At 44.9% G+C, this 70,770-nt stretch overlaps 3 protein-coding genes and 3 pseudogenes across 4 annotated transcripts; all 6 read right to left on the reverse strand.

Moving 5' to 3' along the window:
• Nucleotides 1-26,804: 26,804 nt before the first annotated feature.
• Nucleotides 26,805-28,708, reverse strand: LOC146761564 (uncharacterized; annotated as a pseudogene).
• Nucleotides 28,709-30,747: 2,039 nt separating this feature from the next.
• Nucleotides 30,748-33,122, reverse strand: LOC146761565 (uncharacterized). The gene is made up of 2 exons (XM_085542618.1): nt 32,830-33,122; nt 30,748-32,736 (listed from the first exon to the last, which is right to left on the reverse strand). The coding sequence occupies exons 1-2, from the start codon at nt 33,117-33,119 to the stop codon at nt 31,182-31,184; spliced, it is 1,845 nt and encodes a 614-aa protein (XP_085398744.1). The 5' UTR covers nt 33,120-33,122; the 3' UTR covers nt 30,748-31,181.
• Nucleotides 33,123-39,580: 6,458 nt separating this feature from the next.
• Nucleotides 39,581-42,338, reverse strand: LOC146761566 (uncharacterized). Its single transcript, XM_085542619.1, has 3 exons — nt 42,215-42,338; nt 41,726-41,888; nt 39,581-41,569 (listed from the first exon to the last, which is right to left on the reverse strand). Exons 1-3 carry the CDS (start codon nt 42,336-42,338, stop codon nt 40,015-40,017), a joined length of 1,842 nt encoding a protein of 613 aa, XP_085398745.1. The 3' UTR covers nt 39,581-40,014.
• Nucleotides 42,339-43,988: 1,650 nt separating this feature from the next.
• On the reverse strand, nt 43,989-46,763 carry LOC146761567 (uncharacterized). The gene is made up of 3 exons (XM_085542620.1): nt 46,640-46,763; nt 46,151-46,313; nt 43,989-45,977 (listed from the first exon to the last, which is right to left on the reverse strand). The coding sequence occupies exons 1-3, from the start codon at nt 46,761-46,763 to the stop codon at nt 44,423-44,425; spliced, it is 1,842 nt and encodes a 613-aa protein (XP_085398746.1). The 3' UTR covers nt 43,989-44,422.
• A 2,084-nt stretch (nt 46,764-48,847) lies between these two features.
• Nucleotides 48,848-54,866, reverse strand: LOC146761568 (uncharacterized; annotated as a pseudogene).
• A 12,337-nt stretch (nt 54,867-67,203) lies between these two features.
• Nucleotides 67,204-70,697, reverse strand: LOC146761569 (uncharacterized; annotated as a pseudogene). The gene has a single exon (XR_014944258.1). The product of XR_014944258.1 is annotated as an uncharacterized LOC146761569 (transcript).
• Nucleotides 70,698-70,770: the final 73 nt, after the last annotated feature.

Here is a 70,770-nt window from a genome sequence, read left to right on the forward strand (position 1 = left end):
ATTTGGAATATGATTGCTTTTTCAGATTGAAAGAAAAAGCAAAGCAGGCATAGTTGAGGATGGAAAGCTGAGCAATGAAGGAACTACAAGTATGGAACAAAACCTTTTTTCTTTTGTTTTGTTTTTTCTTTTGAAGCAAAATGAAGGAAAATGAATGAAAATATTGTTTAGTATTTTTCTTTATTCCAAGATCTATGACTGCTCTGTCTCACAGTGGCCCTGTTTCTGTGAGATTCAAAGAGGGGAAAAAAAAAAAACAACCTAAAATATTCCTTGGGTTTTGGATCAGTTTTTTGGCTCCTTTCCACTGCTGAGGAAGCCTAAGCTTGTCAGAGTGAGATCTGATCTCAGTGAGGACTCCTGCTGTGGCTGTGCAGGGGAGTGAACATGCTGCTTACAGCTCCAAATCTCTGTTCTGATCCTTGTTGTAGCTTGCCAGGCACAGACCCCTAAAGCAGAAGAAACAAGGGTAGGCTGAGTGAGAGCAATTTAGTAAATGTTTGAAGGGAATTGTTCTTTAACTTTTTCTCACTGTTACAAGTACACCATTACCTCTTGAACACGGTAAGAAACTTACAGAAAAACACTATCACATAAAATGTGACATATTTTCTGAGTCATGTTTCCCAGGAGTATTCTTGAGCGTGTGCGATTGATGCTCATGGCTGTATTTAAAGTGTTCAGCAGAGCTACCTGCCGTGCAAAGCTCTTGTTATTCACTTGCCAGCTTATGCAGCTCTGTAAGTAATAACACCACGGTCCCTTAGGACACTGAGAATCTCCAGTCTATTACTTTGCAGAAGCTCCACCTCTGTTGTCTGAAAGAAGGAAATTGGTGACAGTTTCAGAACTGTTATGGGGAAAGAGGAAAGCTACTGGCCTTGTTAGACATCTGGTCTGCACTACTTAAATTGATCAAAACATCTTTGATTCTTTCATCAAATATGAAAGAAAATAATGTATTCCCTGCCCCTTTCCTTGTAGTTGTTGTGGATGCCTCTCAAGACTAGCAGAATGAGGCTGGGTTATTCCACATTATCTGCAGGAGCACTGGGGAAACTGCAAATCTGTGCTGTGATGGCAATTTTCTTCAAGTCTATTTGTTTGAGAATTTCCTTCCATGAGCACAGCTAGAGTAAACCTATTTACTCCCAAACCCTGGGAGACTACTCAGTGTAAAGGAATCAGATCCCTGGCGGGTACAAGACTGTCATCTGTAAATAGGCATTTTCCACCTTCTCCCTCTACCTTTCATGAATCATCACTGCCTCCATGTTCACTGCATGTCCCTCCACCTGAGGGGCACAACTGCCTGTGGTAGTGCTGTAGCATGGAGTGCGGGATGGAGGAGGCAGAGTAGCAGAAAGCTGTATGTTTTAGCTCATGTCTTTTTCATGAACTATAGACTGAACTTTTCAAATAGCAGCGATCAGTCATAGAGAAAGAAGGATGAAGGGAACAGAAAACTTCTATGCCCTTCATCTGCAGAGTGGTTTGTCTGCTCCCATGGAATATGCCCCAGTAGCATTATGTAGATAAATTAAACTTGAAGCAATAAATATTGTCTGTTTGTTTATTAATTTTGACAGTTTTCCCTACAGATTGGTTATTACTGATCTTCAGCTACACGGCAAAATTAATTGGAAGAGTTGGCACACACTTTCCAGTATGACCTCTGAGACTTTTCCTGTAAGGACTTAAGCCATTCCTCAGAATAGCTTTGCAGTTTGTGACTCTAAGTGTGCTGGTAATTACTGGAAACTTGTTCTAATGGGTTCCTGAAGGAAGAACAAAACCACAGACATGCAGCTGTGCTGCACATTGCCTGCCCCAAGGCTCTCCTTAGGTCGCTGCACAAATTTACACTGTATGGCCACTCAGCTGAAATGCTGCTAGCTTGCAATGTACTTTAATGCTAAGGCTCTCAGAATTAGAAATTAGAACTGAAATTAGAACACACCAAAATATATATCTTTGCAGTGGGAAAACTTGTTTGAGAAACAAAACTCTCCCACAACAACTGTCCTCTTTGATTTTGAGGAACACATTAACAAAGCACGCTCTTCGCCTCTGTACTGAGCTCTCTCCATTTGCTCAATCACTTCCTGATCATTCATTCTGTGTTTTTGTCACTGCATTTGCTGAGCTAAAATAATGTTTACAGATATTTATATTAACCAAACCACATGTGTTAAGGGTACTTTTTCAATGCACTGGGTGAGAAAAGGTCATGATATTAGCTGACTCCAATAATAGAGGTGTGCAGTGCGATTTGTTGGCAGGTGACATTTCTGAAACCTTTCTTGCTCTGGCATATTGTTACATGCCCTGCACCATAGTGTTCCCTGTGCTACAATTCATCACTCAAACAGGTCAATGCAGCTCCTGACATTTGGAGCTACTTTCCTTTATTCCACAGGTTCATTGATTTGTTTGCATTCTTCTAACCTCAGGAAACCATCCTTCCCTCTTTGCTACGTCTTCATTTCTCTCCCTCATATTGTGATCCTCTTCCAATATTTTAATTTCATAATTTGCTTACTAATACATTTTATACACAAAAAGCAATAGAAGAAGGAATAAGTGCTTTGCTGTTGTACTGTTTTCTTCTTTTTTTTTTTTTTTTTGCTTGAACCATCAGTTCTGTCTAGCTGGCAGATTCCATTGCTATTATACTATTATATTATCCTGCATACAACCAGCTAATCTTTATATATATATATATATATATTTATTTCTTAAATATAAAGGGTAGCAAATTAGTCCCCAACTTGTTCATAGACTCAGATAATCGGCATAAATTCAGCAGCTGAATCAGGGCAGAGCTGGAGAAAGATCTGACTGAGTGGAGAGTGCTCTCATAGAATACGGATGGGGAAATTCTAGGGAAAACTAGCAGAAATAGGAGATTTATAGGAGATGGAGTTCTGTTGTATTATCCTTTCATAATTCACAGAGATGGTGAATCAAAAATAACCTGCAATCACACATCTAAAAATATATCAATTTATTAAATTTGGTTACTCAAAAGGCAGTGCAAAGATAACTTTAGTGATAATTATGAACTTGATGCCATCTTGTTTTAAATGGAAATTGATGAATATTTTCCATTGAGTTAAAAGTCTTTTCCAACCTACTTATCCAAGACAAGAAAAATAAAATTTATTTGTTTTAAAAAAGAAATGAGGTGAAAACTGAATAAACTTTACGGTTGTGATGGTATCTCTGTCCATTCCCCCACATGCCCTGGCCAGCTGACACAACACACAGCTTCTGCACATCTCCAAGGGAAGTCGTGCACCAGGGCAATCTAATGCATCTTGAAATAACTCCTGAAGCGGTCAGTACTGATGGCTGCAACCTCTTCAGAACATCACAACATTTCAACAAGGAAATATTTAAAAGGAAAGGAGATTCATCACCAAACTCTAACAGGAAACTGAGGCGTAGGTAAAAAAATGGTAAGCATTTCCCTAAACTGCTCTCACACTGACCATTCTCAGTTTGCTCTGAAGACTGCAGACGCTCAGTATTTAGCTCTACTTGCAGGAACTGCTCACATACTGGTAGATGTTAGCTCTTCGGTACTGTCACGTCTATCCTCTGTACATACAGAGTTGTGCATCAATCTCAGCTTTACCTACGTGTACAGACTAAAAACTGCAACAAATTACAACTTTTCTTCTTGACATTTTGGCTGTATATATCCACATGCATTCTGCTAACCATATTCCAGTGTTTCATAACATACACACAGACTCTACTCTTGGTTTGAGGTAAACTCATTTTTCTTATTTTCCTGCTCAGAATGTGAACTATATGGGGAACTTTTGTTATGACTAAAAATGATATAAAAGGTTACATACAAAATGGCTGCCAATTTTTTTTCCAACAAAGCCAGTAATTATTTTTTTTTTTTTTAGCTTTAGATTCAAGAACAATGGAATGAGAATTGTATCTCACAAAAGCACTTTGCATCTTGATGTGTGTGAGCAGAGAATGAGAATTAATGGGCCATAGCAGTATGCTCATTCCAAAGATCCAACCAAATAAATAATCCTCCACGCTTTCATAAGCCACCTGCTTAAATGCTACCCCAAAATAAAGCACCAAGCAGTGAAAGTGAGGCTGATAACATAAGGAAAATAACTTATTTCATTGAAATAAGTGTCTTCTTCAAGTCCTACTTTGGAAATGCAGCAGCAAGCCTCATATACCCACATCTCCTTAGTACAGTCACAGTTAGCAGCCCTAAAGACAGTAGCTGCACCATTCAATCAAAATTGTCATTTCTTCCTTGCTGTAATAAATAAATTTGCTGTCACACTGTTCTGGAAAATATATATATAGATAAATATGCATATATGTATACACATATTTATATATACATTTATATATATATATTATACTATGAGATCAGAGTAAGGGAATGAACTTCTCAAGGACTGTATAGAAAAGTGCTGAACTGAACTGCATGTTTGCTTCTGTTCTTTAATCCCAAAGTCATTTTTGCACAGTCTTAACTTTCTTTTCAGATATATTAGACTGGCAGTCATGCTGACCTGTAACTGTTATCTACCGCTTTCCCTGTATTTTCATATTCTATAATAAATCATAGCAGAAGGGATCAAGAAACCAAATCTCCGCCATCTGAGGTAATAATAAGTAAGTACACCATAATGGTATTTTATTGCTTGCCATTTGTACAGCAGCCACCATCTCCATGGGCATTTTACAAACAAAACATGACAGGAATAACCTTTTCAGTGATAGCCACACTCAAGTTTTGGGCTGCAGCAAGTCTGAAAGTTGGCATAAGTTTTTTTTCCCCATGTCCTCCTCCCTCACAAAGTGGCACTTTGTTGGTACCAAGTTTCCCAGTAAGAAATCCACTTTAAGAAACCCCAGACTAGTGTGGTGCCCATAAACACTGATCAGTGCTCTCCTTTTGCCTCCTGTCCCCAGGCAAAAGGCAAAAAACAATTCAAAAGATCTTGTGGACCACACGGAAACATCCACTGAAACAGATCTTGCAGAGAAGCCAGCAGTTGGAACACACCAAACCAGAGTGAAAAAGGAGGGTCATCAGAAAATATAAATTACCCTTTGCCCTAGGAACAAGCTGCTGTTGCTTAACTTGTAGGTGCTGTGCTGTGCATACTTAATTTCCCTTGCAAATATTTATAGTACCTTTTTGCTTATATTACACTATATATATATCAAGAAAACTTTTCATGCTATGAAAAAAAAAAAAAAAAAAAAAAAAAGCAAAAATATCTCAGGATGAAATTCACTCCGAGAAGCAAGGGGCAAAGGCATGACATCAGCTGAGCAAGATTCAGTAAGAATGTCCTAAAGCTTATGGGCACAATCTTCTCCACTGCAAAGAGAAAAAGAATGTGTTAGTGGGAGAGAGAACCCCACACAACAAATCCTGCTGAGCTGTGGGCTTTGTTAGCTTCAGCTCATTGTAATAATACTGCTGGGTGGCTCTCTGTGGCTCAAAACATTAGCAAAGCAAGTTAACTTCTATCTGGAATGTGCTGCTGGAGCCAAAGAGAATGGGCTGTCCTCCAGGCAGGAATCTAGCTAGTTGTAGGAGAATGAGTCCTGTCACTTGCTTGGAAAGCTTCTGTGAAATGTTCTGTGAAATGTTCTGTATATGCAGAAATGTGGAAAACTGGAGGAAAAAATGTGTTATTAAAAAAAAAAGAAAATCTACAGTAAAAATCCAGGCAAAAGGCACATTCATATGCAGCAAATGAAGGGGAAGAAATATTTGTAGAGAAAATACACTTTTTAAATGTTTTTCCTGATAAAGGAAATTTAGAATTTATCTTCACTACATTTCTGACTAATGACACATCTGTATTATGGGAAGTTGGTTACAGTTGTGTGATTAAATAAATAGTGGCAAATCAGCCTTTCTCAAGCTATTTTTTTTTCTTAGCATATGTAATATTCTTAGTCTGTACACATATACTGTAAATACAAATTAAGAAAAACAAGTTTCCTATCACCACTTACAGTAAAGCCTACACCTTCCAAAGAAGGTTGCAGATAGAGACACTATAATAATTTATAAGATTAATTGAAAAGATGAACGCCTCATTCTGAAACTAGCAAATTCTGCATGTACACGTGTACCTGTTTGCTTGTGATGTAAATTCTCCTTCCAAAGTTAGCCAATGGAAAAAGGAACCAGAAAGATCTTACCACTGCATTCTTCAGAATAAACTAGGAAGCAAATATACCACAGGCTTTAAGAGCCATTCCATGTAGTCTTCAGACAGTGGAGAATATTCATGCACTCTGCAAGCACATACCTTTGGTGCCCAGGTTCCCTCTACAGTCAGCAGAGAGAAGTGTGGATTAGCAATTAAAGCTCTTAGATTGGAAACCTTCCCGCTGCTAAACTGAGACACCCTGATATGCTTTCTGAAGACCATTTCCTCTCTGTTGACTAGCTTCAGCTTCCACTTAAGTATCTTACCAATTTAGGTATTTGATGTTACAGGTTTCAAGAACTTAATGGTCAGATACGAGAAGAAAAAAACCACCACCGAAAAACACAAATAGCAAAATAATAAAAAGACATAGTCTAAATTTGGTTACTCATATCCATAAATCTGATTGAAGAGAACACCTCCTCAATTCTTACATGATTTAGAGAAGATTTCACCAGCTACAAGCCAGTCTGTCTCCAAATGTCTCAGAATCCATTATTTAATTCCTACTCATGTCCATGACTGCTAAACACCAATGATTAAAAAAACATATAAAAGGAAGCACTCTGAAGGAAATGTGATGTGAAATTAAGTCTTTGTGTAGCATATGAGGTTATTCAAAATGTTATTAAAGCTGAACTATTTTTTTCAATTGGTCCGTAAATACCTGTTCTTCTCATATAGTACTTGAATGCACTCAGTAGGTAACTGATAAGTAAAGGGAGATATATGCACAAATCCCTCCTTAAAGAAAGGAAATTCATATGCAGTCCCCAAACAATTGCCCCACCACAGTGTGGCAGCCTTGATAGTCATCATCTCTTTCGTTTCACTATTTTTTCCCTCTTCAGTTCCTGCAGTAAAGTCTGGAAAATGTGTTTATATTATAAATATACAAAGAAATATTTGGAGATACATTCGCTGTTTTGTTTTTCAAAGCATAGCATCCAAATGAATTTTGTATCTTATTGGATTACATACAAATAGTTTCTCATAGACATGATATGAAAAACATCTCTTTGGGAATAACTGGAAACAATCTGTTATATATATTTAATAGCAGGATTTAACATTTCAAGAAAACCATCTTTATTGACTTTTGGAGCTTTGTTGCATTCCTCAAGGAAATGTTATTCTCCAAGAAGCAGTACTGCATTAATGTATTTGCATTTCATACAGTCATAGTATGGTGGGGTTTTCTTTTCATGTGGCAAATGATTTTCTTCAGAAAAACTGGAATTGAAAGAATGAGTTGACAGTGAATTAATACTTTACTTTCTTCTGAAATTAATGCATACATTTTCCAGAACTATTTAGACTTGATACCCTCAAAATGATTGAGGGTCATATAGATACAGAGTCAAGAATCCCATGAATGTTGAGTTCTGCTAGGATAATCTGCCACGTGGCTATAAGCAGATTTCTCTGTTCTCTTATTTTCCACCTGTGGAAATTTATTTTCCATACTCGATATTGTTGAACGGGTTGCTACAAAATATGATAGCAACAAACCATTGGTTACTATTATGCTTACTTATTAGAAATGTGCTCTTGTAATTCGTAATTTAAATATTAACTCAAAAATTTCATGTAAATATCTCAACAACTGAAGAATGAAATATTGAAATTATCTAAGAAATTTTATCTCAGGTGCCACTTAAGATATTTTCCCAAGTATTTAGACTTTTTTGAGATCAAATTTTGACAAAATTCATTGATTGATTTTTTTTTAGTCTCTTTTTAAACAGAATTTCAGTTCCTAATTCTCCCTTTAAGGGCTGAGAAACTATTTGAGAGATAAGAGTGGATGAGAAACAAATGGAAACTGACCTTAAAGATCCTGGTGGAGGATTTCCTATCACAAGGGCAAAAGTAATTACAACTCTGCTCTATATGCATTAGCAAATTAAATATTCAGTCCATGAATACACAGTGGAACATCCCACAGAGGTGCTTATTCAATTACAGCTGACAGCAGCCAGGGCTTCAAACCAAACCAATCTAAGGGATGTGTTCCCACCATTAGTGTGGTCACAGAGAAGCCATATGTAACTCTTAGCACAAACAGCTAGCAAGAGCAGCAGCAGCATCGACCCAGCTCAGCCTGTTCCTATCACCTCTACTAAGAAAATGCAATAGCGTTACAAAACCAGCTAACATTAGCAACACCACAGTAAGAACAAGGCATAAAACTGGATGAAAAGAAGCAGCATTATATCTCAGTACTACTTCTGCATCATTATGTCAACAAAATTTGTTTAACCTTGGTAAATGGATTTTACTGGAGCACCACTAGCAGCCTGGATTTCAGTTTTCTATGCAATAATATTAATGAGCTATCAAAATGCTAGTGACATTTAAAATACCAACAGCTTTCGCTGTTAGCACCAGATTGGATAGTTTCTGTGTTACTGGAAAGAGGACATAGACTAATCATGATAAATAGTAGGAAATAGGAGTGTAGCAGTGTTTAATTTGAATTTAGGGTTGTTAATCTTCATTATTTTGCCTGTCTCAAAGTCTCTTTAGAAAACGTTCCTTTTATTTTAGATGCTAAAAAGGACTTTTCAGTTTCAAATATATTAAGCTCAGTAGTTTTTCCCTTTTATAGGTATTAAGAGTATTAAGAGTATTAAGCATTAAGAGTAGTCTCAAGCCCACCATATAAATAAGTGTCGCTAGTTTGATGTTTCCTTAATCCTTTATCTCTGAATTGCAAGATGTAAAAAAAATTATTTAGTGTTCCTTGTATAAACAAAAACATATAAATTTTAAAATAGTATAAATTAGACAGCACTGAGGGGAGCTGAGATAAATTTATTTCTAATGGTAACTGAGAGTTTTCCCAACAAACTCCCTGAAAGAGTCTCTTTCACAGAAACACTGCAAGAAATCAGGATAGTAGCATAATAGGGCAACTGACAGGTACCCAGAAGAAAACCTCTAAATATTTGAGTTCTTCTCTTGACTTGGGTGTAACTTCTTTTTACATTAAAGGGAAATGAACTTCTGTGTTGCTTTTTCTGCCAGTAAAAAGTTGGATGGAAGAAAACTAACTGAACTATTGTATGCCCCCATCGTGCATTATGTATGTTGTGCTGCAGAAAACACACTCTTGGTGAAGCAGAGAAAAAGTACAAGTAAGCAATCACAAAATCACATAAGTAGACTAAGACATAGCTTGGATTGTTGCCAAGAAACTTCAGTACCCAGCTCTGTGTTTGCAATGCATTCATCCACACTTTACGCTCAGATAAATTTCTGCCTGCTGATTTAACAGCCACAACCATATCTGAGCTTTGCATGAAGAAATCAGCCTTACAGATAGGGAAAGTCTTTCTGAAGTGGAGCTGCAGTATAACATACAAGACCAACAGTTCTGGAGGTTTTCTAGAATTTCCCAAGGATCTTGAAGAGGTAGATTTCGGTGTGAGATTGTGGTGCTGCCAGCACAGAGGCAGCTACACCAGCTCTTGGGCAGAGATGGAAAAGGTTCTCAGCTAGGTATAAAAAGAGATGTGGGGATGAAAAGACAGACTGTAATTACAGGACAGAAGAAATAGCTCTCTTACCCAGTCCCAGAAACAAAAATCTAGTTTTCAAGATTTTTATTTCCCAGGAAAGTAACGAGCAGAGACTGCTTCTATGAGATTTCCATGTTACACATACACATACGTATATACAGATTCCCTTCGAGCTAAACTCTTTATTTCAGAAGAATCAGCTAGACTCCCAAAGAATCCAATCATTCTGTAGCCATAAAAATGATCTGCACAATCTCTATCTTCAAACTTATGTTTCTACTGTGATAAATAAGAGGATTTTTCTAAGAAATCTCAGGCAAACAAAATCAAGCCCTCAAGGCACAACTTTCTTCTGAAAGGGAGAACTGCCTGATGTTCTCAAATGCTCTTCTGAATTACATATATATACATATACACACACACACACACACACACACACACACATATATACACATGTAATTCAGGATGTTTAAATTGACAGAGGTAAAAAATCCCAAATGAGAATAAAGATTTTCCTGGGCAAAATTTCCACCATTTCTAAGCAGTGGGATCACAGAGGCCCAGAATCCAGGAAGACAGGGACTGGATTTTCTCTTTAAATGCTGTGTCCTGCATCCAATCAAATTACCCATGCAGTACAATTTTATTAATTGAATAGGTTCAGATGCGACGCTCTACTCCTAAGGTAACCCTGGCACTGAGTGGATACAGTGCTGGTGAACAAAGTGATGAAACTAAAAGGCATCTGTGTTGGCAAAGATAATCAGAGCTGCCTTCAGGTCTGATGTGACTAATTTATTTCTCATTCAAAATGTAGAACCCATTGCTGACTTTAATATCTTAGTCATTCCAGGCACAGAGTTTGAAGTTAAAAAGGAGAGATGCATAAAACCTGAATTGTTACTGACTGAGGAAATTACTTAGAGTGACATATGGAACTATAATTAAGATGAAAGGGAAAAGGTGGGCTGTCCATCAGAAAATAAGCTTATAAATGATAAACTAGAATACTCCACCAGCACATCAGATCAGAAAATCCTGGAAAACAGACAGCATATGGTGTTACTAGCTGTTGACAAGATCCTTTCCTGTATGGAACTGACTCCTGCATCCACAGCAAGAGACCTCAAAAGAAATCACAGATTCAGAGAATCAAAGAATCATTAAGGTTGGAGAAGATCTGTAGGATCACCTAGTGCAACCATTCACCTACCACCAGTATTGACCACTAAACCATCTCCCAATAGATGACATCTACCCTTTTCTTAAACACATTCGGGGACAGCGACTCCATCATTTCCCTGCAGCCCATTCCAAGTCTTCATTTTCCAAGTGTTCTTTTTCATGATCTAAATGTTCATCTCCAAAATTGTCTTCATGCACTTGAAACCTGGAGATTAATGAAAAAGGCAAAGTGAGTGAATGATTTAAACACAAAAACAAGCAAATATTACTTTTTAAATATATATATATATTAAAGTCACTTATAGTCATTTTGAGTGCTAACTCACCAGGGAGAGAACATAGGGATAGCAATGCAGATTGAGGTTTATGCTAAAGGGGTGGCCTCTAGCAAAATACATCCCCAGCATCAGGAGGATGAATTGCTGCTGCCATCTGTCTCAGTCAACAGGATGAATTACAGCAAAGCAGAGGCTGCAGGACACTCAGCCTACAGCATTATCAATTTCTAGGGAAGTCAGATGCAGAATAGATGATGGTTTAAATAGTTAAATAGCTTTGAATCATTATGTTTAAACACAGATAATTACAAGTTGCACATAGACCTTCCAGTAAGGCAACAGATGGTTAGAGCTGATTGAATTTTTTCCAGATTTGATTTTTAATAAAAATATTCCTGGACATTTTGATGGAGATGAAATTCCACAAAAAAATATTTCCTTTATAGGCTTTTATTTTTATTTTCTTTTTCATTTCATTTCAGTTCTAATAAATCTGTGAAATTGAGTTTGTGTTAATTACCTGCTGAGACAAATGTAGAAAGACTTCATACATTTTCCTTCATGGTGTGTTTCACCAGCAGGTCTTTTGTCCATCAGCTTCCTATGAAAACAAATGCCAACTTATTGCAGCTGTGCTGTATTTTGTTATATAAGCTTTATAGTTCCAGGCAGCTCATCCATCTCAATGGAAGAACAGATTTTTTCTACTTATCCAATACCCTTCTTATCCAATAAGATCTCAGTCTTGAAATACGTATAGATTGTTACCACAATCAAATGTTTTTTTTCCCTTTTCTCATCAAGAAGGTCTAAATTTCATTTATCACGGTGCTGAGCATAATGAAAAGGTGGAAGAGATGAATAAGTCAAGTTATGGAACATTATTGTGAATAATATTTAAGTAGAATTTTGATAAAAATCCTTTGAGAATAGAGTCAGCACTCTTCCATCATGGAGTTTGTATTAGATGATTTCTTAACATTTTTGACAAACAGCAAAATCTAGAGTATAATTAACTGTCTGTTTTCAATTGTTTATATATGTATATATATTTAAAGATTAAAATAGAAATACTGAAAAAAAAAGGAGAATAACAAGACTCGTCCTCTTTGTCTTGTTGTTTGACTTATCCTGATTGTATTTTGCTTTGTACCGCCTCCTACATACTCAAGGTCATTTATATCAGTGAAATGAACTTTAGATTATGTGTCAGATCTTCCACCCCAGAAACAAGAAGAGAGATATTTCCAAAATAGAAAATTAATTTTAAAGGAACAAAAATCTGGCAGTTGTTTTCAAGTACTGGAATAGAATAGTACATAGAAATTATTTGATTTCAAGTACTTGGCTCTGTGTGAGCACTGATCTGCAAACATCTATAATATCATTGTGTTATCACAACTATTTTCATCAAAAATCCAAACCATAGCATCATGCATTCCTCTGTGAAGAAAATTAATTTTAGCTCAGTTGAAACCATGATACAAATCCACTGCTGGAGTTAAGTTGGTTTCTGTGTTTCCAGATATTCAGCAAAAATTTGCTTCGGGTTGGAGCTCTTGTGAAATCTCAAGACATACTAAAATTAAATAAATAAATAGGAATAAAAAAGGGGGAAAATAAAGCAAAACACTTCTTTAATTTTTCCAGATCTTAAATAAATGCTTCTGCATGGTTTTCTGTTTGTTTTTGCTTCAACTTACTAGGTTTCTTTTCATATCCTTTCTTGACTCTCTACTCCTTCCTCTACTTTAACCCCACATTTTCAATCTTCCATTCACAAATGTATCTTTCTTGGCTCCGAATAGAAAGTTCAGTAGGGACATGTGTGCCTGGGGAGTTATGTTGTACATGAGTCAGGTCACAGATTTCTGTGGGCTTGGATGCATTTAACAGCAGTTCCATGTTTTTAGGTTTGTTAGGAACAAGTCTTTTTAGAAATGAATTGTGGATTCAGGGTATAGAAGAGCTCCTGGTCTAACACTCCTAGCATTTCTAGTAGCCATTTGTGTCATATGGTAGAACCAATGCAGAAAGACGGCAACCTGGTTGTTAATTTCTCATAAAGACATCTCTCTCCTTAAATGAATTTTCAACAAATACTGGAAAAGAGAGAATGTGTAGCATATTATGCTATTGATGAACAAGTCATGCCTCACAACCCACCCATCACTCATCATATGTTTGTATAACTGGCTCAAGAGTGCTTCATATTTCCATGCCTTTATTTTAGCACTTGAAAGTGGTTGTGGTATGCCATCAAAGATAATTACTCATGAGGAGTTGCTCTTAATTTCTATCTCAATCCCAGATGCTTTTAATCTTGTTAAATCACTGTCCCTGGAGGTGTTCAATAAATGGGGGGCATGTTTTCTTCATGTAGGTCCTGGTCCTGGGTGTCATGAGCATCTCCCTGCACAAACTGCCTTGACACACTCTGCTCACCCACTCTGGGTTGCCTTTGTAACTGCAGGGTGTGGAGCTGCAGCTCCAGTATTATACTGATTTAGCAATTAAAGATTAGTTTCTTTTCAAAACAAAGAAATGGATTGGGTTTCATTAATCTCAAAATACTGTTTCCTTTTCATTATAAATAATACAATGCAATACTTCTGTTAAACACATATTTTTCTTTTTGGAAAGCTTCCTGGAAGAAACTGTTAGCAACCCAATCAGTAGTATTTTCTATTTTCTATTTGCAAACAGATCGACATAATAAAAACGCTTCCAGTAGATACATCTGTAAACAGTATTCTGTTCCTAGACCCTCATTTTAGTGCCCATGCATACCTACTGTCAAATCCAAGCAGACATATCCTATTACCATATAGACTCCATATGTGCAACCTGATTATTCCACTCTCAAAGCCTAACAACTGAACAAGATAGGCAAGCAAAGAAGACAATGAAATCTTCTTTTTTTGCAATTAAAAAACAAACAAAAAACCAACAACAAACAAGAATTCAGGGGACAACATAAAAAGATGCACAAAACTAGTGATGGGCACAGGAAGAGAAACAAGTTACTTGAATCAAGCACTAATATAGTAGTGTTAGTCATAGTACTATATAGAACCTCAAAGTTACAACTTTTTTTCTGCAACTGAGGGCAAATATACCATTTTTACTTGGTTAAAAAATTGATAATACCTGTTCTATCAATTATATGCATGTATAAATGCATACATATGTCTGGGGAAGTTTATTTATGCATACTAGTATTCATTTATAATATATACCTAAAAATTGGAATCAGAGCAAAAATTAATTTGTAAAAGCAGAAATGGAACTATGCCAAACACAATTTATTGCACAAGTATATATAATTATGATGCCTTACTCTGAGTCATGAATGAGCTTTGGCACATGTGAGCAAATGGTTCTAAAGGTTGTGCCTGTTATGTTCAAATTAATTTTCAATAATAAAGAGTAAGTAATTCAATTAAAAAGGCATCTTGGGAGGTAGAGGAGGGTAGCCAAAACTGTATCAGATGCACAACACAAATCTAGCAACAGCTGAAAGCCTGCCAAGAAATACACCAGTGTGAAGTACAACACCAGTGTGCGAAGAAAAAGGTAGGAAAAAGGACACCTTTATTGGAAGAAGATAAGAGCACAAGACATGTGGGAAGACCCTGGCTGACCTATTTAATTATGTATGGAACATAGCTTTAAGGATATCCATGGGCTATATAAAACAGAAAGGAAGGATTTCCTCTTGTTTCAGGAAAAGAAAAATAAACAAAACAGCAGCAGCAATATTTGGAACTGAGAATTAAGCTGATATCCTTTATTTTCTTCTTTTGGCAGCAAATCCTCTACCTTTCACAGTGAGTCAGCAAGGATCTCTTAATCTTGCCATCACAACTGGGACTGATTTCACATAGCAGAGAAAGCACAAGAGAAATGAACTGTCATTAGAAAACAAGGAGAAACTCCCATGGATTGTTTTGCTTTTCCAGCACACAAATATGCACAGAACCCTCTGGCTCAGGAGAGTCTCAGTAAATATCCCAAAGGTCTTGAAAAGGAGAGGTATGTACTACTCTGAACTCAGGTTGGCTGGGGGATTTGCCCAGGAGGTCATTTTCAGTGCCTGACACACAACACAGTTTTTTCCATTGTACTGTTAATGTGTAACACCACGTGGGAAATAAATTTGAATTGTTGCTTAAGGGAAACATGCTTGGTATGGGTGATTTTGACTTACATAACTGGCACTAAGCCACTGGCCTCAGGAGAACGTCAAGTGGAGGTTGAACTGATACTGATGTGCTACAAACAGTGTCTGGTGGATTTCAGTGCTGTCGGCCAAGGGAACATAACAATGTCCATATTTGCTGCTTAGACCGCAAAATATTTTCACAGTGCTGAAGATGGCTCAATTACTAGCAGTAGTGAAACTCAGCATTTACCTGCCTGCCAGACAACCTCAACTGTATGGTATTGCAGTAAGCTAATTTCAGGCTAGGTCTAGTATAGATTTGGAGCATCACCAAGAGCACAGCCAGCAGATCAAGGGCTGTGGTTCTCACTCTTCACTTGAACATTTCTAACCTCAGTAAGCATCTATTCAAGGAGAGTCAGTAAATTGCTCTGTGCTATCTTTTGTAACTGATAATAACCACTGCATAAACATTTGACCAGCTCAGGGCCAGATGATTATTCATTTACATAATTTGTGGGTAATAAACTAAAAGTGATTTGGTCATTACCATAAAGCAGCTGGCTCCCTTTCCTATAGCTTTGATACTGTTGACACTAGGAAATATCACGGACTTCACAATATGTGTGAAAATAATTCTGGCTCTTTAGCTATTAAAAACTACTTTAACATTATATCTATGAAGCAGTGAATTTTTCTCTACCTACAATTGTTGCAAAGCTCAGTAAAAATACACGATTCTTCTGCAATCTTCACCCATTCCATTTACAGTGTAGATATGTTTTGCAGATGTTTTGCCACTCTACTAAAACATTTTACCCTTACTGAATATCTCTGCATTAAAGATACTGTCTTCCAGTATTTTGGTCTTGTTTGTTAATTAGTTGCTTAAAACAGCCTTAATTTCTTCTGAGTTCTGGGCTCACAGATCTTAATTCTCTTTGATCATTTGTCCCCAAGCACTTCAGCTTCCATCCAGATTACATTAGAAAAACATATTCCCAGTGTTAAAACCTCACTGCTATTTCCTCCAAACTGTCTGCAAAGTGAGATAACTTTACCTTTGTCCTCTGCATGTCTTCTCTGTCCTCTAGAGCAAAGGCCCAGATTCAGCAGGACAGGTGGGGAACATTCATTTTTCACTTTAGCCTAGAGCCACATAGCTTCACTTATGGCCCTATATAGGCCACCTTCTTTTTGTTTCTCTATAGAATGTGTGATTTGAGTCCTCTGAAGTTGAGAATAAAGCCCAGCTTGCAAACTTCTTTCTTTAGCCTCTGTGAATTCAGGAGAAAGGCCTTCTGAAACACTTTCGTATTTTTAAATTTATTTTTTTATTTACTGTTTGCAGGCTTAAATATTCCCATTCTCTACATATAATTATCCCCACCCAAGACACCTAGCCCATTTCACTTTGCATGATGAATTTCAGGTAATTTGATCTGAGTTCGTTGTCTGGTACAAGGAATTGTCTGGTTAGTCAGAGAATTGTCATACTTAATCCTAAATCCACAAAAGGTCCTTAAAAATATCCCATAACGCATTTGAAAATATATGACTTCTCCAATAAAGCCCAGTATAGCAGCTCAACCATGGCTGCTTTTACCTAATCCTGATTTTTCCTATAGACATGTTCAAATTTGAGAGTAAAGGACCATATATCTTGTCCTTACCTGTCATTACATTGGGTTGGTAATACAAATTGTAATAAGAAGAAAATTTGTCACAAATCTTCAAATTTGAGGTGACAGGTTGAGTAAGTAAAGTATAATCATTTTCCCTTCCATTTTCATTTCTGATGTTAAATGGCAGAGTGTAGCACAAAGTGAAACACGTTCATTTATGTCAGATTAATGTGTCTTTAAGAATGATAATATGCCCCTGCTAAACAGTCTGGATTTGCCACAGCATTACAAATACATTTTCATGCCTATGTAATGCCATAAATACCATTCTATTCTAGTTGATCTTTCTGTAACATTCATGCAATCATAAAGATTCACTTAGCTGAACATTTCTCAATAGCTGCTCCTAACTGTGGCTATGTTTTCTATTATATAATACTGATGATATATGATAAATATAATTTCCTTATGAAATTTAAAACCAAGCATTGTAATGCATCCCTTTCTGGTTGTTTTTCAGTACAGCAGATCAAGGGTTGCTATGAGGAATAAAAATCACAGTAATTATATCTGTAGATAATAACCATGAATGCAAAATTCAGTTTTAAGGAGCCTTGATCTTTTAGAAATCTTAATTCTTACCAAACTCCCCTGCAAAAAATATTCTCAAAGGGGAATTTCTTTTTTTTTTTTTTAATTTTATAAGGCCTCATATTACATTATTTTTGAATGTTCTGGTTCACATCACTACTCCTAGTATTGATAAACTGGTTACCCATATAAATTTGCATCATAACTTTAAAGGCAAATAATTGTTATTCAGTGTGAAAAAAAAAACGTGATGAAAGTGTCACTGCCTTACAGCAGTTTTATGCCACAGGGAAAATAATCAAAAGCACCAAACAATGAGTGCTCTAATCCATACATTTGTCTTCCTGACAACATAGTGATGGAGGTATCTATGTTGAAAACTGCTTTAGTTAAAGAGGAAGGAGGTGATGTAGGTGCTGGAAGGAGGTGATGTAGGTGCTGCTTTCACATACCCTAAATTCACACTGTGTAGTTGTCAGAAAAGCAGATCAATGGAACAATCTGAGCAGACAAACAGAAGAATCTGCCTGTGGTACAGAAATGCAGGCATGCAAAAGTTATGGCACAAAAATCAACCCCCTGTTGGAGGCCTTGTAGGATTGGACTTTCTTTCTCCATCCCAGGATGTATTTATTCCTATTATCAATCCAGCTGTTGTTCATTGCACATATTTTGTAGGAAACTGGAAAACAAATGCAGGATTAACAACTATGCTCAGTCTCATACACATAGAAATGTGACGACGGGAACCTTCGAAGTGAACAGGAACCTTTTCCACAGTTTCCCACAGCATTCTGAAGACTGTGTTTCAGTTACGTTACATGGATAGGAAGCCCCCTGCACTCCCTAAATCCTTAGAGTGAAAAGGACTTCAGGTCAGAGTTCCTGTTGGAAATACTCAGGGGCTGTGCAGAACAAAGCAAAACCCATCTCCTCTTCAGTCATTAAAATCTGTGGCAAGACAGGCTGGGAAACCTATTGTGGCATTGTGCCAGGCCAGGTTTGGAATTGCTTGTTAGGATTGCTGTACTACAGTGATAGAGCCTTACAGTGTAGTTAACTGGACTTCTACCCTTCTATCCACTCGTCTTCAGAAGAAACAGAATCAGACAAGCTGTTTTAAACAGCAGGTCAACCCTTTCCTTTTTTCCCCCTTGCTACTTTGCTCCAGTATCTTCATTCCACGCTCTGCTGCCCAAGGCAGGTTATGGAGCCAATTTACTTACACTGCACCTGATGCTCAATGCTAGTCAAAGCACAGTTTCTCCCCAAAGTGTTAACACAGGCCATATATAAATGCTCATATTTTTAGCGTTTAATTTCTCAAGCCTTTATTTTCTTTTTGACAGCTGTCATTGTTCTTGGCTTTCTGGAGGACAATGTAAGATAATATATCAGGTGTCAGCCAAGTCCTTTAAAATGGTATTAAGAAATGTTTAGATACTAAGGGGATGGAACATCCTATTGAAGACAAGCAAAGCGTGGACACATTCATTATTAGCAGCAATATGCACTGCATCCTCCAAAAACAAGGCCAAGGAACTGGCTTACTGTCACACCATCCGTTCAATACTCACTAGATATGGTGTGGCACTGTAATTAAACTGAATATTATGGAGCTGGGTAAGTCTCTAGGGTAAATAGCACATATTAAAAAACATTAGTTGAATAACATACATCTTAAATATACTATCATATAAAAACAGCTTTTTTGTAAACTCCAAGTATATAATATAAACTTTAATCAGGGTATTTTTTTCTTCTGTAAAATAAGTGAAAAGACTTTTAGAAGGACATAGCTTCCTAATAACTTTTTTTCAATCTGATTTTTCAGCTAAATAATGAACAAAATTAGAAAAACACTTTATTACATGCCCAGAGATCTGAATAGCTTAAACCTGTTCTTTCAAAGAATAGCCAAGTCAAGTTAATTAAATTTGAGGCTAAAAGAGCTCGTCTAGGTCAATTCTAGCTAAATTTCTTCTTAGAAGAGTTAGTTCAATAAATCTCATTACTAATTTCCCATAAATATTACTACTTACATAATGATATTATGCTGTTGCTTAAAAGTGCTATGAAGAATATGAGTGCTGAGAGTCCACTGATCATTTAGAAACAGATAATGCATCAAGAAACTTATCAGTCTATGCACAGTCTATCTGACAGGTCCCAAGGCTTGATGTCTTCCAACACAAACCCAAGCTGATTACAGAGAAAAAAACGAAGTCAGTATAATATCTCCTAGGTTGCTTTCACGATGCAAGTGGGCAGAGAGCTGGGAAAAGACTCTGGGAGCCAGGAAATAAGCAGTGACTCAAGCTCTGCTCTCACTCTGAGCATAAGCATTTAGCACAGGCACTCTTTCATTCTTTTGGATTCCCTCCTAGGATATAATGATTACTGGAACTGCTGTCAGCTTCCAAATAACAAGCATTCAGAAATAAGCTAAAAACACAGCATATGACTGTTCAAAGTCTTTATATGCCAGGATTCCAATAGCTCCAAAATGTCAATGTTTAAAATCTTCAGTATTCATGTATGTGTTGAGTAAGTTCTATGTACCAACTCCTGTAACATCCTTTCATTTTCCTGCTTACATTCTGGGAGGAAAATCAGAGGGAGTTAATCCAGGAAAGATCCATCTAGAGAAGAAGATGACCACATCTTCAAGAAATACCACGGCACAAACCCAGAGCACAAAGCAGCCAATTGTGGTTCAACCAATATTTAAAGACTTTATTTTGAACCAGTGTTAAATTTGTTGAGACATAAGAAACACTATGAGGTAAAATCAGTATTAGCCCTTTAACTAAACTACTATAAGACAAATTCATAAAAGTTCAGCAGAGAGAAGATAATGAAGCTTCCCTTCTTACAGACTCTCACATCACACAAAATGAGCGCTCATTTTCAAAATGGAGATGAACAACCTTATAAAGATGGCCATAGAAGGAGTAATACTTAGAAGAGTTAGCTTTAAAGGGAGAATATAAACAGGAGGGGGAATGGCTCTTTATGGGGGTGGGTAGTCACAGAACAAGGGGGAATGGTTTTAAACAGGGGAGGTTTAGGTTAGATATTAGGAGGAAGTTTTTTCACTCAGAGCGTGGTGACGCACTGGAACAGGTTGCCCAAGGAGGCTGTGGATGCCCCATCCCTGGAGGCATTCAAGGCCAGGCTGGATGTGGCTCTGGGCAGCCTGGTCTGGTGGTTGGCAACCCTGCACATAGCAGGGGGTTGAAACTCAATGGTCACTGTGGTCCTTTTAAACTCAGGCCATTCTATGATTCTAAGATTCTACGATTAAAAGTTTTGAGGAATTAGTTCTGTGAAAACAGACTTCCAAAACACTGCCTTTTACCATTTCTTTTACCACACTATTTACCACTTCTCCTTTCTGAGCAAAATGTTTGTATCCTTCTGCATCATTACTGTGATATAAATATCTCTTGAGCTGACCTGTGAGATTATCTGCTGTGAGGACATATGTCACTTAGTATGACAGTTGCAAGTCTGGATACAAAAATAAAACAAACAAAAAAACTGACTCTTTGGATTTTGCTTTTGCTCTTTAAATTCAGGACCTGGCACTAAATTCCATGTGAATGAAAAAGCTTGGTTCATAAAAAATCGAGTTGTTAAACTATAGAAATTGTTTTAAGAATAAGGTGGAAGAATACACAGATTCGGACATGGTCAAAAGAGATGTTGCCAGACAATACATGACTCTAAGCACAATGATCTGGAATTTTATTCTTTCAAAGACTAAAATTTATAATGCAAAGTAAATTCAGTTATTTCTGTAATAAGTAATTTCAGTTATAATAGATTTAATGTTTTTTTTTTTTTACTTCTGTACATTGCTGTTTCAGTTACTTTGTGCTTTGTTTTGTGTTTTTTTTTTTCTCACAGAACAAATAAAACTGGCCAACACTTGCAGCCTGATAAACCTAATTTCTTAAATCATAATCATTTCATTAGGGGAATAGCACTGATTATGATCACATTATCTAGCCTGAGCATCTAAAGATTTCAAGAACAGATCTAGATTCCTATAATGTTCAAAATAAAAGTAGTAAATGTTTCTTGGTCACTAAAATGAATTTGTTTGAGTTACTCCTTGAGTAATATACACCAAGAAAGGAGACGTGTAATTGGTTGAAACTGCAGTTCTACATAAGACATTTTGCTTAAATTATATATATATGTGTATGTATATATTATTATTTTATTTTGTCTAAAAGGAGTTCTGAAATATCTAATCTAACCTGTTCTTTTTCCCCTAGTCCTGTTCTAAACTTGTTCAAATCTTGTTCTAAACTGATGAGAAACTTCAATGTGGGTGCTTCTTTGGTTTTAATAAATAACTAGACTCACTGTTACATAAACTTGCCATTGATGTTCCCTGTTCATTGATGTTGTTTTTATTTAATTCATCCTCATCTTAAGCACTGTTTTACTGTTGGCTTGATGCAAGGTCCTGTGGATTTCTGGCTGAGGTTCTCAAAACTGTCCCACTGAATTCAGCAGGAATGATGGCAGAGCCAAGATATCAGCCACGAGGATTAGCTGCCACGGAAGGAACAGGGAGAATTTACCAGCAAAACCATGGATAAAAGCAATTCTTTAGAAATTTAAAGCTAGGGTCTCAGTCTGTTATCTCTTTACAGACAGTTATGAGGAATTATTTCAACTTGACATATATAATGTTATAAGATGTGTGTTTGTTATGTTGCCTGAAGAGTACTATTTTTAGAGTCTGATGGCTCATGCTGTACAAGGACCCCAGCAGGTGAGGTTCTTCCTTAGAAACGCAATCTGTTCCTACAGCCTGCAACAGCACACACCAAACAGCACCTGTGTAGCTGCGCAGGCACCAGCATGTGAGGTCCAGTCCTGCTCTCCACAGCACATATCTCCATGAAGAAGCTGGTTAAGCCTTACCACCTACTTTCATAATGATGCCAGACTACTCTTCCAAATTCACCAACATTCATCATTGTTTTTGTAGTCTGAGAAGCAAGAACAGACTAAAGGTGTTTTATTATCAGAAGGAAAATCCTTCTGTTGGTAAAATATTGATGCATCTTTTCTGAATTACTAAGGACCCGTTTTAAAGAGAGAGCTGCACAATACAAATAAGGTGATGAAAAAGGATAATGAATATCAGAGTCTTCTCTGATATCAGAATGATGTCAGGTCATGTCATTTAAAATGTGAGTTCCTGACCTGACTACACCTGTCATTCACACAGAATCACAGAATCACAGAATGACCCGGGTTGGAAAGGACCTCAAGGATCATGTAGTTCCAACCCCCCTGCGTGGCAGGGCCACCAAACATACACCTTTACTAGATCAGGTTGCCCAGGGCCCCGTCCAACCTGGTCTTGAACACCTCCAAGGACGGGGCATCCACAACCTCCATTGTGCATCCACAACCTCCCTGGGCAGCCTGTTCCAGGGCCTCACCACTCTCCTAGTGAAGAACTTCCCCCTAACATCCAACCTAAATCTTCCCTCTTTAAACTTAAAACCATTTCCCCGTGTCCTGCTATTGTCAGCCCTTTCGAAGAGTTTACTCCCCTCCTGGGAGTAAGTTCCCTTCAGGTACTGAAAGGCTGCAATAAGGTCACCCCGCAACCTTCTCTTCTCCAGGCTGAACAAGCCCAACTCCCTCAGCGTGTTCACTAGGAACAAATGTGTATCTGACAGTCATTTATATCTTCACTGAAACTGAGTACTTCTCAGAAATGTTTGAAAAATCCATGTTCATCAATTACCATGATCATTCAAAATAAAAAGAGATCTGTGCATAACTAACCCTTTTAAGAAATAATTTTAGTTACATTCGAATCAGGGATTAATTAACAAGCATTTGCATACTTACACAATCTCTGAAAATCCATCAGGTATTGAAAAAATAATTTTTTGAAGGACGTTGCTGCATTCCATATGGTTATGGAGCATAGCTCTGGTTTTCACTTCCCAAGTAACATGGGATGTAAGGAAATCATAATGCTGAGATTTTGGTTTGGCAGGGGGAGGACTGGAGAGTGACATGGTCATGGCTTACACAAACCACGATTAGCAGAATAGTGTATTGCTGCAGAAAGGAACCAGGTCGAGACTTGAACTCATGGGTACTCCAGGGTTGATTTTATTAACAAGCTCAGTGCAACAAGCATACAGAGCTTGGGTCACTCCTAATGAATGACATTCAAGCTTTACGAAGGTCCTATATTTATATGATCAGGAAAACATTACATCACTTATGTTATCCGTTCTCGTGATTAATTAACATACCTTCAGTTCTTCTTTACCAAAACGCTGTGTTTCATCTTAGGTCCAGACTTCATGCTTCATGTGTTATTCCTCTTTTGAACTTGTCAAAAATTCATTACCTTCTTTCATCCGAGCTATCTGAGCTAGACCGGTCCGTTCCATCTGTCTTATGGTTAAACTATACATTTTAACTTATTAACTACTAAATAACAATGTCAGCACTATTATTGTCTAACTCTGTTGTTTATAATCTCACAATAGTCTAACACCCCTACATGGGTCATGGTTCAGGGCTATACAGGGGATACATGAATAGCATGAATAACTTTACCATTTTCCCTATCATGTATACTCAAAGATCAGTTACATACAGGATCACCTCTGGAAGTCATTTAGACCTACCTGCTACTCAAAGCAAGGCAACCTCAAAGTTAGGAGGCCATGGATTGTGGAACTAGCATTCAACAAATCCAGCAGTACTATACGTGGGTAGTATTGAAACTAATTGTCAGTTGCTTTAAAATAGGTAGAACAGAGTCCATTTTACACAGAGAGTAATAAGAATGCCTGTTGTAATGGGCAGTGGAGGATGGTAAAGTCAGTATGTTCAAAAAGCCCTTTGACACCTCAGTGGAGAATAGACACACAGTCAGGATCCAAAAGAAATATTCAAGGAAGGAGACTGTAACATCCCTAATCTAAAGTTGGGAGAATTAAGGGTGATGGCTTGCAAAGTGGAGTTCTTCACACTCTTCTCCCGAATAGCAGTCACTCCTTATGTTCATAGGCTCTTGAAAAGCTGAGCAGTTCAGCTGAAGAATCAATACACAAAACAGCCAGAAACTTTTTTTGCCTACCATGCCCTATATATGTCTGAATCACTATTCATCCTAGATCTTCCAGAAAAGAACAGACTACCATGGGTCTGTGTGCTTCCTCTGCATTGTTCAGAACACGAAAAACCACGAGTCTGAGATGATATAATACAGTTTTTTCAGTTGCAGGATGTGCAGTGCCTCCTTGCCTTATATAAGCAGTGAAAGGACAGTTGATTCATCCCAGCCTTGCTATTTCTGTACCATACTTAACTACCTGGAATATTCTAATCCTAAAAGAAAAGCAAATGACTCTCCTGCAAAATTTCCATTTCCTCTTATTTCCAAAATAATATATCAAAAATGAGTTTTCCAGGGGATTCAGTGAAAGGAGGAAAAAGTTCCTCTGGTAATAAAGGGCATATAGAAGTCTGGTAAAGAGACGTGATCCAATTTAAATTGAATGTCTGATTGCAATGCTATACATTTTGTTTAAAAATCAGAAGGTAATATATTTGGGTTGTATGGAGTTGTAAATTGATGGAAAGCACAGCTGCCTATTTTTTGCTACTCACAGAACTGTGATCAGCCAGTGTATCAAAATGCATAAAATTATTTGCCATCACTTGAGTTATCACTGCACTGCACCATCCCAGTGTCCCAGTTTCAGCCCATACAGCCATCACAGAAGGCCACCAGATTGATCAGGCATGGCCTTCCCTTGGTAAAGCCATGCTGGCTGTCTCAGATCACCCACTTATCCCTCACATGCCTTAATGAATCTTCCATGAGGACCTCTTCCATGATCTTCCCAGGCACAGAAGTGAGGCTCACCAGAATGCAGTACTACAGGTCTTCCTTCCTCTGTGTAAAAGTTAAGAAATAAAGCTAGAGCAATTGGTCAGAGACTACTTTCACACATACAGATGACTCAAACTTGGGAATTGCATTTTTAACACTAAGTGATTGGGAAAGCAAAGACCATAAACGTTTCCACACTTAATGAAAAGCAGTGGGACCTACAATGGCAAACTTAGGGACTCTGCATCTCCTCCTCCTTGTTCTTCTTCTCATCCTAGGACATAGTTGGGTAGACAGAGCTCCTCATGGGCCGCAGAGCTCAGGGCTGGGATCCTGCCATCCTCCCAGGGCCCTCAGGTAACAAATCTGGCACAACCCTTACCACCCTTGAAAGGGAAAGGCAGGAGTTCTGAATGAGATAGATACATCCAGTCCTACAGCAAGGAGAGGTGGTGCCCACAGAGGCATCTGTCTGCTATTACAAGGATCACCACCCACCTTACTGCAGGCCAAAGAAGCGGCGCAGCTGCCTCTGTCTTCTCTGCCCCATGGCTGACTCCCACCCTCATTTCTCTCTGTCTCTTGTCCTGAAGGTCACACTCTGCTCCCACACACAAAACTTAGCTGTATTGTGCAAAGACCTCCAGAAAACTGGGTAGTCCACACTGCCTCTTAAAGCCTCATGTGGAAGGCGGATCCCATGTCCCTGCTCTCAGGCACCTGGAGAACCATCCTAGTCCTCCCCTCTGCCCCAAAAGGCACCAGCAGAGCTGCCCACCTTGCCCCTGCTAGCACATACGAGCAGTGAGCTGGCAATTGTGCTCCTCCACAGGAAAGAAGAGACATCTGTGAGCACATTTTAAGGGATGATTGTTATTTTTATTTAGAGAGCTCCTGTTCCTTGGTGGCCCTGGCAGGGATCTGCTGCTCACTGCGTCCATGTCCCTCACTGGATGGTGCTGCCCCTGGAAATGAACAAAGGGAAGAGCAAATCAGCCAAACTGGGCTGGCACTGGGACTGAGTCAAAGAGGGTGTAGCTGCTCTTTGAACTTACAAGTAGCAGCCACGTGGATTGGCTCACCATGACCAGCAGGAGCTGGTGTTCCCAGGTGCCCAGGACTCTTCACATTCTCATTCAGTCATTTGCTGTCTCCATGCTTGCCTGGCACCTGGTTCCGATGTTGCCTGATGCTCCTGTTGAGAAAGTCTCAGCCCCAAATACCACAGAGTCCTCCCCTATTGCCTCCTGAGATGGTTGCAGCCTTTCCCTGGGAGTTGTGAGCTGTGTCCTTAATCACGAGGCGAGACTCAGCTGTCCATGGCTGGTCCTCTTCCTTGGGGCTCCTCACTTCCCTTCTTCCTGATTTGGGAACATAGGGCTTTGCCTGCATCTAGAAGTATGGCCCATCCACTCTGGAGGCAAAGGAAGATAGGGGTGATGCAGCCATAGCAGCTTGGCAAAGATGGTGTGCCTGTCACTGAGCTCCTGTCCGTGGCTGATTGACATTTGGGCAGCTGCTTTGCTTGTGACAGTGAGGTCCTGGTAGGGGCCTGCTGGAACAAAAGCGTTCTCTGCTGGACTGTAGTGATCGATATCAGGTATCTGTAGATACGGGCCCCCATTGGCAGCTGGGCAGCATCAGCAGTCTGATTTTGGCCTTGATCGCTTTTGGCCACTTCCCCAGATCGATGTTTCTCGCCCACAGCCTCGTCCCCTCCTGTGCCTGCTGCTGCACTTGCAAGTGGAGCTGAAGTCCAGGTGCCTTCTCTGCCAGGCACACCATGTCCTTGGGCTTCGCTGCACTTGAAGCAGAGCCTTCTGGGCCTCACTCCGTCCTGCCTGTGTCCCTTACCATTCTGTGTGTCTTTCTGTGTTCTGCACAGCATGGATACGAGACACTCCGCTGCTGGCTCTGAACTTCTGTGCCCAGCATCGTCCTGGGACTGCTCCAGCCAGGAAGCCAGCAGCTGGTTCAGCTGGATTTCAGCCCTTTTGCCGACCCTGTGGAAGCCTATAAGTGCATTGAGTGTCTCTTCCGGGTTGGGCATGTCTTCCAGGCTGGTCCCTTCATGGTGTTGAGGTGGTGGCACAGCTGTGGCAGTGTTCTTACTCAAAGCCTCTTCTATCTGTGGTCCATTATTTCCTGCAGGAGCAGTCCTGCCTTGTGACTGCTCCTGGACCCCTGTGTTGCCCCCGCTGGGCACGGTGGGGATCTCAGTGTCCTGTCCTGCCTTCTCCAGAGGAGCTCCCTCGATCTGTGGCACTGTCTGCTCTTGCAAGATGGAAAAGGAGGGACCAAGATCATCCTTTTCTGTCACAGTGCCCTTCTCCTTTGTGAAGCTGACAGGACAGATCTTCTTTCTGGCTCTTCTACTGCTCCTAACTGTTCTGCTACATGTCCCGCTCATCTGGGATCTCACCAGATCTTCCTGAGGATACTCATCTGCCACTATCATGAAAGGTGCCAGAGAGTAGGCAGGCATCTGTGTTCCTCTCGTGCACTTTAGCACAGGGGTTCTGGATTATTTCTTTGAGCCAGGGGGCTTCACTGCCCTCTTCCTGGTACGAGCGTGCCTGTTCCAGCGCAGGAAGGGCGAGCGGTAGGGCACCACAGTGTGCCTGTGTGGAGAAGGATGGCAGTCTTGTAGCTCCTGGTTGGTCTCTAAGAACTTCTTGTCGAGGCCAGAACCTTCTCAGGTAGCCCAAAGCACCGCTGTATCTGCAGTTTTACCAGGTGCTGCTCCAGCTGCCTTTTCACAGCCTCATCCAGGAGCAGCGGCTTCCACACTCTGGGCACCACCTCGGCATGGGGCTCTGATGGTCGCTGAGGCATCTGGGGGGCTGAGCTTTCCTGCGCTTTTTGGGGCTCAAGTGCATCGGAAAGCATGAGGTCCGGCTGGGCCGTGGCAGCATGACCCAAAGCTGTTCCAAGCAAAGAAGGAGGAGTGCTCAGGGTTAGCTGTGAAATGCAGCTGCCTTCATGTGCACTGACAGAAGTGCAGTAGCCTTCCCTGGGAAGGGCCAGAAGGGCTCTCGAAGAGCAGCCAGCTTCTGTTGCTGCATCGTCAGCATCATCGTTCCAGGATGGAGAGGCCCTTGAAGAGCACACAGCTCCCATTGCCTCGACAGGTGTGAGGGACTCATCACTCCTAGAGGACAGGAAGACCTCTGAGGGGCTGCAAGCTTACACTGCCATATTGGAGGTGAAGGACTTGCTTTCCCTGGCATCAAGAGACTCCCTCGAAGAGCTGCATTTTTCTGCTGCCTTCATGGAAGTGAGAGAGCTGTCACTGCAAGAGGAGTCATTGGCGTCTTCTGACATCTCCATGATTGCACTGTGGGAGAAGGGGATAATGTCATGCTTTGATCCAGGACTGCTGAGTGCCTCACGACTGTCCTGCTGCTTCAGAGGAGCTGACAGGCTGCGTTACTGAGGTGGAGACCAACCCAGTGTGTGCCTCAGGTCCCCCTCATGCCTGCTGCAGTCAGAAGCTCAGGATGGGTGGGCAGCACTGTCAGGCTCTGCTGAACCTGGGTGGTAAATCCATTGCTGCTGCTGCGGCACTGCCTCTTGTATTTTAGGTCTGCGGATTTTGCCATGGCCTCCCCTCTTCATTTTCCCTTGTCAGTGCCCCATGTCCTATCCCCAACTCCATCCCCAACCCAGGCCCATCTCCACTGCCTTCCTCTCCCCTCTGATCTCACATTTCACAGAATGACAGAATGACCCGGGTTGCAAGGGACCTCAAGGATCACGTAGTTCCAACACCTCCTGCTCAGACACGGCCTCTCCTCCCAGTCAGGGCCCCCAGCCCAGCCCTGGGGATGGCCCTGGCCCCCAACATTCCCCCTCCCTGTGTTGCAAAGCCTGGGTCAGCACCAGCCCAGACTCCTACCTTCCACTTCCACAAAGTCATAATGAATACAAGCAACGATAGGATCAGCGTGATCCAGAGCATACAATAGAGGATAACGTCCTCCAGTCTGAGGAGGAAGCTGATTCCCCAGAAAGCATCCATGCCTGTGACATGCGGAGAGCAAAGCAATCGAGCTCCTCTCTTCAGTCACCTCATGGGCAAAGTGGTGCCCAGCCTCACTCCGCCCAGATTTTGGCACAGCTCAGCCAGCTCAGCCCAGCAGGGTCATGGCCAGCCCACCCCAGCACTAAGACCCGGCCCTGTGCAGGGCCACGCAAAGCCTGTGCCTCTCACCAGGATGGACTGAATCCAGAGCCCTGTGCCCTGCTCCCACTTTGGAGAGCCCATGAAGCAAGGCAGTGATGGCTGTGCTACTGCTGCATGCCCTTCCCCAATGTTTGCTCTTCCAGTGGGGTCCCTCCCCATTCTCAGTAGGTCTGTCTTTGATTGATTTATACATTTATTTATTTTTTTTAACCAAAGGGAACATTTTCCCCCTTTGTTGAAAGGAAAGGTTCCCTCCACGCATCATGCTAATGATGCCTCTTGGAGTAAGTGGATTGTGCTGATTACACAGTGAGCTTGGATGGGGAACCTCAGCCATCCAGGGATCCTAGAGGTGATCATGGACTGGCCTGAAGGCAAAAGGTTTAGAACATCACCAGCAGAAGAAGTATCACGTGCTAAAGATGTCTCACAATATAGTGAACTACCAGAAAATAAAATTTGCCCTTTTCACCGATGAATCATCACAGTATCACAGTATCACAGTCTCTTGCGGGTTGGAAGGGACCTTAGAGATCGTTGAGTCAAACCCCAGGGATTCGAGCCTCCTGTGTAGCAGAGCGGCATTTCTACCACTTGCATCACAGGGGAGATTCGAACCCAGGCCTCCGATGTTGCAAGCGGCACTTCTACCACTGCACCAATGGGGCAAATCATGTCATATTCTGGGGAAGCATCACAGATAGAAAGCTGCTGTGTGGAGCCCTGCAAAAATAGTTGCAGAGGCCCCTGAAGGTAAAGGAGAATCAAGACAGTTTGCAGAGCTAAAGGCTGTCCAGCTGGCCTTGGATGTTGCTGAACGGGAGAGGTGGCCAGTGCTTTATCTTTTTATTTTCTTTATTTTATTTAGAGTCCACACTGCCTCTTAAAGCCTCATGTGGAAGGCGGATCCCATGTCAGGCACCTGGAGAACCATCCTAATCCTCCCCTCTGCCCTCTGCCCCAAAAGGCACCAGCAGAGCTGCCCACCTTGCCCCTGCTAGCACATACGAGCAGTGAGCTGGCAATTGTGCTCCTCCACAGGAAAGAAGAGACATCTGTGAGTACATTTTAAGGGATGATTATTATTTTTATTTAGAGAGCTCCTGTTCCTTGGTGGCCCTGGCAGGGATCTGCTGCTCACTGGGTCCATGTCCCTCACTGGATGGTGCTGCCCCTGGAAATGAACAAAGGGAAGAGCAAATCAGCCAAACTGGGCTGGCACTGGGCCTGACTCAAAGAGGGTGTAGCTGGTCTTTGAACTTACAAGTAGCAGCCACGTGGATTGGCTCACCATGACCAGCAGGAGCTGGTGTTCCCAGGTGCCCAGGACTCCTCACACTCTCATTCAGTCATTTGCTGTCTCCATGCTTGCCTGGCACCTGGTTCCGATGTTGCCCGTTGCTCCTGTTGAGAAAGTCTCAGCCCCAAATACCACAGAGTCCTCCCCTATTGCCTCCTGAGATGGTTGCAGCCTTTCCCTGGGAGTTGTGAGCTGTGTCCTTAATCCCGAGGCGAGACTCGGCTGTCCATGGCTGGTCCTCTTCCTTGGGGCTCCTCACTTCCCTTCTTCCTGATTTGGGAACATAGGGCTTTGCCTGCATCTAGAAGCTTGGCCCATCCCCTCTGGAGGCAAAGGAAGATAGGGGTGATGCAGCCATAGCAGCTTGGCAAAGATGGTGTGCCTGTCACTGAGCTCCTGTCCGTGGCTGACTGACATTTGGGCAGGTGCTGTGCTTGTGACAGTGAGGTCCTGGTAGGGGCCTGCTGGAACAAAAGCGTTCTCTGCTGGACTGTAGTGATCGATATCAGGTATCTGTAGATACGGGCCCCCACTGGCTGCTGGGCAGCATCAGCAGTCTGATTCTGGCCTTGATCGCTTTTAGCCCCTTCCCCAGATCGATGTTTCTCGCCCACTGCCTCGTTCCCTCCTGTGCCTGCTGTTGCAGTTGCAAGTGGAGCTGAAGTCCAGGTGCCTTCTCTGCCAGGCACACCATGTCCTTGGGCTTCGCTGCACTTGGGACAGAGCCTTCTGGGCCTCACTCCGTCCTGCCTGAGTCCCTTACCATTCTGTGTGTCTTTCTGTGTTCTGCACAGCGTGGATACGGGACACTCAGCTGCTGGCTCTGAACTTCTGTGCCCAGCATCGTCCTGGGACTGCTCCAGCCAGGAAGACAGCAGCTGGTTCAGCTGGTTTTCAGCCCTTGTGCCGACCCTGTAGAAGCCTATAAGTGCTTTGACTGTCTCTTCCAGGTTGGGCGTGTCTTCCAGGCTGGTCCCTTCATGGTGTTGAGGTGGTGGCACAGCTGTGGCAGTGTCCTTACTCATCTGTGGTGCATTATTTCCTGCAGGAGCAGTCCTGCCTTGTGACAGCTCCTGGACCCCTGTGTTGCCCCCGCTGGGCACGGTGGGGATCTCAGTGTCCTGTCCTGCCTTCTCCAGAGGAGCTCCCTTGATCTGTGGCACTGTCTGCTCTTTCAGGATGGAAAAGGAGGGACCAAGATCATCCTCTTCTGTCACAGTGCCCTTCTCCTCTGTGAAGCTGACAGGACAGATCTTCATTCTCGATTTTCTGCTGCTTCTAACTGTTCTGCTACGTATCCCGCTCATCTGAGATTTCACCAGATCTTCCTGAGGATACTCTTCTGCCACGATCCTGAAAGCTGACAGAGAGTAGGCAGGCATCTGTGTTCCTCTTGTGCACTTTATCACAGGGGCTCTGGACTTTTTCTTTGAGCCAGGGGGCTTCACTGCCCTCTTCCTGGTACGAGCGTGCCTGTTCCAGCACAGGAAGGGCGAGCAGTAGGGCTCCACAGTGTGCCTGTGTGGAGAAGGATGGCAGTCTTGTGGCTCCTGGCTGGTCTCTGAGAACTTCTTGTAGGAGGCCAGAACCTTCTCTGGTAGCCCAAAGCACCGCTGTATCTGCAGTTTTACCAGGTGCTGCTCCAGCTGCCTTTTCACAGCCTCATCCAGGAGCAGCGGCTTCCACACTCTGGGCACCACCTCGGCATGGGGCTCTGATGGTCGCTGAGGCATCTGGGGGCTGAGCTTTCCTGCGCTTTTTGGGGCTCAAGTGCATCGGAAAGCATGAGGTCCGGCTGGGCCGTGGCAGATTGACCCGAAGCTGTTCCAAGCAAAGGAGGAGGAGTGCTAAGGGTTAGCTGTTCCAAGCAAAGGAGGAGGAGTGCTCAGGGTTAGCTGTTCCATGCAGCTGCCTTCATGTGCACTGACAGAAGCGCAGTAGCCTTCCCTGGGAAGGGCCAGAAGGGCTCTCGAAGAGCAGCCAGCTTCTGTTGCTGCATCGTCAGCAAGGGAGCTGTCGTTCCAGGATGGAGAGGCCCTTGAAGAGCACACAGCTCCCATTGCCTTGACAGGCGTGAGGGACTCATCACTCCTAGAGGACAGGAAGACCTCTGAGGGGCTGCGAGCTCCCACTGCCATATTGGAGGTGAGGGACTTGTTCCCCTTGCATCAAGAGACTCCCTTGAAGAGCTGCATTTTTCTGCTGCCTTCATGGAAGTGAGAGAGCTGTCACTGCAAGAGGAGTCATTGGTGTCTTCTGACATCTCCATGATTGCACTGTGGGAGAAGGGGATAATGTCATGCTTTGATCCAGGACTGCTGAGTGCCTCACGACTGTCCTGCTGCTTCAGAGGAGCTGACAGGCTGCGTTACTGAGGTGGAGACCAACCCAGTGTGTGCCTCAGGTCCCCCTCATGCCTGCTGCAGTCAGAAGCTCAGGATGGGTGGGCAGCACTGTCAGGCTCTGCTGAACCTGGGTGGTAAATCCATTGCTGCTGCTGCGGCACTGCCTCTTGTATTTTAGGTCTGCGGATTTTGCCATGGCCTCCCCTCTTCATTTTCCCTTGTCAGTGCCCCATGTCCTATCCCCAACTCCATCCCCAACCCAGGCCCATCTCCACTGCCTTCCTCTCCCCTCTGATCTCACATTTCACAGAATGACAGAATGACCCGGGTTGCAAGGGACCTCAAGGATCACGTAGTTCCAACACCTCCTGCTCAGACACGGCCTCTCCTCCCAGTCAGGGCCCCCAGCCCAGCCCTGGGGATGGCCCTGGCCCCCAACATTCCCCCTCCCTGTGTTGCAAAGCCTGGGTCAGCACCAGCCCAGACTCCTACCTTCCACTTCCACAAAGTCATAATGAATACAAGCAACGATAGGATCAGCGTGATCCAGAGCATACAATAGAGGATAACGTCCTCCAGTCTGAGGAGGAAGCTGATTCCCCAGAAAGCATCCATGCCTGTGACATGCGGAGAGCAAAGCAATCGAGCTCCTCTCTTCAGTCACCTCATGGGCAAAGTGGTGCCCAGCCTCACTCCGCCCAGATTTTGGCACAGCTCAGCCAGCTCAGCCCAGCAGGGTCATGGCCAGCCCACCCCAGCACTAAGACCCGGCCCTGTGCAGGGCCACGCAAAGCCTGTGCCTCTCACCAGGATGGACTGAATCCAGAGCCCTGTGCCCTGCTCCCACTTTGGAGAGCCCATGAAGCAAGGCAGTGATGGCTGTGCTACTGCTGCATGCCCTTCCCCAATGTTTGCTCTTCCAGTGGGGTCCCTCCCCATTCTCAGTAGGTCTGTCTTTGATTGATTTATACATTTATTTATTTTTTTTAACCAAAGGGAACATTTTCCCCCTTTGTTGAAAGGAAAGGTTCCCTCCACGCATCATGCTAATGATGCCTCTTGGAGTAAGTGGATTGTGCTGATTACACAGTGAGCTTGGATGGGGAACCTCAGCCATCCAGGGATCCTAGAGGTGATCATGGACTGGCCTGAAGGCAAAAGGTTTAGAACATCACCAGCAGAAGAAGTATCACGTGCTAAAGATGTCTCACAATATAGTGAACTACCAGAAAATAAAATTTGCCCTTTTCACCGATGAATCATCACAGTATCACAGTATCACAGTCTCTTGCGGGTTGGAAGGGACCTTAGAGATCGTTGAGTCAAACCCCAGGGATTCGAGCCTCCTGTGTAGCAGAGCGGCATTTCTACCACTTGCATCACAGGGGAGATTCGAACCCAGGCCTCCGATGTTGCAAGCGGCACTTCTACCACTGCACCAATGGGGCAAATCATGTCATATTCTGGGGAAGCATCACAGATAGAAAGCTGCTGTGTGGAGCCCTGCAAAAATAGTTGCAGAGGCCCCTGAAGGTAAAGGAGAATCAAGACAGTTTGCAGAGCTAAAGGCTGTCCAGCTGGCCTTGGATGTTGCTGAACGGGAGAGGTGGCCAGTGCTTTATCTTTTTATTTTCTTTATTTTATTTAGAGTCCACACTGCCTCTTAAAGCCTCATGTGGAAGGCGGATCCCATGTCAGGCACCTGGAGAACCATCCTAATCCTCCCCTCTGCCCTCTGCCCCAAAAGGCACCAGCAGAGCTGCCCACCTTGCCCCTGCTAGCACATACGAGCAGTGAGCTGGCAATTGTGCTCCTCCACAGGAAAGAAGAGACATCTGTGAGTACATTTTAAGGGATGATTATTATTTTTATTTAGAGAGCTCCTGTTCCTTGGTGGCCCTGGCAGGGATCTGCTGCTCACTGGGTCCATGTCCCTCACTGGATGGTGCTGCCCCTGGAAATGAACAAAGGGAAGAGCAAATCAGCCAAACTGGGCTGGCACTGGGCCTGACTCAAAGAGGGTGTAGCTGGTCTTTGAACTTACAAGTAGCAGCCACGTGGATTGGCTCACCATGACCAGCAGGAGCTGGTGTTCCCAGGTGCCCAGGACTCCTCACACTCTCATTCAGTCATTTGCTGTCTCCATGCTTGCCTGGCACCTGGTTCCGATGTTGCCCGTTGCTCCTGTTGAGAAAGTCTCAGCCCCAAATACCACAGAGTCCTCCCCTATTGCCTCCTGAGATGGTTGCAGCCTTTCCCTGGGAGTTGTGAGCTGTGTCCTTAATCCCGAGGCGAGACTCGGCTGTCCATGGCTGGTCCTCTTCCTTGGGGCTCCTCACTTCCCTTCTTCCTGATTTGGGAACATAGGGCTTTGCCTGCATCTAGAAGCTTGGCCCATCCCCTCTGGAGGCAAAGGAAGATAGGGGTGATGCAGCCATAGCAGCTTGGCAAAGATGGTGTGCCTGTCACTGAGCTCCTGTCCGTGGCTGACTGACATTTGGGCAGGTGCTGTGCTTGTGACAGTGAGGTCCTGGTAGGGGCCTGCTGGAACAAAAGCGTTCTCTGCTGGACTGTAGTGATCGATATCAGGTATCTGTAGATACGGGCCCCCACTGGCTGCTGGGCAGCATCAGCAGTCTGATTCTGGCCTTGATCGCTTTTAGCCCCTTCCCCAGATCGATGTTTCTCGCCCACAGCCTCGTCCCCTCCTGTGCCTGCTGTTGCAGTTGCAAGTGGAGCTGAAGTCCAGGTGCCTTCTCTGCCAGGCACACCATGTCCTTGGGCTTCGCTGCACTTGGGACAGAGCCTTCTGGGCCTCACTCCGTCCTGCCTGAGTCCCTTACCATTCTGTGTGTCTTTCTGTGTTCTGCACAGCGTGGATACGGGACACTCAGCTGCTGGCTCTGAACTTCTGTGCCCAGCATCGTCCTGGGACTGCTCCAGCCAGGAAGACAGCAGCTGGTTCAGCTGGTTTTCAGCCCTTGTGCCGACCCTGTAGAAGCCTATAAGTGCTTTGACTGTCTCTTCCAGGTTGGGCGTGTCTTCCAGGCTGGTCCCTTCATGGTGTTGAGGTGGTGGCACAGCTGTGGCAGTGTCCTTACTCATCTGTGGTGCATTATTTCCTGCAGGAGCAGTCCTGCCTTGTGACAGCTCCTGGACCCCTGTGTTGCCCCCGCTGGGCACGGTGGGGATCTCAGTGTCCTGTCCTGCCTTCTCCAGAGGAGCTCCCTTGATCTGTGGCACTGTCTGCTCTTTCAGGATGGAAAAGGAGGGACCAAGATCATCCTCTTCTGTCACAGTGCCCTTCTCCTCTGTGAAGCTGACAGGACAGATCTTCATTCTCGATTTTCTGCTGCTTCTAACTGTTCTGCTACGTATCCCGCTCATCTGAGATTTCACCAGATCTTCCTGAGGATACTCTTCTGCCACGATCCTGAAAGCTGACAGAGAGTAGGCAGGCATCTGTGTTCCTCTTGTGCACTTTATCACAGGGGCTCTGGACTTTTTCTTTGAGCCAGGGGGCTTCACTGCCCTCTTCCTGGTACGAGCGTGCCTGTTCCAGCACAGGAAGGGCGAGCAGTAGGGCTCCACAGTGTGCCTGTGTGGAGAAGGATGGCAGTCTTGTGGCTCCTGGCTGGTCTCTGAGAACTTCTTGTAGGAGGCCAGAACCTTCTCTGGTAGCCCAAAGCACCGCTGTATCTGCAGTTTTACCAGGTGCTGCTCCAGCTGCCTTTTCACAGCCTCATCCAGGAGCAGCGGCTTCCACACTCTGGGCACCACCTCGGCATGGGGCTCTGATGGTCGCTGAGGCATCTGGGGGCTGAGCTTTCCTGCGCTTTTTGGGGCTCAAGTGCATCGCTGGGCCGTGGCAGATTGACCCGAAGCTGTTCCAAGCAAAGGAGGAGGAGTGCTAAGGGTTAGCTGTTCCAAGCAAAGGAGGAGGAGTGCTCAGGGTTAGCTGTTCCATGCAGCTGCCTTCATGTGCACTGACAGAAGCGCAGTAGCCTTCCCTGGGAAGGGCCAGAAGGGCTCTCGAAGAGCAGCCAGCTTCTGTTGCTGCATCGTCAGCAAGGGAGCTGTCGTTCCAGGATGGAGAGGCCCTTGAAGAGCACACAGCTCCCATTGCCTTGACAGGCGTGAGGGACTCATCACTCCTAGAGGACAGGAAGACCTCTGAGGGGCTGCGAGCTCCCACTGCCATATTGGAGGTGAGGGACTTGTTCCCCTTGCATCAAGAGACTCCCTTGAAGAGCTGCATTTTTCTGCTGCCTTCATGGAAGTGAGAGAGCTGTCACTGCAAGAGGAGTCATTGGTGTCTTCTGACATCTCCATGATTGCACTGTGGGAGAAGGGGATAATGTCATGCTTTGATCCAGGACTGCTGAGTGCCTCACGACTGTCCTGCTGCTTCAGAGGAGCTGACAGGCTGCGTTACTGAGGTGGAGACCAACCCAGTGTGTGCCTCAGGTCCCCCTCATGCCTGCTGCAGTCAGAAGCTCAGGATGGGTGGGCAGCACTGTCAGGCTCTGCTGAACCTGGGTGGTAAATCCATTGCTGCTGCTGCGGCACTGCCTCTTGTATTTTAGGTCTGCGGATTTTGCCATGGCCTCCCCTCTTCATTTTCCCTTGTCAGTGCCCCATGTCCTATCCCCAACTCCATCCCCAACCCAGGCCCATCTCCACTGCCTTCCTCTCCCCTCTGATCTCACATTTCACAGAATGACAGAATGACCCGGGTTGCAAGGGACCTCAAGGATCACGTAGTTCCAACACCTCCTGCTCAGACACGGCCTCTCCTCCCAGTCAGGGCCCCCAGCCCAGCCCTGGGGATGGCCCTGGCCCCCAACATTCCCCCTCCCTGTGTTGCAAAGCCTGGGTCAGCACCAGCCCAGACTCCTACCTTCCACTTCCACAAAGTCATAATGAATACAAGCAACGATAGGATCAGCGTGATCCAGAGCATACAATAGAGGATAACGTCCTCCAGTCTGAGGAGGAAGCTGATTCCCCAGAAAGCATCCATGCCTGTGACATGCGGAGAGCAAAGCAATCGAGCTCCTCTCTTCAGTCACCTCATGGGCAAAGTGGTGCCCAGCCTCACTCCGCCCAGATTTTGGCACAGCTCAGCCAGCTCAGCCCAGCAGGGTCATGGCCAGCCCACCCCAGCACTAAGACCCGGCCCTGTGCAGGGCCACGCAAAGCCTGTGCCTCTCACCAGGATGGACTGAATCCAGAGCCCTGTGCCCTGCTCCCACTTTGGAGAGCCCATGAAGCAAGGCAGTGATGGCTGTGCTACTGCTGCATGCCCTTCCCCAATGTTTGCTCTTCCAGTGGGGTCCCTCCCCATTCTCAGTAGGTCTGTCTTTGATTGATTTATACATTTATTTATTTTTTTTAACCAAAGGGAACATTTTCCCCCTTTGTTGAAAGGAAAGGTTCCCTCCACGCATCATGCTAATGATGCCTCTTGGAGTAAGTGGATTGTGCTGATTACACAGTGAGCTTGGATGGGGAACCTCAGCCATCCAGGGATCCTAGAGGTGATCATGGACTGGCCTGAAGGCAAAAGGTTTAGAACATCACCAGCAGAAGAAGTATCACGTGCTAAAGATGTCTCACAATATAGTGAACTACCAGAAAATAAAATTTGCCCTTTTCACCGATGAATCATCACAGTATCACAGTATCACAGTCTCTTGCGGGTTGGAAGGGACCTTAGAGATCGTTGAGTCAAACCCCAGGGATTCGAGCCTCCTGTGTAGCAGAGCGGCATTTCTACCACTTGCATCACAGGGGAGATTCGAACCCAGGCCTCCGATGTTGCAAGCGGCACTTCTACCACTGCACCAATGGGGCAAATCATGTCATATTCTGGGGAAGCATCACAGATAGAAAGCTGCTGTGTGGAGCCCTGCAAAAATAGTTGCAGAGGCCCCTGAAGGTAAAGGAGAATCAAGACAGTTTGCAGAGCTAAAGGCTGTCCAGCTGGCCTTGGATGTTGCTGAACGGGAGAGGTGGCCAGTGCTTTATCTTTTTATTTTCTTTATTTTATTTAGAGTCCACACTGCCTCTTAAAGCCTCATGTGGAAGGCGGATCCCATGTCAGGCACCTGGAGAACCATCCTAATCCTCCCCTCTGCCCTCTGCCCCAAAAGGCACCAGCAGAGCTGCCCACCTTGCCCCTGCTAGCACATACGAGCAGTGAGCTGGCAATTGTGCTCCTCCACAGGAAAGAAGAGACATCTGTGAGTACATTTTAAGGGATGATTATTATTTTTATTTAGAGAGCTCCTGTTCCTTGGTGGCCCTGGCAGGGATCTGCTGCTCACTGGGTCCATGTCCCTCACTGGATGGTGCTGCCCCTGGAAATGAACAAAGGGAAGAGCAAATCAGCCAAACTGGGCTGGCACTGGGCCTGACTCAAAGAGGGTGTAGCTGGTCTTTGAACTTACAAGTAGCAGCCACGTGGATTGGCTCACCATGACCAGCAGGAGCTGGTGTTCCCAGGTGCCCAGGACTCCTCACACTCTCATTCAGTCATTTGCTGTCTCCATGCTTGCCTGGCACCTGGTTCCGATGTTGCCCGTTGCTCCTGTTGAGAAAGTCTCAGCCCCAAATACCACAGAGTCCTCCCCTATTGCCTCCTGAGATGGTTGCAGCCTTTCCCTGGGAGTTGTGAGCTGTGTCCTTAATCCCGAGGCGAGACTCGGCTGTCCATGGCTGGTCCTCTTCCTTGGGGCTCCTCACTTCCCTTCTTCCTGATTTGGGAACATAGGGCTTTGCCTGCATCTAGAAGCTTGGCCCATCCCCTCTGGAGGCAAAGGAAGATAGGGGTGATGCAGCCATAGCAGCTTGGCAAAGATGGTGTGCCTGTCACTGAGCTCCTGTCCGTGGCTGACTGACATTTGGGCAGGTGCTGTGCTTGTGACAGTGAGGTCCTGGTAGGGGCCTGCTGGAACAAAAGCGTTCTCTGCTGGACTGTAGTGATCGATATCAGGTATCTGTAGATACGGGCCCCCACTGGCTGCTGGGCAGCATCAGCAGTCTGATTCTGGCCTTGATCGCTTTTAGCCCCTTCCCCAGATCGATGTTTCTCGCCCACAGCCTCGTCCCCTCCTGTGCCTGCTGTTGCAGTTGCAAGTGGAGCTGAAGTCCAGGTGCCTTCTCTGCCAGGCACACCATGTCCTTGGGCTTCGCTGCACTTGGGACAGAGCCTTCTGGGCCTCACTCCGTCCTGCCTGAGTCCCTTACCATTCTGTGTGTCTTTCTGTGTTCTGCACAGCGTGGATACGGGACACTCAGCTGCTGGCTCTGAACTTCTGTGCCCAGCATCGTCCTGGGACTGCTCCAGCCAGGAAGACAGCAGCTGGTTCAGCTGGTTTTCAGCCCTTGTGCCGACCCTGTAGAAGCCTATAAGTGCTTTGACTGTCTCTTCCAGGTTGGGCGTGTCTTCCAGGCTGGTCCCTTCATGGTGTTGAGGTGGTGGCACAGCTGTGGCAGTGTCCTTACTCATCTGTGGTGCATTATTTCCTGCAGGAGCAGTCCTGCCTTGTGACAGCTCCTGGACCCCTGTGTTGCCCCCGCTGGGCACGGTGGGGATCTCAGTGTCCTGTCCTGCCTTCTCCAGAGGAGCTCCCTTGATCTGTGGCACTGTCTGCTCTTTCAGGATGGAAAAGGAGGGACCAAGATCATCCTCTTCTGTCACAGTGCCCTTCTCCTCTGTGAAGCTGACAGGACAGATCTTCATTCTCGATTTTCTGCTGCTTCTAACTGTTCTGCTACGTATCCCGCTCATCTGAGATTTCACCAGATCTTCCTGAGGATACTCTTCTGCCACGATCCTGAAAGCTGACAGAGAGTAGGCAGGCATCTGTGTTCCTCTTGTGCACTTTATCACAGGGGCTCTGGACTTTTTCTTTGAGCCAGGGGGCTTCACTGCCCTCTTCCTGGTACGAGCGTGCCTGTTCCAGCACAGGAAGGGCGAGCAGTAGGGCTCCACAGTGTGCCTGTGTGGAGAAGGATGGCAGTCTTGTGGCTCCTGGCTGGTCTCTGAGAACTTCTTGTAGGAGGCCAGAACCTTCTCTGGTAGCCCAAAGCACCTCTGTATCTGCAGTTTTACCAGGTGCTGCTCCAGCTGCCTTTTCACAGCCTCATCCAGGAGCAGCGGCTTCCACACTCTGGGCACCACCTCGGCATGGGGCTCTGATGGTCGCTGAGGCATCTGGGGGCTGAGCTTTCCTGCGCTTTTTGGGGCTCAAGTGCATCGCTGGGCCGTGGCAGATTGACCCGAAGCTGTTCCAAGCAAAGGAGGAGGAGTGCTAAGGGTTAGCTGTTCCAAGCAAAGGAGGAGGAGTGCTCAGGGTTAGCTGTTCCATGCAGCTGCCTTCATGTGCACTGACAGAAGCGCAGTAGCCTTCCCTGGGAAGGGCCAGAAGGGCTCTCGAAGAGCAGCCAGCTTCTGTTGCTGCATCGTCAGCAAGGGAGCTGTCGTTCCAGGATGGAGAGGCCCTTGAAGAGCACACAGCTCCCATTGCCTTGACAGGCGTGAGGGACTCATCACTCCTAGAGGACAGGAAGACCTCTGAGGGGCTGCGAGCTCCCACTGCCATATTGGAGGTGAGGGACTTGTTCCCCTTGCATCAAGAGACTCCCTTGAAGAGCTGCATTTTTCTGCTGCCTTCATGGAAGTGAGAGAGCTGTCACTGCAAGAGGAGTCATTGGTGTCTTCTGACATCTCCATGATTGCACTGTGGGAGAAGGGGATAATGTCATGCTTTGATCCAGGACTGCTGAGTGCCTCACGACTGTCCTGCTGCTTCAGAGGAGCTGACAGGCTGCGTTACTGAGGTGGAGACCAACCCAGTGTGTGCCTCAGGTCCCCCTCATGCCTGCTGCAGTCAGAAGCTCAGGATGGGTGGGCAGCACTGTCAGGCTCTGCTGAACCTGGGTGGTAAATCCATTGCTGCTGCTGCGGCACTGCCTCTTGTATTTTAGGTCTGCGGATTTTGCCATGGCCTCCCCTCTTCATTTTCCCTTGTCAGTGCCCCATGTCCTATCCCCAACTCCATCCCCAACCCAGGCCCATCTCCACTGCCTTCCTCTCCCCTCTGATCTCACATTTCACAGAATGACAGAATGACCCGGGTTGCAAGGGACCTCAAGGATCACGTAGTTCCAACACCTCCTGCTCAGACACGGCCTCTCCTCCCAGTCAGGGCCCCCAGCCCAGCCCTGGGGATGGCCCTGGCCCCCAACATTCCCCCTCCCTGTGTTGCAAAGCCTGGGTCAGCACCAGCCCAGACTCCTACCTTCCACTTCCACAAAGTCATAATGAATACAAGCAACGATAGGATCAGCGTGATCCAGAGCATACAATAGAGGATAACATCCTCCAGTCTGAGGAGGAAGCTGATTCCCCAGAAAGCATCCATGCCTGTGACATGCGGAGAGCAAAGCAATCGAGCTCCTCTCTTCAGTCACCTCATGGGCAAAGTGGTGCCCAGCCTCACTCCGCCCAGATTTTGGCACAGCTCAGCCAGCTCAGCCCAGCAGGGTCATGGCCAGCCCACCCCAGCACTAAGACCCGGCCCTGTGCAGGGCCACGCAAAGCCTGTGCCTCTCACCAGGATGGACTGAATCCAGAGCCCTGTGCCCTGCTCCCACTTTGGAGAGCCCATGAAGCAAGGCAGTGATGGCTGTGCTACTGCTGCATGCCCTTCCCCAATGTTTGCTCTTCCAGTGGGGTCCCTCCCCATTCTCAGTAGGTCTGTCTTTGATTGATTTATACATTTATTTATTTTTTTTAACCAAAGGGAACATTTTCCCCCTTTGTTGAAAGGAAAGGTTCCCTCCACGCATCATGCTAATGATGCCTCTTGGAGTAAGTGGATTGTGCTGATTACACAGTGAGCTTGGATGGGGAACCTCAGCCATCCAGGGATCCTAGAGGTGATCATGGACTGGCCTGAAGGCAAAAGGTTTAGAACATCACCAGCAGAAGAAGTATCACGTGCTAAAGATGTCTCACAATATAGTGAACTACCAGAAAATAAAATTTGCCCTTTTCACCGATGAATCATCACAGTATCACAGTATCACAGTCTCTTGCGGGTTGGAAGGGACCTTAGAGATCGTTGAGTCAAACCCCAGGGATTCGAGCCTCCTGTGTAGCAGAGCGGCATTTCTACCACTTGCATCACAGGGGAGATTCGAACCCAGGCCTCCGATGTTGCAAGCGGCACTTCTACCACTGCACCAATGGGGCAAATCATGTCATATTCTGGGGAAGCATCACAGATAGAAAGCTGCTGTGTGGAGCCCTGCAAAAATAGTTGCAGAGGCCCCTGAAGGTAAAGGAGAATCAAGACAGTTTGCAGAGCTAAAGGCTGTCCAGCTGGCCTTGGATGTTGCTGAACGGGAGAGGTGGCCAGTGCTTTATCTTTTTATTTTCTTTATTTTATTTAGAGTCCACACTGCCTCTTAAAGCCTCATGTGGAAGGCGGATCCCATGTCAGGCACCTGGAGAACCATCCTAATCCTCCCCTCTGCCCTCTGCCCCAAAAGGCACCAGCAGAGCTGCCCACCTTGCCCCTGCTAGCACATACGAGCAGTGAGCTGGCAATTGTGCTCCTCCACAGGAAAGAAGAGACATCTGTGAGTACATTTTAAGGGATGATTATTATTTTTATTTAGAGAGCTCCTGTTCCTTGGTGGCCCTGGCAGGGATCTGCTGCTCACTGGGTCCATGTCCCTCACTGGATGGTGCTGCCCCTGGAAATGAACAAAGGGAAGAGCAAATCAGCCAAACTGGGCTGGCACTGGGCCTGACTCAAAGAGGGTGTAGCTGGTCTTTGAACTTACAAGTAGCAGCCACGTGGATTGGCTCACCATGACCAGCAGGAGCTGGTGTTCCCAGGTGCCCAGGACTCCTCACACTCTCATTCAGTCATTTGCTGTCTCCATGCTTGCCTGGCACCTGGTTCCGATGTTGCCCGTTGCTCCTGTTGAGAAAGTCTCAGCCCCAAATACCACAGAGTCCTCCCCTATTGCCTCCTGAGATGGTTGCAGCCTTTCCCTGGGAGTTGTGAGCTGTGTCCTTAATCCCGAGGCGAGACTCGGCTGTCCATGGCTGGTCCTCTTCCTTGGGGCTCCTCACTTCCCTTCTTCCTGATTTGGGAACATAGGGCTTTGCCTGCATCTAGAAGCTTGGCCCATCCCCTCTGGAGGCAAAGGAAGATAGGGGTGATGCAGCCATAGCAGCTTGGCAAAGATGGTGTGCCTGTCACTGAGCTCCTGTCCGTGGCTGACTGACATTTGGGCAGGTGCTGTGCTTGTGACAGTGAGGTCCTGGTAGGGGCCTGCTGGAACAAAAGCGTTCTCTGCTGGACTGTAGTGATCGATATCAGGTATCTGTAGATACGGGCCCCCACTGGCTGCTGGGCAGCATCAGCAGTCTGATTCTGGCCTTGATCGCTTTTAGCCCCTTCCCCAGATCGATGTTTCTCGCCCACTGCCTCGTTCCCTCCTGTGCCTGCTGTTGCAGTTGCAAGTGGAGCTGAAGTCCAGGTGCCTTCTCTGCCAGGCACACCATGTCCTTGGGCTTCGCTGCACTTGGGACAGAGCCTTCTGGGCCTCACTCCGTCCTGCCTGAGTCCCTTACCATTCTGTGTGTCTTTCTGTGTTCTGCACAGCGTGGATACGGGACACTCAGCTGCTGGCTCTGAACTTCTGTGCCCAGCATCGTCCTGGGACTGCTCCAGCCAGGAAGACAGCAGCTGGTTCAGCTGGTTTTCAGCCCTTGTGCCGACCCTGTAGAAGCCTATAAGTGCTTTGACTGTCTCTTCCAGGTTGGGCGTGTCTTCCAGGCTGGTCCCTTCATGGTGTTGAGGTGGTGGCACAGCTGTGGCAGTGTCCTTACTCATCTGTGGTGCATTATTTCCTGCAGGAGCAGTCCTGCCTTGTGACAGCTCCTGGACCCCTGTGTTGCCCCCGCTGGGCACGGTGGGGATCTCAGTGTCCTGTCCTGCCTTCTCCAGAGGAGCTCCCTTGATCTGTGGCACTGTCTGCTCTTTCAGGATGGAAAAGGAGGGACCAAGATCATCCTCTTCTGTCACAGTGCCCTTCTCCTCTGTGAAGCTGACAGGACAGATCTTCATTCTCGATTTTCTGCTGCTTCTAACTGTTCTGCTACGTATCCCGCTCATCTGAGATTTCACCAGATCTTCCTGAGGATACTCTTCTGCCACGATCCTGAAAGCTGACAGAGAGTAGGCAGGCATCTGTGTTCCTCTTGTGCACTTTATCACAGGGGCTCTGGACTTTTTCTTTGAGCCAGGGGGCTTCACTGCCCTCTTCCTGGTACGAGCGTGCCTGTTCCAGCACAGGAAGGGCGAGCAGTAGGGCTCCACAGTGTGCCTGTGTGGAGAAGGATGGCAGTCTTGTGGCTCCTGGCTGGTCTCTGAGAACTTCTTGTAGGAGGCCAGAACCTTCTCTGGTAGCCCAAAGCACCGCTGTATCTGCAGTTTTACCAGGTGCTGCTCCAGCTGCCTTTTCACAGCCTCATCCAGGAGCAGCGGCTTCCACACTCTGGGCACCACCTCGGCATGGGGCTCTGATGGTCGCTGAGGCATCTGGGGGCTGAGCTTTCCTGCGCTTTTTGGGGCTCAAGTGCATCGGAAAGCATGAGGTCCGGCTGGGCCGTGGCAGATTGACCCGAAGCTGTTCCAAGCAAAGGAGGAGGAGTGCTAAGGGTTAGCTGTTCCAAGCAAAGGAGGAGGAGTGCTCAGGGTTAGCTGTTCCATGCAGCTGCCTTCATGTGCACTGACAGAAGCGCAGTAGCCTTCCCTGGGAAGGGCCAGAAGGGCTCTCGAAGAGCAGCCAGCTTCTGTTGCTGCATCGTCAGCAAGGGAGCTGTCGTTCCAGGATGGAGAGGCCCTTGAAGAGCACACAGCTCCCATTGCCTTGACAGGCGTGAGGGACTCATCACTCCTAGAGGACAGGAAGACCTCTGAGGGGCTGCGAGCTCCCACTGCCATATTGGAGGTGAGGGACTTGTTCCCCTTGCATCAAGAGACTCCCTTGAAGAGCTGCATTTTTCTGCTGCCTTCATGGAAGTGAGAGAGCTGTCACTGCAAGAGGAGTCATTGGTGTCTTCTGACATCTCCATGATTGCACTGTGGGAGAAGGGGATAATGTCATGCTTTGATCCAGGACTGCTGAGTGCCTCACGACTGTCCTGCTGCTTCAGAGGAGCTGACAGGCTGCGTTACTGAGGTGGAGACCAACCCAGTGTGTGCCTCAGGTCCCCCTCATGCCTGCTGCAGTCAGAAGCTCAGGATGGGTGGGCAGCACTGTCAGGCTCTGCTGAACCTGGGTGGTAAATCCATTGCTGCTGCTGCGGCACTGCCTCTTGTATTTTAGGTCTGCGGATTTTGCCATGGCCTCCCCTCTTCATTTTCCCTTGTCAGTGCCCCATGTCCTATCCCCAACTCCATCCCCAACCCAGGCCCATCTCCACTGCCTTCCTCTCCCCTCTGATCTCACATTTCACAGAATGACAGAATGACCCGGGTTGCAAGGGACCTCAAGGATCACGTAGTTCCAACACCTCCTGCTCAGACACGGCCTCTCCTCCCAGTCAGGGCCCCCAGCCCAGCCCTGGGGATGGCCCTGGCCCCCAACATTCCCCCTCCCTGTGTTGCAAAGCCTGGGTCAGCACCAGCCCAGACTCCTACCTTCCACTTCCACAAAGTCATAATGAATACAAGCAACGATAGGATCAGCGTGATCCAGAGCATACAATAGAGGATAACGTCCTCCAGTCTGAGGAGGAAGCTGATTCCCCAGAAAGCATCCATGCCTGTGACATGCGGAGAGCAAAGCAATCGAGCTCCTCTCTTCAGTCACCTCATGGGCAAAGTGGTGCCCAGCCTCACTCCGCCCAGATTTTGGCACAGCTCAGCCAGCTCAGCCCAGCAGGGTCATGGCCAGCCCACCCCAGCACTAAGACCCGGCCCTGTGCAGGGCCACGCAAAGCCTGTGCCTCTCACCAGGATGGACTGAATCCAGAGCCCTGTGCCCTGCTCCCACTTTGGAGAGCCCATGAAGCAAGGCAGTGATGGCTGTGCTACTGCTGCATGCCCTTCCCCAATGTTTGCTCTTCCAGTGGGGTCCCTCCCCATTCTCAGTAGGTCTGTCTTTGATTGATTTATACATTTATTTATTTTTTTTAACCAAAGGGAACATTTTCCCCCTTTGTTCAAAGGAAAGGTTCCCTCCACGCATCGTGCTAATGATGCCTCTTGGAGTAAGTGGATTGTGCTGATTCCACAGTGAGCTTGGATGGGGAACCTCAGCCATCCAGGGATCCTAGAGGTGATCATGGACTGGCCTGAAGGCAAAAGGTTTAGAACATCACAGGCAGAAGAAGTATCACGTGCTAAAGAGGTCCCACCATATAGTGAACTACCAGAAAATAAAATTTGCCCTTTTCACCGATGAATCATCACAGTATCACAGTATCACAGTCTCTTGCGGGTTGGAAGGGACCTTAGAGATCGTTGAGTCAAACCCCAGGGATTCGAGCCTCCTGTGTAGCAGAGCGGCATTTCTACCACTTGCATCACAGGGGAGATTCGAACCTAGGCCTCCGAAGTTGCAAGCGGCACTTCTACCACTGCGCCAATGGGGCAAATCATGTCATATTCTGGGGAAGCATCACAGATAGAAAGCTGCTGTGTGGAGCCCTGCAAAAATAGTTGCAGAGGCCCCTGAAGGTAAAGGAGAATCAAGACAGATTGCAGAGCTAAAGGCTGTCCAGCTGGCCTTGGATGTTGCTGAACGGGAGAGGTGGCCAGTGCTTTATCTTTTTATTTTCGTTATTTTATTTAGAGTCCACACTGCCTCTTAAAGCCTCATGTGGAAGGCGGATCCCATGTCAGGCACCTGGAGAACCATCCTAATCCTCCCCTCTGCCCTCTGCCCCAAAAGGCACCAGCAGAGCTGCCCACCTTGCCCCTGCTAGCACATACGAGCAGTGAGCTGGCAATTGTGCTCCTCCACAGGAAAGAAGAGACATCTGTGAGTACATTTTAAGGGATGATTATTATTTTTATTTAGAGAGCTCCTGTTCCTTGGTGGCCCTGGCAGGGATCTGCTGCTCACTGGGTCCATGTCCCTCACTGGATGGTGCTGCCCCTGGAAATGAACAAAGGGAAGAGCAAATCAGCCAAACTGGGCTGGCACTGGGCCTGACTCAAAGAGGGTGTAGCTGGTCTTTGAACTTACAAGTAGCAGCCACGTGGATTGGCTCACCATGACCAGCAGGAGCTGGTGTTCCCAGGTGCCCAGGACTCCTCACACTCTCATTCAGTCATTTGCTGTCTCCATGCTTGCCTGGCACCTGGTTCTGATGTTGCCTGATGCTCCTGTTGAGGACGTCTCAGCCCCAAATACCACAGAGTCCTCCCCTATTGCCTCCTGAGATGGTTGCAGCCTTTCCCTGGGAGTTGTGAGCTGTGTCCTTAATCCCGAGGCGAGACTTGGCTGTCCATGGCTGGTCCTCTTCCTTGGGGCTCCTCACTTCCCTTCTTCCTGATTTTGGAACATAGAGCTTTTCCTGCATCTAGAAGCTTGGCCCATGCCCTCTGGAGGCAAAGGAGGATGGGGGTGAGGCAGTGTCATGGTTTTGTAATTTTGTAATTTTGCTATCAGTATTCCACATCATAACATCATGTAAAGTATGGATACTTCTGTTGAATGTGCAGTCCACAGAAGAAGACTACATATCCCAGAGAACAACAGGGGTAACAATAAATCACGGGACCAAGACTCTATATAATCTCATTTCCAGGCTGGAGTGCCCTCCTTCTTCTCTCGAACTTCTCAGAGAGTGGGAAGCGTTCCAGCCGTGTCGCCTAAAGTTCACAGTAGGCCTCTCGGTTTTCGGGGACTCTCTCTCTCTGTTTCGTTCGATTTGTTAGCCTCAATTATATTATATTGTGTTATCTTGTATTTCAATATCATATTTAGTAAAATAAGTTTTTCCTCCTTAGACTGTCGCTGTTTTATCCCACTCCCCTTTTCCCCCTCCTTTCCGGGCCCCGGGGGGGGGCCCACGGGGTGGCTTCCCCTGTCACGGGCATAGGTAAATCTAAGTAACCCGTGACAAGCAGCCATAGCAGCTTGGCAAAGATGGTGTGCCTGTCACTGAGCTCCTGTCCGTGGCTGATTGACATTTGGGCAGGTGCTGTGCTTGTGACAGTGAGGTCCTGGTAGGGGCCTGCTGGAACAGAAGAGTCCTCTGCTGGACTGTAGTGATCGATATCAGGTATCTGTAGATACAGGCCCCCATTGGCTGCTGGACAGCATCAGCAGTCTGATTCTGGCCTTGATTTTTGGCCCTTTCCCCAGATGGATGTTTCTCGCCCACTGCCTCGTTCCCTCCTGTGCCTGCTGCTGCAGTTGCAAGTGGAGCTGAAGTCCAGGTGCCTTCTCTGCCAGGCGCACCATGTCCTTGGGCTTCGCTGCACTTGGGGCAGAGCCTTCTGGGCCTCACTCTGTCCTGCCTGAGTCCCTTACCATTCTGTGTGTCTTTCTGTGTTCTGCACAGCGTGGATACGGGACACTCAGCTGCTGGCTCTGAACTTCTGTGCCCAGCATCGTCCTGGGACTGCTCCAGCCAGGAAGACAGCAGCTGGTTCAGCTGGTTTTCAGCCCTTGTGCCGACCCTGTAGAAGCCTATAAGTGCTTTGACTGTCTCTTCCAGGTTGGGCGTGTCTTCCAGGCTGGTCCCTTCATGGTGTTGAGGTGGTGGCACAGCTGTGGCAGTGTCCTTACTCATCTGTGGTGCATTATTTCCTGCAGGAGCAGTCCTGCCTTGTGACAGCTCCTGGACCCCTGTGTTGCCCCCGCTGGGCACGGTGGGGATCTCAGTGTCCTGTCCTGCCTTCTCCAGAGGAGCTCCCTCGATCTGTGGCACTGTCTGCTCTTTCAGGATGGAAAAGGAGGGACCAAGATCATCCTCTTCTGTCACAGTGCCCTTCTCCTCTGTGAAGCTGACAGGACAGATCTTCTTTCTGGCTTTGCTGCTGCTTCTGACTGTTCTGCTACATATCCCGCTCATCTGGGATCTCACCAGATCTTCCTGAGGATACTCTTCTGCCACTATCATGAAAGCTGACAGAGAGTAGGCAGGCATCTGTGTTCCTCTTGTGCACTTTTTCACAGGGGCTTTGGTCATTTTCTTTGGGCCATGGGGATTCACTGCCCTCTTCCTGGTACGAGCGTGCCTGTTCCAGCACAGGAAGGGCGAGCGGTAGGGCACCACAGTGTGCCTGTGTGGAGAAGGATGGCAGTCTTGTGGCTCCTGGTTGGTCTCTGAGAACTTCTTGTAGGAGCCCAGAACCTTCTCTGGTAGCCCAATGTCTCACACTCTGGGCACAACCTCCACATGGGGCTCTGATGGTCGCTGAGGCATCTGAGGGGCCGAACTTTCCTGTGAAGTCCCTTCTCCATGTATTGACAGGCCTGCTTCCTCCTCTGGTTTCCCTTTTGGGACCACGTGGTCCAAGGTCTCCTGTGCTTTTTGGGGTTGAAGTGCATCGGAAAGCATGAGGTCCGGCTGGGTCATGGCAGCATGACCCGAAGCTGTTCCATGCAGAGGAGGAGGAGTGCTCAGGGTTAGCTGTGAAATGCAGATGCCTTCATCTGCTTTAATAAAAAGTGCTGGAACCTTCCCTGGGAAAGGCCAGAAGGTCTCTCGAAGAGCAGCCAGCTTCTGCTGCTGCAACCTCAGAAAGGAGCTATTGTTCCAGGACAGAGAGGCCCTTAAAGAGCACACAGCTCCCATTGCCTCGACAGGCGTGAGGGACTCATTGCTCCTGGAGGACAGGGAGACCTATGAGGGGCTGCGGGCTCCCACTGCCACATTGGAGGTGAGGGACTTGTTCCCCCTCACATCAAGGGCCACACTCTAAGAGCTGCCCTTGGCATCTTCTGACATCTCCATGATTGCCCTATGGGGAAGGGGAAATTCAGCATGCTTTGATCCAGGACTGCTGAGCACCTCATGACTGTCCTGCTGCTTCAGAGGAGCTGACAGGCTGTGTTACAGAGGTGGGGACCAACCCAGTGTGTGCCTGAGGTCCCCCTCATGCCTGCTGCAGTCAGAAGCTCAGGAGGGGCAGACAGCACTGTCAGGCTCTGCTGCACCTGCTTGGTAAATCCATTGCTGCTGCAACGGCACTGCTGCTGTCTGTGGATTTCACCATGTGAAACCCTTAGCAGTTCAATTGTGAAGCACAGTCCCAGGCCGAAGGACCGTTGTTAGAGGATCCAGAGGATCCCAATTGCTGCTTCAACCGCCTCTAGAAAGTTCTAAGAAGCCAAGGAAGAGCGAGGCTACTTCCCCCACCCCCTGCAGCGCGGCGACTCTGACTTGTATGGGCGGAGCGTGGAGTGTCGGCGGTGTAATGGCTGAGCCCGGCGCGAGGGGCGGAGTGGCACGGCACGGCACGGCACTTGGGACAGGCAGGGTGAGCTGAAGGGGCTCGAACGGCTCCTGGCTATGTTATCAAGAGCAAAGAAAAAACTCTTAATGTCCTTTGTGCTAATACAGCCAGCAACTTGTGCCCATTACCCTAGATACCATAGCAATCTTCACTTCCTTTCTGCTTCATAGTTGCTTTCATCCCTGAGTTTGCTGAGGCTCTGTCAGCATAGAAATAAAGCAAATAGAGCTGATTTTCCTGGTTACAACAGAAGCTAGGCTGTGCTTTAGAAGTACATCATGACTTACAGGTTGGGGTGAACTACTGGCTTGTTCTACCGTCTTCACTCTAGGAGATGTTCCTTGGTAACAGACAGGTACAGAATTATCTCCAAACAATTTCCAACCACTTCTGTAATAAAAAAAAAAAAAAAAAGCAGGTATCTGTGGAATGTGCTGGTCAAGGGAACTTAAACATGGTATATATTTTGGAGACAGAGATATAAGTGCCATGAAAATTAATGCATAATTCCTCTTTTTTCTCTCTATGGAATAAGTGTTTGTGGATAGCCCTATGCTCACTCTTTGTGTATATCTTTCTATTTAGCAACTATATTTTTGGTTACTTTTTTTTTTTTTAAACCCTGTCATTAGCAATATACTTGTAAAATAGTTTAAATAAAAAATAGTAAAATTAAATTAAAAAAGTAAAATAGGATAAAAGAAAGCTATAGAAAAAATGCTTTAATACATTTTCAGAAAAGGATCATTTTAAGAAGAGAGTGAAGGCCTGAATTACAATTGTACACTACACTATGATATTGTTCTTTTATCCCTTGCATTTAGAATGTTACTGTTCAAAACTAATTATAGGGTGTAAAGAGTGGAGGTATGAGAAATAAGTACAGCTAAAACTGAAAAAAATTACAGGACTGTTCATAAAGCTGAAGGCACAGTGTAGGATGTGTTCATCCTTGTGAAAATTTTTCTTTTGCAAGTGCTGTCAAGGTCAGTGTCAGCCTGAATTCTTTAATGCATGCTCTAAGAGCTAGCTGTGAAGATTAGATTTGCTCAGAGCTACTCATATTTGTTTATCCAGCTTTTAAAAATACATGTTTGTGCTCTTCTATTTAAAAAAACTCCATTAAAAACATCATCAGTCCGAGCTTGTATCAAGTCCTTCATTATACTTGTTCTCCACTTACTTTCTGTTGTGTCTCTGGAATACATACAGATAAGTTTTCAGCTGCACAATGCCAAATATGTTTTCTCATTCAGTAACAAAGGAATACTATATTTGCTGCATTTCCCAAATAAGTTAAAGGAACTATATTTGATAGGAAATATAAATGGTTCAGCACTAGGCAGAGTCTTAGGAAACATAAAATAGTATTTGTAATCGCTTTTTATTTCTATAATGAATCTTTACCTGCATTTTTTTCCTCCTCTACTTCATTCGTCCTTGCTGCGCTTCTCATTGTTGATGCTGTGCTGCCAATGGCTTTGCAAGTTGACCATCATCATCATTGTCAGGCAGTGTATTGAGGTACTGACTTTGCATCCATGGCAAGAGGCTGGGTCTCTCATTTCCATCCTTGCTCCACACCATACTGTGGCATTTCTTACTGTGCTCTTGTGAATTACTGACAATTTATGTCATGTTTCTTCATGAGAAAGATGATCTCACTTAAGGCTCTGCGACAGTTTTGTATGGATACTGAGCCAAATGTGAAGAAGTAGTACATGCATTGGAATAGTTTTGCTGTTGTCTGCATTGTTTTCTTCTCATTAGAAAAATATTTGTTTTGGTTCAAGAAAACATTTAGCTCAATCTCAGACATAACGTTTCATTTCCAGTGTAGATATTTCTAACAAAAGCGAGCAACAGAAATGCAGCAGGATACCAGTTGCACCATTAGCCAAGGGCACTGCCCTCAGTAAGGAGTCAGGACACTTACATAACATTGATGTGGGAGGCTTTTGTTCAAATCCTGCCTTAAGAAACTTCACATGTTCACTTCTGCCTGCCTGGTGAATGCTTTATGTGTCCTACTGTATGGATGTATCTTTACTTAGACATCAGCTGCAGTCAGTTTTAACAAGATCTGACAGCTTCTTGTCCTATCTTCTCAATATGTATGCGAGCACTTAACCTCAGATATCATTCTGATCTCTTCTATCATGAATATTTAAGTATTTGTACAAGATGGAAGAACTTCGGAAGAAGAAATTAGAGTAACATGCTGGAATACATTGTTGTTACTGCAGTAGTCATATATTCTGTTCTGAGACATCAATCTGAGCCCCCAGTTCTTAAATGCACACTATAGTAACTGTTGTTATATGTACACGGTACCTTTGAATATAATTCCAAATTACTGTATTTGTGCATGAATGAGCTGAGAACTCTAAACACTGTGATGGGGACAATGATTCCTAGAGCAGGAGCTACATATGTAGATAGGTGGTTTGTGCTCCATCTCATGCTAACATCAGTTCTTTGAAGAAGGAGGATTAGCATCTCCTCAGATAATAACATTAATGATGAGCTGTGTTTTTTGAAGGAGTTGATTTCTTACTGATTGCTTCATCGTTTCAGTTCCTAGATTAGTGTGAAGGTTGAAGTATATCAAACTATACTTAGAAGGTACTCAAGCACAGTTTCACTGAAATCACTCCATTGGAAAATCACATTTGAGTACTTGTGCTTAGTAAAGTGTTAATTCTGGTGTCAGAATGGTACATTATGGTTGGAAAAACTGGTGGTAGATTCTTAGCAAGCAGAGTCTCCAAAACTCTCTCCTTGTTTCAGTCTGACTTTATTACTTGTCAATAAAAGCCATCAAGCTTAGGTATAAATAAACTGGAAATGTTCTTCTGGGCCTCTCTGCTAGCTGTCATGATACAGAGATCTTTGTTGCTTTGCCATCATATGCCCAGTCTGCTTTTCTTGTCAACTCTGGTGATAGGATTCCTCTGGATGTGACCTACTGGCACAGGCAACAGTACTTGATTGCCCGGATCATAGCTTCTGTCAGCACCACTTGGCCCATTCTAGCCTGTTCAGACTGAGTAAGATAACTAAGGGTCTGTTGAATAAATCCCATCCAGAATCATTATTATTTTCTCTCAGTGACAAAAAAAAAAAAAAGCAAAAAAAAAAAAGCTCAGAACTGAAGAGCAAGTCATCTAGTTACTAAGATTTTTGAGGTATGAGTACAACTCTCCTTTCTTCTGGTCCTTTCAGGAGCTAAGGTATTTAAAGAAGTAAAAAGAGCCTCTGTATCACTGCATTTAATCCAGTAATATTGGGTGATAAATCACAGAATTGGAGTGCATTTCTCTATGGAACCACACAAACTGGGCCTGCTAGAAGTTTCCTCCCTCACGCTGTATTCATATATCAACAACTAATGGCATAGAAAAATGTCAGCTTCTTTTCTCCTGTCCTTGTATTTTCTACTTCACATTGCCATCCTTGTCACCAAGAATGTTTTCATGTTTATGGCAAGATCTTTAAATTTTTTACTCATGCATCCATATAAAATGTTTTTATATTCCGTTTGTTTGGTGAATGCTGTGCTGAATTTGTATTGGTCTTGTGGAAGCTGCCAGAAGTATTTTAACTTCTTTAATATGAAACGGAACATCATCCCTCAGACCATTCTCCTTGCTATAAAGATTGTGATTAAATTAATTTGATTGTCAGGTTCCCTACTGTCAGTCTTAGAAACCACCAGTAACCTCCCCTCTCTTGTTCTCGATTTAGTAAGCCTGTTCTAGGATAGCTGCCAGATTTCAGTCAAAGTCAAAGAGGCAAAACCTGCAGTTTCTCCAACACTTTCTAGCTGGTTGGATCACACATACCCAACATACTTAATGTTATTTCAGGAACCTACACCACGGTGGACTTTCAGAAAATGCACTCTGAAATGTGTTTCCTAGAGCGGAATTCCCTGTGTTCTTATCTGGTTCCTCACATCAGCTACAGGATTGTTGCCATGAAGAATGGGAATTGTGTAAAAATCAAGAGCAAGGAGATTATAACATTGTACAGTGTGGATCTGGGAAAGACACAATCTGAAAAAAAAGGAAAGGAGTCAGTACGAATATCAAGCATAAAAGGTTTCAGAAGACTTGATTTTTGAGTGGTTCTGTGTATTGGACTTGGAGTTGGACTTGATGATGCTTACAGGTCTCTTCCAACTCAGGATGTTCTTTGATTCAGTAATTCTATGACCGTCTCAATCTTTCCTGAAGTGCAAAAATCAATATTTGAACAAACTTCTGAAAAATGCGTACTTTTTGTGAATGCTCTATTTGAATAAAGAGAGCAGTGAAGCATTTTGTTTGTTCCATCTAACCACAGAGCTGTGCTTTCTGAGTGTGAGCTGACTTAATGTTGCAACTGCTGTGTGGAACTCTTTTTGCATAACACAGAGAGGCAGTAAAGCAAGGAAATGTTCTGTCATTATTTACCTGTTCATAGATCTCCAAGTCCACTGAAGCTGTGTGATCCCACTTGTCTAAAAGAGAAAAACAGCAGTGCTTAGCAGACAGAATTAACTGGTATAGTCCAGCAGATCATCATCTCAACATTTTCATCTTAGATACAGGCCTTGTAAGCTGTAATAAACTGTTGGTGAATTTAAGGCAAAAGTAAGTTGTCTTATTTTTCCCCCCCCAGTATTCTATATGTTTGTACTGTCTTCCAGTAGATTAAATGCTTGGTTTTCTTTTCAATTATAGTGCTTTAATACCAGTTTATCTCATGTGAATATTATGAATGAGATGAATATATTTGATGTTAGAAAATGATACGAAGACTGAGAACCTAAAATTATTGTGAGAGGAGACGGGCATACAGAAGCAGAGAAAAGCTATTAAAACAATGTTAACAGTACAGTCATTGTTATTTTCTCATCCACTCAGCCTGTGAATCCAGTGCTCCCATTGCACTGCAGCACACAGCAATTTTAACACATTTCTTTCAAAAGCACTTTGAATCCTGTACTTTCTCCGTATGGCATAGGCAAACTAGTTCTCATTTCAGTCTTTTTTCTCCCATAAAATTTTAAAGATTAAACAATCAGAATTGATTTTTCAGCACAGGAACATGACTCATCAAGATGTTAATTTACTGTATTCCTTGTTGTTGTTCAATTTTCTGTAACCATCTAAACAAAGTTTACTCGCTGTTTCTTATTTATCAGCTGATTTGGCTATTCATTCCCAGTTCTGACTGGCACTATTGATTGTCTTCTAGAAGGGTCTCATTCCAGGCCCTTTGAAGACAGGATGACATCAATAATTCAGTCCGTGTGCTGTGGATCAGGCCTGACTTGTAATCAGAATAACTAATATTGCTTTGTTGGCTGCTCTTCGTTCTCAATGATTTTGTAACACAGTGAAACAAGTTTTAGCTGGGATGAAGATGTAAACCTTAAGTTTAATTAAAATATAAAGAATACATATTGAAATCATGACACTAATACTATTGGTAGGGTAAGTGTGTCTTCTATTTTAATAACATTAATATTAAATCTTCTAATATAAGAGTAAAATGTACCGTGGTTTTTATTTCATGAGTGAGAAAATGAATTCAAACCTATGAATAATGAAGGAAACCGATTGTAAAGCAAAATGAAATCTAATTGTAGCTTGTGTGAAATAACTTGAATCTCTCTTAAAATAGGTGTGTTTCAATGTGAAACTCCCAGTTTTGCATGATCTGTAACAAAAAATGCCATTAACATTTATGTTTCTACTTGAACCTTTAGCAAATACGTTTACTAGGCAAGCAGGAAGCAGCTTCCCCATGACTGAAATACTTTGTTAAGTTTTTCTCATTCAGTTACTTCTGTGCTGGTGATTCATTAATATTTGTTCACTAGAATCTAGCAAAGGTCAGCCAAACGATAATTGTGTGAGAAGGACTGGATACCTCTCCTTGAAACTTTACATTTGAAACCATTTTTTATTCTTCTGCTTTGGCAAATCTAATTTGAAAGAGGACTCAAGAGCCATCAGCTGACTCATACTCCCAAGGCCATGTTTGTTTTGCTCTGAGACAATCTTTGAGGTCCCCCCCCCCCCCCCCCCCCCCCGAAATAAAAAACAAAAACAGTGAATTTACACTAATTTGTGGAATTATTTACCAGTACCACTGAAGAGCAGCTAACTTTGAAGTGAAAGCAAGAGCACCACAGTATAAGGGAGTGAATAATTGTCTTGTATCAAGCAGAACTCCAGTTTAGTTGAGCAAAATTGTCCAAGTGCCAAGCTGGTGCCTGGCCAGAACACTGCAGCAAAACCCTTTCTTGTAAAAGAAAAATAATGTAGTACTTCAGCATTAAGGAATTAATGAACAAATATGCTAAGGAGCGGAAGAGTGCTGACTTAACATTTCAGCCAAAAATAAAAGCCAAAAGAGAAAACTTCTGAATATAAAGGGAATTTCAGCATTGTATTGTTATTATAAACACCTTAAAACTACAAGTGTAAATCTTGGAGTCTGTTACAGGCTGAATTCATGCTGCTAACTCAAGCTGACCTGTCATCACTTTTTCAACACCAGCACTTCACTGCTTGTTGGCCTTTTGTTCTAGCTGTGATTTATTCATGGGCTTGGGTTGGAAGGCATCTCAGAGATCATCTAGTCCCAACACCTTGCCATGGGCTGCATTGTCAACTGCTAGGTCAAGCACTAGATCAGGCTGCCCAGGGCACTTGTATGATCTTTTCTGGCTTCAAGATCATATCTGGGCAGCATGGAAGGATCCAGCCTATAATTCCATGGCTGTTTCCTCCAGGAGGAGCTCTTAAAGCAGAGATTAGCTTTTGTTTTCATCAGTCTCACTAGACTAGCTGTGTTACACCTCATAGTGGTGTTTGTTTTCATTCAGAATGAGCTGCACCTGAGATTCAGAGTTTTCTGACCTCCTTAAGGAAAACATAAGGTGATCCTGTATGTCTGGATGACCTGAAGCTCGCTTACATAAACGTGTTTCCCAAATCAGTTTATTTGGAATTAGACTCTTCCTCTAAGTATTGTGACAATGCTAACTAAATCTGCAGCCACCTGACTGAACTTGTTTGCGTTATTGGAATCTGTGTGTGCCACAGTGACACGGGGTGCTGCTAAATCCATTCATTTCCCCCTCCATATGTGATAAGGGAAGATATTTACTATGAGTTTGACAACGTTGCAGTTACAGAGAACCATCACATTCTTTAACTTTTTGGGTCTTTCGAAGTCACTGGTCCAATGTTAAACCTTCCACACAAGAGAGAGTTGTTTGATCGTTCATTCAGATACCCTATTCCTATCAAATGTCCCCTTCAGAAGAAACCCCCCAACAGTACAATGCTGACCAAAGCCACCCAGAGATGGGTGAAAAAGATGATAACGAGAAAGATCTTACTCTTCTCTTTTGCTGTAAACAGGTTTGCAGAGTACCTTCATCCTTTTCATTCGGCAGCCTACAAGAGGAGGTGCCTACAGTTTCTCCCTGGATGCAGCTGTGCAGGAAATGTTCTTCAGAAGGCGGCCATCAGCAGAGCTGAGCGAGGAAATGACTGCAGACAATACGCTTTAGCAGGATCCCAGAGACCAAATCTTACCTATCTCCCAGCTCAGTAGATGGACACCCAGATGGATGCGGTGATACATTCCTTTGCACATTTGGTGTCTGTATGCCTTTGTATACAGAACTCAAATAATGAGAAAATACTTCAGTCTGTTGCTTGGCCTGAGGTTTAAACAATCTTTTCCCACCTCACTTTGAAAATGCCTCTACAGTGATGTATTTTCAGCCTCTGGGGAGGTCGTTTTTATGGGTAGGAAGACAGGGTAATTCACAGAATTCAGAAGGGAAAGGATTATAAGGTTTGTGTTTTAATAATTTGACCAATAGGCATTGAGACTAAAGAGTCTGATGATTCTTTGTCCATTTCCTAATCCTAAAATTGTTTTGTATTTAATAAGAAAATGTATAAACGGTATTCTGGAAGTGGACTGGGACACAACTCACTGCTCTCAACTGAATTCTCTGATCACCATTTTACTGAATGTTGCTGGCAGTGTGGTCTAAAGAGTTTCTATGGTGAGATAGTTTCAGTGATGGCCAACAGGTTTTAGTTCCACCATTCTCATTCTGCCTTCAGGAATCACTACCTGGCATGCTTGACAGATGGGAGATTTCACTTTTAAAGGTGAAAAAATAATTCGTACCGCTTTGCACAGATATGGCAGGGTGAAAGGTGCATAGTGCTGTCACAGATGTGTCCTGCAGGGTGTCTGCTTCTGCCAGCACCAGGTAAGTCTGAGAAACCTTCTAGATTAAATCCCACAGGGAGATGTCTGTGCATCCTGGGGCTCAAGGCCTGAGCTGATATGCCCCTACTCACAGTAGGGTGGCTTGACATATGCAGATGTACTTCTAGCATTGTAATCTAAAGGGAAATAAAGGTAAACAGCTACAGAGGTAAGGTTTGGAAGCCACGTGGAGTGGATTTTGAAAGCTGTTCTGCCTTGTTTATCTGACATGAGTGAGGTATGGCTCACATTGGATGTGGCAGAGGTTTTGTAGTCTCTGAAGTTAGATCTATCTGAAGAAAAATAATGCGTTCTGCATGGTCTACTGGAACAAAATTAAAATGTATGTGTCTGCTCTCAAGGAAAGAATTATAAAATTATGCTGATAGGTCTGATTCAGTCTCCCACATTGAGACGTATCACCTTTCCCATGTTGCTCATTTCTTCAAGGGTAAGCAGCATCTAAAATGAGCACTTTGAATAAATTAAACCATTCTTTTCAAGTTTAATTCAAAGTAAAACAAGTGACCAGCAAAGTTACACGTAATGCCTCTCCCTTGCAAACGACTTTCACCGAGATTTTTAAAGATACTTTGCTATAGCTGTTACTAACAGTTTCTCTCATAGAAAATATGACCAGTTTCAGAAGACTCCATCATCACTACGCATGGCTTATACATTAAGAAACTATTTTATATAAACCTTGATAAGAAGGATGGTGAAAACTAAGGTAACTGCAGTAAATATGGTGAAGTAGAATAAAAAGATGAATTGTACGACATTACTGCTCATATAAAACCCATTCCGTTTGTATGTGGAAATGATGTGCCAAATATTTGTCAGAGCATGGATGACATTTCTGTAATTCACACTGGAAAAAAAAGGACAGCAAATCCACCAGCATCACTTACAATCAATACAATCCCCAGCAAGTGTCTGCAATGCAGAGGATACAGAGGTGGGCACTTAAAGATGGTCAGAAAAACAGAGGGATGTGAACAAGCTGGCTGAAAAGAACGTTATACACAGATGCCTGAACGCAGGTTTAAAAGCAAAACAGCAGCAGAAAAACAAAGCACAAAACCCCACACAAGCTAAAGTTGTTCTCAGAGGGCAAAGCATTTTTAGCTTGCAGCAGGTAGGAGTGAGCTGTGTCATTATGGGAACAATGTTGACATAGCAGTGAGCTGTTGTTAGACTGTAGAGAGTAACAAGTGCTTCTACATCAAGTCACCAAGTTATCCTATTTCTTCTCCAGTTAATGCATGTGGGGGTCATTGAATGGGAAGAACCCACCCTGGCAATCACAGTGGTCTTTTACTTTATCCATTTCATGTTCTTACTGGGAAGATTTAGAAATAAAAAGTGCAGTAAACTCATATTTGTCTCAGGGCCTAACATTCTCAGGCGTACATTCTGTGAACAGAAACCCAAGAATTTGATAACATACATTATATTGATATAAGACAAAATCTTTTGCCTAGAGGTCATTCTAATGATATATCCCCTGTAGTTAAGGTTGCCAGTAGTTTCTGTGCGAGTCTGGTTTTTAACCTTTCAATTTTAAATGGCCAAAACAAAATTAATCTCACTGATGTATTTGTTTGCTCTGGAAAGTTAAAAGCTTGGTGAAAGCCTGACTGGCAAATTACATTAGCAGGATGTGACAGTTTCAGTAAACCAAAGACTTCCTTTTTTAATGAACATAATGTCTCAAAAGCTCCTGGGCTATCGCGGCACCAAACAGAGTGAATTTTAATTCATCTGAGAATTCTAGAGGGAACCTTATTATACTTTAAGATGGTAAAGTGGTTAGTATTTAAATAATCCTACCTCCATTTGGAGAAGGCAAATGAAGTTTACGGTGTATTGAAATTTAAGAATTTCACTTGTATGGAATATAAAGACTTATAGTAACATTATTCCCAGCATGAAAGAAGAGAGGCTGTACTAACACACTTCTGATGTAATGCTGGCACCCAATAGCTGCTATTAAGTACTCACATCCTGTCTAGAAATCCACAGGCATTAAATTCCCAGAAACTGGCACAGAGACGAAGCTGTGGTCCTGGGAATGTTCCAGGCAATACCATGGCAAAGAAAATGAGATGTAGGCTGTATTGGAGTGGCTGGGATGCCCATGTGCTGTGGAGCTGAGATACAGTGATCTTGCACGTTGGCATTCAGATGATGTCACTAATGACAACTTATTTATGCAGTGGCTTTGTCCACCCCTCCTAATTTGCTGCTGAGCTACAAGTAATGGCTCTCTCTCTTCTAATAACAATTTTTATACTCTTTCATGTTTTTTGAGACTCACTGATTACTTGTGGGCTGGAAGCCTCACAATGAACCCAGGAACTACCGAGATTCACAATAATTACTGACTTATATAATATTACTTCTGGTATTACTGAGGAATTAAAATTGTGTTTGCAACCTCAAAATTAGTCAGAACTTTCACTCCTCAGGTCAGGCAAGTAACTTCATACCTGTCAAGGCACCTAAACCCCACATTCCTTGGTTCACTGCAGATTTTCAGGGAAGACTCATACTTTATGTGGGTTGCAAGATCACGCATTAGTTAGACTGCCTTCATCCTCTAAAGCTATTTCCATTCTTACGGATTTGGTCTACTTTCCAAATTAAAGAGAGAGAAAAAATATGCAGTAGCAAAATCAAGTTTAGTGTTGGCAGTTCAGCTGAGTATTTCCAGTCTTTCCAGGTGCTACGGTGTTTACGTGGAGTCTGATCTGACCCCAAATGTATATTTTCTGAGTATACAGTACAACCTTCTATCTGCTAACCATCAACCTCTAGCCCCATAACACTGTTCATAACCCTGGGTTGGAGTACTGTGACATAACTTGCCAGGCACTAGCATGGCTAGTATCCTAAGCTTGTAAAATGGTGTGCCTTTACTAGCATGAGTTGGTTGGAACCAACACCATATTTCTGTTTTATTTTATGATGGTGCCAAATAACTGGTTCTTACAAATATTTAACTTGGGGAGAGAAGGAAAAGCATTCATGTTGCCAGACACCAGCATCATCTGGGCAGTGGCAACGAATCCTCTTGACTTTCAGGAGAGACTTTCCCATAACTGTGCTTCTCTTTTTCTTTCTTCAACAGCTGAAACTTGCTTGTCTTTCCATCAATGGAACAAAGACGTGCTTTCAGCAGTAACTGGTAGGAAACACAACTATCAGTACAGCTTCTCTGCTGAAAACCACTGTGGTTTTAAATTAAATTAATTGCACTTTAACAGAGCAGAAAAAAAAAGGAAAAACAAGTCTCAGCTGGGAAATGAGGAGTTTACATCAGATATTTGTCTTCATTTGGGCTCAGAACCAAATCACACTTTCTGTTATGAGTGCTGTGGTATTGCTGCTTACTTGAGCTCTTTTCAGTCCAATTCTTTGTGCATAATGTAATATTTTTGACTACAAAAATGAGCAGAGCCTTAGCTGTATGAAAAGCTCATATTTCCAGAAAGTAAGAGTTTGAATTCCTTCAGGATGTTGTGGCAATTGAGCTTAAGCCTCCTATGTCTCTCATGAGTACTCCGGATACAATGATGTTATTATTAAAAAAGACAAAATTCCATCTTTTTCTAGTTTTTCTCTGGGTTTTGTTTTCTTAAGTAAACTTACATATATTTTAGGAGCCCCTAAGTGTTGTACATTTGTGTTAAGTATGCTCTAAAGAGGACACTTCCAAGTCCGTAGCACTACAGCAGAGCAAAGGAACATCAATCTGTGAATCAGCACTGGATGGGAAAGAGGGCTTACCCAGAGTTCTGCATTTTTGGATGTGTGCAGAAGAACTGTAAATAAAAAAGGGAGATGTTTTCTACAATCACTCTGTTTAGGAAAGCTGACAGTGTTTGATGAAACATTTTTAATTACATATAATTTATTTTGAATGCAAAATACTGTAGAGGTAATGCCATTCCACCATTGAATTATCTAGCCATAAAGATGTCCTCTGTCTCTAGAACTAGCAGTCCCTCATGTTTGCCTTGTAATGCCATTATGGTAACTGGCCAACGTTGTAATAATACTAATCTATTATTTACATTTCATTGCTTGTTATGTCCTTGCAGGTTATTTATCACAACAACTAGGCGTTATAAATTTACTTTTATTTATTGATTGTTAATAATTGCACCTCTTGCTTAGTTAGTCACCAGCGTTTCTACTGAGGCTCGAGGGCTGACTCAGAGAACTTACTCATCCCATTCAGAAACAGTGAGGCAATTGCAGAACTAAATTTTGTGGACTCTAATTTTTCATTTAGTTCTTTCAGCAGCAGACTTGCCAGTCAGAATATCAAACAGTCCCATCCATCTAGATTCATCCTACCTTGATATTAGATCAGAAATGTGTTTTCAGAAGACAATTGTAAGTGTAGCTGCATTGAATTTCTTCCTGCGTTACCTATCTTTCCTGTTGACTTGAAGACTCAAACTCTCAATTAAAGCACAGCCAGATGAAATGAATATTTGTATGTTTTGATTATTTTGATTTTCTAAGCAATGACAATGTGCTGCACAACCTGATGGGCACACACACAGAATCACTGCCTATATCAAATAGTAGACAAGTGCACAGGAATGAGGTTTAAAAGGTTTATGTGACAGTGATATTTGTTAGGATTTGGCAAACTCTGCCATAGAAGAAACTTCTTATTAAGAGATGTTTGAAAGGAGAGTCTGTCTTACTGCCATCCATCATTATTTCTGAGAACAGAGTACAGCGTGGAAGAAGTCAGGGGCACAAAGAGGTGCTGCGTGTATTAACTGGGGAACCAAATATGTTAGGAAAATGAAAGCAGGAGAGGTTCTCTGTAGAGCAAGGCAGCAGATGCAGTGGGATGCTAAACGAAGTTGTTGCAGAGAAGGATTACAGCAAATAGGTCAAAGGATTATTCTTAAGGATGGGAAATGTCTGAATTCTGAGAGATGAAAAGTGATTCGTTCTTTAATTGTGATATGTGTGTCTTCACATTATGCTCCTTCAGTAAATTACAACAATTAAGAACTCTGATCTGGCAAATAAAATAATAAAAAAGGCTTTTTTAAGTATGTTAACAGTAAAAGGAAGACTAGGGAGAATGTGGGTCCCCTACCATGTGAGGGGAGTGTTCCGGTAATGGGGGATGCTGAGAAGGTGGAGATACTGAATGCCTTCTTTGCTTCTGTCTTCAGTGGAAAAGCTCTCCCTCAGGAATCCCAGACCCTGAAGGTTAGTGAGAGGGTGTGGGGAATGGAAAAGTTCCCTTCAGTCAGGGAAGCAGTAGTCGATGAGCACCCAGGCAACACCATTGTTCATAAATCCCTGGGACCAAATGGGTGCATCCACGTGTGCTGAGGGAGCTGGCAGAGGTGACTGCCGAACTGCTCTCTGTCATCTTTGAGAGGTCTTGGAGAATGGGAGAGGTGCCTGAAGATTGGAGGATAGTCACTGTCATTCCAGTCTTCAAAAAGGGCAAGAAGGAAAATCCAGGTAATTACAGGCCAGTCAGCCTCATCTCTGTCCCTGGAAAGCTGATGGAACAGCTTGTGCTGGATGCCATTGCATTATTCTGTATGTATATGTTGACGGGAGCAATAGCACTACATGTTGTCATGTGTGAAGGAAAAAAGGAAGGGATTGCCGCGACCCGGGGAGAGGGGGAAGGGCAGAGAGGGAGCAGATCGTTTTAGCACAGAGAAAACACAACGGCAATGATCTGAGGAGGAACGGGAATGATCTGAGGAGGAACGGGAAACCAAATAAAACAAAATGGAGTACCCAAAGTAGGAGTCAAACTACAACAGCTCAAAGGGAAGGCGGCCAGAGGCAGAGAGCGGCTGGGGTCTGGACTGGTGAGGCTTCCTCTTTACATACACCAAGTCCTCCCAAAATTGCCCAAATGGCATTAACACGGAACCAGGACACGAACTGCCACTGTTGTGCATGACAGAAACCCCAAACCACAACTGGGCTGATCCACACAACAAACCTTCTCACCCACTGCGCAGCTTGTAGTAGGTAACAGACTTGCAGTGGGGGCCCCACCCGGGGGGTCACCAGCAGGGTTTTGAAGGAGACTGATACATATCATGCCCCAGCAAGGAGAGGTGATTGCCACGGAGGCATCTTTCTGCCAATCCCAGGGTCGCTGTCTGTCCTACAGAAGAGGTGCTGGGGCCTCTGTTCCCACTGTGGACACCCAACCTCGTTGCTTTCTGCCCTTTGCATTCCTGGCCTGGAATGCCAGGCCCAGGTCCCTGCCCTGAGGGACCAGGACAGCCACTGTGTTCCCAGGTAATTATAGGCCAGTCAGCCTCACCTCTGTCCCAGGGAAGGTGATGGAACAGCTTGTGCTGGATGCCATCTCCAGACAACTGGGAGAAAAGGAGGTTATCGGGAGAACTCAGCATGGGTTCACCAAGGGGAGGCCATGCTCAACCAACCTGGTGGCCTTTTATGAAGATGTCACTAGCTGGGTGGACAGGGGGAGGGCGGTAGATGTTGTCTACCTTGATTTCAGTAAGGCTTTTGATACTGTCCCCCATGACATCTTTATAAGAAAGCTGAGGAAGTATGGGATAGATGAGTGGACAGTGAAGTGGGTCTAGAATTGGCTGACTGGCAGAGTGCAGAGGGTTGTTGTTGCCGGTGCGGTGTCTGGCTGGAGGCCTGTAACTAGTGGTGTCCCCCAGGGGTCTGTACTGGGTCTGGTCTTGTTCAGCATCTTCATCAACGACCTTGATGAGGGGATAGTGACCACCCTCAGCAAGTTTGCTGATGACACAAAGTTGGGAGGATTGGCTGACACGCCTGAAGGCTGTGCTGCCATTCAGCGAGACCTGGACAGGCTGGAGAGCTGGGCAGTAAGAAACCGGATGAGGTTTAACAAAAGCAAGTGTAGAGTCTTGCACCTGGGTAGAAATAATTGCATGCACCAGTACAGGCTGGGGGAAGACCTGCTGGAGAGGAGCTCTGCAGAGAGGGACCTGGGCGTCCTGGTGGACGACAGATAGACCATGAGCCATCAGTGTGCCCTTGTAGACAAAAAAGCCAATGGCATACTGGGGTGTATTAAAAAGAACGTGTCCAGCAGGTCGAAGGAGGTGATCCTCCCCCTCTACTCTGCCCTGGTGAGGCCTCATCTGGAATATTGTGTCCAGTTCTGGGCTCCCCAGTACAAAAGACAGGGATCTCTTGGAAAGAGTCCAGCGGAGGGCCACTAAGATGGTGAAGGGCCTGGAGCATCTCCCCGATGAGGAGAGACTTAGGGAACTGGGTCTGTTTAGCCTTGAGAAAAGAAGGCTGAGAGGGGACTTGATTCAGGTTTATAAATAGCTGAGGTGTGGGAGCCATAGTGGTGAGGCTGGTCTCTTTTCAGTAGTGCGTGGGGACAGGACTAGGGGTAATGGGATGAAAGTACAGCATAGGAAGTTCCGCACTAATGTGCGGAAGAAATTCTCTACAGTGAGGGTGACGGAGCACTGGAACAGGCTTCCAAGGGGGGTGGTGGAGTCTCCTTCTCTGGAGATATTCAAGACCTGTCTGGACGCCTACCTGTGCGACGTGGTGTAGGGAGCCTGCTTTGGCAGGGGGGTTGGACTCGATGATCTCTAGAGGTCCCTTCCAACCCCTACAATTTTGTGATTATGTTATTCTGTGATTCTCTCTGTTGCAAGGATGGCTGAGTACTGAGCAGGGAAAGAGGAGTTCGGCCGATTCCTGGTTCGGCCCGATTCCTAATGGGGCGAGGAAAGCCATGGAACCACAAGGGTACAGCAGCAACAATGTGGGGTGAAATTATTTTATTTTATTTTGAAATAATTAAAGTTAAAGAGATTTTAAAAATAAAATAAAATAAAATAATTAAGTCAAATAAAATGACAGAGAATCCAAAAATCCTGGCTAGACTTCTCACCTAAGAGTGAGGCTAATGCCACTTCTAAGGTGAGAATTCTAGCCAGGGCAAGAAGAAAGGAAAAGAGAGAACGTCTTGTGATATGGGAACAGTTTGATCTTTGCTTCAGAATGAAAGATGGAAACAGAATAACGCAAAGTCCTACAAACTGCATATCCCAGTGGACTTTGCATTATTCTGTATGTATATGTATGTATATGTAGTGCTATTGACTGGAGCAATAGCACTACATGTTGTCATGATGGGGAATATCAATAAGGAAAAATCATAAAAACAATTCAGGTATCTGCTGCTCTCTGACTGTGTGTCCTGGTGGGCTTCCTCCTGCAATGACAGGGATTGATGTCCTTAGGCACAGGAGGCCCTCAGGCTGATGATCTGCAGGAGCATTTTTCAGGCCTGCTGCCTCTTGTCCCCGTCGTCATGGAAGGATTCTTCTCTCTCCGTCTCTTGGTGCACCTGGGGCTGCAGTTGCGGGTGCAGCCAATCTCTGGGAGCTTACAGCTCCTGGCTGGCTGCAGTGGGGGGCTTTGCTGCATGCAGGGCAGAGTGTCCCAGGGTCAGATCTGTTCTGGCTGCACCCTTCGCCCTTCTCTTCCAGTCTGTGTCCTGACCCCAGGTTCCTCTGCTGCCACATCTGTTCTCCGTTACTTGACGTTGTTTGTGGGCTATTTTGAAAAGGAAGCCAGCACCTGCTTTTGCAGCTCCTTAGCAGTTTGCCCGGCTTTGTTCAAATCTCTAAGAGCTGTGAAGAGCTCCTGCACGAGGGAGACTGGAATATTGGTCCCAGTGAGATTTGGAGGCTGTGGCTGATCTGAGGGTCTCTGCTCGGTGGAGGAGTGCTTTTTCTGTGGGGCAGTTCTTCTTGGAGGATCTGGCCTGTCCTGGGTGCGTCCCCTGCCGTTCTGCTCTTGCCCTCTGGTCGCATCTGGTGGCAATTCTCTGCTTGCTGCAGGTGTGCCTGCCTGAACACCTGATGGATGAACAGACTGAGCTGGAGAAGCAGCTTGGGGCTCCAAGAGCAACCCACTGCTAGGTAGCAGCATGTGGGCTGTCACTCTACAGGCAACAGGCTCCAGTACATCCAGGTGCCTGTGGCTGCTGCCATCCTGGCTTGATCCCTTACTGGCACCCTGTGATCTCACTGACACCACTGAAAGTCTTGTCTTCAGATGCCACCAAGTCCTTCATTGCCTCCAGAGGTGGACCTGAGCTTCTCCTTTTGGCCAGAGGTGTCAGTGATTGTCTGCTCCCATGATGACTTGCGTCCAGCCTTGTCGGCTCTGTTTTTCCTGAAGAGCATTCTTCCCTTCCTTGAGAGCTTCTCGCTTCCCTTTCTGATCTTGGAACAGAGGGCCTTGCTGGCTGCTTTGAACTTGGCCCAGACATGCTGAACGGAGCAGCACAGAAAGGGTGGCACACAGCAGCCTCTGCACAGCTGAGATGGAGTCTGTGACCTATGTGTCCTGCTTGATGCAACTGCAGATCTACTTCCCTCTGGCTCTTGAGCAGCAGGGTCAGATGGAGACACACCCTTGGATCCTTCATTGCTAGGCAGGACGCGGTGTGGTGTGAAATAGTTTTGCTTGTTCTTCTCAATGTGTTCATACTGCTCCAGCCACAGATGCATCAACCTGTTCTCCTGGTTGTCAGGGTGTTCACAGAGTCTGTAGCACTCAGCATGGACTGTACGCATTGTTTCTTGTTTGCGTATGTCCATCAGGGAGGCAGATTTTCGCCATTGACCAAAGGCCTGTGCTGATGACCTCCATTCCTGAGCCTGCATGTTCCTGCGCTGGAAGGGCAAGCGAGGGTACCTCCTTGTTTGCCTCAGTGGATGTGGAAGCTTGGAGTCTTTGTGCCCCAGATTAGGCTCTGAGAGGCTCTTCTGCAGGCGCACTGGTGCCTGCATTTTCATGTCAGCACGCTCCAGGAGACTTCTCATAGCCTCATCCACCAAGGACAGGTCCCGCTCCTGGGACTTTGGTTGTGGGCAAGGTGTCTTCATATCCTCGGACCAGGTGATGGTGCCCTCATTGCCGCCCTCGTTATCGCCCTCGTTGCTGCCCTCGTTACCGCCCTCTTTGCTGCCCTCCTTGCTGCCCCACTCATTGCTGCCCTCATTGCTGCCCTCATTGCTGCCCTCAGGCATTTGCAACATGAGCCTGTGTGAGATGGAGAAAGAGAAGGAAGATGAAGGCAGTTCTGAGCCAAACACTCCTGAGGGCCCCAGGGCACTTCTGTCGCCTCAAAGCTGTTGGCAGGCTTTGTTATTTTCACTTGTTGGGGTCCCGACAAGTGTGTGCCCAAGGTTCCATTCCTGCTTACAGAGCACAAAGCAAGGACGACACTGTCGTGTCCATGCCTCAGTGGTAAACCCTTCTACAAGGGCACTGCCTCTCAGATTTCAAGTCTCTGGATATCCCTCTGCCATCCCTGAGTCATTGCAGATTTTCATTTCAGCAAGCCCTGCCCCTGTCCCCATCCCCTATCAGTAGTCTCACCTCTCCAAGCATTGGTTTGAGTCCTGAGTAGTTGTATAACAACATCGGATGGCTTCATAGGTGTCATCCGTCTGACTGGACACTGAGGAGCTGCAGCAGAGCAGAGAGCAGTGTTAGTGGGATTTCAGCTGGTGGGAGGTGACAGGAGAGGAACAAACAGTGTTACTTACTGCATCCTCGCGTGCTGTGAAGACGTGCACAAG

The sequence above is a fragment of the Coturnix japonica genome, chromosome 3 (genome assembly GCF_054131305.1).
Source record: "Coturnix japonica strain WE chromosome 3, WE-NBRP24, whole genome shotgun sequence".
In the NCBI taxonomy this organism is placed as follows: Eukaryota; Metazoa; Chordata; class Aves; order Galliformes; family Phasianidae; genus Coturnix; species Coturnix japonica.

Coding starts and splice junctions, on each gene's coding strand:
- LOC146761566 (XM_085542619.1), bottom strand. CDS start 42,338: ATGGCAAAATCCGCAGACCTAAAATACAAGAGGCAGTGCCGCAGCAGC. Junction 41,889..42,214: donor TGAGCTTCTGACTGCAGCAG/GCATGAGGGGGA, acceptor CCTGTCCTCTAG/GAGTGATGAGTCCCTCACGC. Junction 41,570..41,725: donor GGGAAGGCTACTGCGCTTCT/GTCAGTGCACAT, acceptor AGCCCCAAAAAG/CGCAGGAAAGCTCAGCCCCC.
- LOC146761567 (XM_085542620.1), bottom strand. CDS start 46,763: ATGGCAAAATCCGCAGACCTAAAATACAAGAGGCAGTGCCGCAGCAGC. Junction 46,314..46,639: donor TGAGCTTCTGACTGCAGCAG/GCATGAGGGGGA, acceptor CCTGTCCTCTAG/GAGTGATGAGTCCCTCACGC. Junction 45,978..46,150: donor GGGAAGGCTACTGCGCTTCT/GTCAGTGCACAT, acceptor AGCCCCAAAAAG/CGCAGGAAAGCTCAGCCCCC.
- LOC146761565 (XM_085542618.1), bottom strand. CDS start 33,119: ATGGCAGTGGGAGCTCGCAGCCCCTCAGAGGTCTTCCTGTCCTCTAGG. Junction 32,737..32,829: donor CTTGGAACAGCTAACCCTTA/GCACTCCTCCTC, acceptor AGCCCCAAAAAG/CGCAGGAAAGCTCAGCCCCC.